Genomic DNA, 51,629 nt, shown 5'->3' with positions numbered 1-51,629 from the left:
GGTCATTCCAGAGGGTTGGGCCCATCACAGAGAAGGCCCTACTCCTTGGCGTCGCCCGCTGGCATTGCCTAGCGGACGGCACCAGGAGAAGCCCCTCTCTGTGAGAGCGAATTGGCCGCTGGGATGTATGTGGGAGGATGCGATCCCGCAGGTAACTGGGCCCTATGCCATGGAGCGCTTTAAATATGGCGGTCGTCATGACTATTTTGAAAGTATTTGTTCTACAACAGTTTTTAAGACTTATTAGTCAAAGTTAAAATGCCTCTAGTAAATTTTGAAGTATCAGTAATATACATATGATCTACGCCTCTTCTTCATAATATATCCTTTTTACTTAGAATAATAAGAGTTCATTATAAAAAGCTCCAATTTGAAATTGTTCAGTTTAATCAATACCTGTACAATAAGAATAACTGTTACCTTTTACTTTCCAGGTAGCAATTAAAGACAATTTGGTGAAAATGTTTCCCCCATGCTATCTCGCTAAAAATATTTAAATATTAAATATGATTTAAAAGATTTCTACTTCTTTGTTTCATCTGATCCCAGCCTAACTTATTCATTGCTTGGCGAATTTAATGTTTGGGTGCTTTTAAGATATATTTGTAGTCATATTACAAATTACCATTCATGGAAAAAAGATTTAAATAATAAAGCTAGAAAATTTGGAAAATAGTAAGGAATGTTTGAAATCTATGCAAGATAATCTATATCTGCATTATATAAAGTTTTTTATTTTTGTTCTTGATGGATTCAGAAACCAGTCATAGCAGGGTATCCAAAATGTCTCTCTGCCTTCGCAGAGTTTATTGCTTTTTATACAGTTATAACAAGCAGCAAAGGGTATATACTAGCAACAGCATCGTTATTGGTGTATTCTCTTTGTCAATCTTTAAGAACATCCCAGCCAGGGTAGAGTGTCGCATATCTTGATGGTTCCTGGTGGTGCTAATTAGGTGAGCTCATAGACATTTGAGGTAAACAGGTACTGAGGAGTGGCAGTTTGCTGCACATGGCCTCTACGTAACCTTTATATGACCTCTATCTCTAAAGTTCTCTATGTCACAATATTGTACTTTACGTGTGTTCTGACCAACATAGAATGGATAAGATTTATCATTTTGTTTTTAATCAGAGCTCAATAGTTTGTCAATAGACAAAATAATGATTTCTGATAAAATAAATCTTTTTTATGTTTGACTTTACAAAACTTAGGAATAGTAATAAAAATATTAATAAAAACATTTTAAATAAGATAGTTTTTTGGAAGATTACACCATGTTTAAGTTGCTTATCTAGATAATATAATCCCTCCAGGAAATAATAGATGCTACTGAATTTGTGAGAACAGGAAAAATTGCTGATCCTATCAACTTGTACAAGATGTATATTTATTTTATTTGATTATACTTTATTTCACTCTTATATTGCTAGAAGTCTTTGAATTTTTTTTCTGACCTTATTCAATGAGACATACACAGTAACTGATTTTGAAGGCAGATACAACACACATAGTATTCATGGTCATTGCAAAGTGAATTGTTTCATTATCCATTTAATTGACTTGTGCAATTTGTCAAGAATAACTCCTATTTCCTCAAATATTTTAACTGATACTAGCAACACTTGCTGCAATTAACACAAATTGTTTATTATATGTTGATGGTGCATTATATATTATTATCAATTTTCTGTGTCCTGTATCAAAGTTTATTGTTGTGGTAAATTTTCAAATTATTTAGTTAATTGAAGTATATCCCATGTACTTCACAATTTGATCCAGATGCATTAGCAGCACTGAAAACTCCTGAATTGACACTTAGGTGTTTTGGATAATTCTAACTCTACAGTATAATGTTTTTATAGATATTTAAACAGTAGGTTAAGGTGGATATTAGTTATTCACAAGAAATCTGGAACATTTATTAAGCTGTTACTAAATCAACAATTAAGGGAATATTACCGTAATACTACTTTAACATATTTTTCAGGTTTGTTAGAAATTCCAGAAAATGTTCAGAAAAATTGTCTAGGGAGATTCTCAGTCATTCAGGTCATGATTGTCCCACAGGTGCTTTTTCAGGAGGCAACTGGACTTTCTGGTTTTTCTTTGAAGATGTTTCTCTTCTTTTGCAAGAAACTTCTTCAGCTCTGAAGGAGGTCTTTGCTGACAAAAATGGAGGCCCGGAGGGATGCAGGTGGCTGTCCTCCGTTCTCATCAGCAACAGGCTTGAGGTGGCCTTTGCCAAAGAGAAGATCTGAGGGATGGACTTAACAGTCCTGCCTTCGTTCTCCTTGGCCAAGGGCCTGAGGAGGCCTTTGCCAGAAAGAATGGCAGCCCGGAGGGACACACACGGTCATCCTGGCCTCCATTCTCATCAGCAAAGGGCTTGAGGAGGACTTTGCCGATGAGAACGGAGGGATGGGCATGCCCCTCTTAGCCTCCATTCTTGGTAGCAAAGGAGTTTTGCAAATACTTCAAAAGGTTTGCAAATGAAGGAAAGGCTTCCGTACTTCAGGCCTTCCCCCCTTTTGCAAAGGCTTTTGCTGCAGATCTTGTCCACACCTCCATTTACAGAGAACAGAGGCCTAAAGTACCCTGAGATCAGGCGAGATCAGTAGTGAAAATCTCATGCTATTGATCTCACGTGACCTTGCATTACTTTAGGACTCCATTCTCTGCAAACGCACTAAAGGGCTGAAGCACCAAAGAGACTGTGAAGGAAGGGAATTTTCCCCCCACCTTCGATTGAGGTGCGGATCGCCAGCCCTTCCAAGAAGGGTATCTCTTGATAAGAAATAAACAACCCGAGAAAATGTTCTAATGAAAACAACTTTAATATGAAATAAAAATAAAACCTTATTATCTAAATTCTTACATTCTGGCAAGAGCAATTGTCGCCCACCTTCTCCAGTAGGCAAACGAAGATCAGAAGGAAGATACAAGAATGTGTGACGTATTAAGAAACGTGTTAAGAAGCATGCGAAGTAAATCATTGTCAGATAAGAAAAATATTTCTACAGTATAGCTCAGAATAGAGGCTCAATTGACAAACCAAAATAACGTAGTGACAGAGACCAAGAAACTGAAGGCTCCCTAGATCTTTGCAAACTGAGTATCCACAGGCCTAGTTCCTGTAGAGACCCAGTGGGGAGGGAGGGAATAGCCAAGGCAAATGTTGCAGAGCCTCTGTGGTCATTTGTAAGTGTGAACGACTGCTGTGGTACAGCAAAATTTGTAACCATGTCAATTTTTTTGGGGGGGGGGATTTAGGGCATAACTTCAAATGGTCGCTAATTGAACTGTCATAACTCAGGGATTACCTGTATACCAAAACTTTGGATGATCAAATATCAGGTAGAGCCAAGAAAATTATTTTGCTACACATAAGAAAAATTTATCACAGACCAGACTGGGATTTCAATCTAGGACTGAAATGTCTCTGTCTATTTATAAAGTGGCTCTTTATATCTAGTCTTTAAATACAGCTCTTAAAGACTAGATACATGGATTATAATATGTTTCTGTCCTCTTTTTTACTATTTATTTTCCTTTTTCCTTCTTTTTTTCATTTTTAAACACTTCTGTATAATGAAGTGTACACAAACATATGTATACAAACATGCATGTTTACAACAATATACATTCATAATAGTACAAATCTATATGATTTGCATAATATTCAATACAGTCCCTTTACTTAAAATATTCTGACATATCAGCTGCAAAATTCCTGATTTTGGATTTTTTCTGATGTTGATTGTAATAGCATAGCCATACAAAAAATTCTTAGTTTTTTATTTTCATCTAGTGATCCTCTGTATTTGAGAAGTTATGATAGTTCTAAACTTTTATAAAATGTTAATCTCATCCTGATGAAAATAAAAATGATGTGGCAATTTGTATATGTCTTTCCTGTATTAAATAATTAGTGCCTTTTTAACCCATTCAGACTATGGATTTGGGCTACATCTCAAGTGTTGGGCTGGGTTCTGAGCTGCTTGGAAAACCCTAATACGATCTATAGATTTCTTGGTCCTTCATCACAACCACAAAGAAGTTACTAGTATGGGCTAGAATGGATTACTTCCTCCTCATTGCTGTGAGCAATATCAATTAAATGAAGAATAAACAAGAAGGAAAGTAATGTAGACATGCTATTCCTCCCTTTCTTTTTTCCCTACTAACATGAGTGGCAGTACTTTGCACTTTATGATGTGACCTGTAGAATTAACTCCTACTAAAAGTAATAAGATTGTTTGCACATTTTCCCAAGTTTATTGAGAATAAAGTGATCAAGCACTAGTCTACTCACTATATTTTCACTCATTTTTACCCTTTTTCATTGATAAGGTTGGACTTGGGAAAAATGGATTTTTTTATTAGAAGATAGGCTGTTAGTTTGAAATTGAAGACATATTTTATTAAGAAGGGATTGGGTAATGTTTATGAAAAAATCCACACACACAAAAAGGGGACTTTTCTCTGAATTATAAGACCAAATCATAGGTGCATAATATGTTTATAATATTGCTTTTACAGAAAGATAGATTGAAATTGGTTTTCTTTTGATATTTTAAGCCTGTTAGAGAGCACAAAAGAATCATGACAACGGTCAGGCTTTGCTTTCACACATAGGGTATATGGAAAGAAACATGGGATACAGTCTCTAACACAAGCTGTATTTTCCTTGAGTCAATTCCTCTTCTCAGTTTTCATCTGGCTGTATCAATGATGTTTCTATTTCAGGAAATATTTTGGGGTGGAGCTGATTGTGGACTAAAGAGACATGTTTTCATTCTGCTATCAGTACCAATCTGCTTTTCTTTCTGAGGAAGTGGCTTCCAGCCTCCCCCCCCCCGCCCCTGCCTCCCTCTCTTATTCATTTCCCATAAGAGATGACAGACGGTCCTGTAATTTGGTTGCATGCGCTCGACTGAAGCAACACCTGCCCTCCATCCCAAGGGAAGCAGAGGGGTTCATCCCAAGCTAAGGAAGAGCCAAAGACAAATCTGAAACTCAGTGAGAGGTTACAGAGAGATTTTTCAAGGGAGGGAGGGAGGGAAGGCAGGAAGGAAGGAAGGCTAAAAAACAAATTATGTAATAAACAATCCATATGATCGTGTACCAGAATTATATGAATAGAGAAACAGTAAGAAAAAGATAAAATATAGGTAAAACAGATTAAAGGAATAGTAAGAAATGTATACAATGTGGAATTTGAAATAATATACTGTAATATCAAATATCTACAAGAAATAAATGTGCAAAGTCTCTTATCATTGCAAACTGGGGAAGTCTGGGAATTGAAGTCCACATATCTTAAAGTTGCCAAAGTTGAGAAACACTGCTCTGCCATCTTGCTGATTTTAATAGCATAACTGATTATGTAGAACCTAAGAAGTGCAATTTGACCCCCAAAATTGATTTCTGGTTTCCCTCACATCACTGCTACACACATTTTTAAAGATGCTTGCAGATATTGGTATAATGGTTTACCTGTAATTTTATAGTGCAAAATTATCTAACTTCTTTTGGTTAAAATCAATGTTATAATTCATTAGGAATTATTCCTAGATAATAGCCTATACTAAGAGCTGCATTGGCTTTTTGGATCTTCCAGGGATTGTGCATCATTGGTGGTCATGACCAAAGCTAAAAGTGGGAAGTAATATTAGAATGATATTTAATGAGTATTGTTCTGCCAAACCACCACTTAGTAATGTAAATAGGGCTTCATTGGTGCCAAATAATTTTGAAAAGAAATTGTTTTTTCAAGAAAAACTGATAACCCCTTCCTTTGTTTTGTCGCCTGAAAAATGTTCAGGATTACATGCCAATTTGCAACTCTGTTTTTTCTTTGTCTCCCTCCCATCACTGCTTTTCCATCTCCCTCCCTATCTCCACTTTCATTTTATGGGACCAGGTACAATATTCCAATTGAAGTCATTTCTCTAGCCTTAAGATATCTCCATCTAAATAATGCTTTGTTTCCTCCTATCTTCAAAGATGGGGGAAAGGAAAATATCTAACATTCTATCTACCATATTTGTAACAGTACAGAAATTAGACTCTTCGCAGCCCACATTCTCAAACAGATTCAAAGTTAGATATGGCAAAGAATTAAAAAATCCCACATACAGGATTTTTTCCCTAATACTGTCCAGTATCAGCTGAAATTTCATACACGTGGTATTGGTAATTAGGTTGTTTGATTTTTAGATTAGGTTTTTTTTAAAGATTTTAAAAAATGCCTCCTTTATTATTTTTATAAGTAACTCAAGCTGGTTAACTCCTCCTTTCTCCCACAATAACAAGTCTCTGAAATGAGGTGAGAGAGAATTACTGGCCTAAAGTCACCCAACAGCTTTCATGCCTAAGGCAGGACCAGAACTCCCAGTCTCCTGGTTTCTAGTCTGCTGCCTTAATCACTAATCCAAACTGGCTCTTGCTAGGTTTTAGTTTTAGGCAAAACCAGTCATATTTACAAATATTTGTCTACTGCACAATACAAAAATCAAGAAATGTCCATATGTGTGTATTTGTAGAATCATAGAGCTGGAAGTCACCTTGGAGGTACCCAGTGCAACCCCTGCTCAAGACAGGAGACCTTATACCTCAGACAAATGGTTTTCCAATCTATTCTTGAAAATCTTCAGCAATTGAGCCCCCACAACTCCATTGTTGTTGTTATTCCGTTGTGCCAGAACAGGGAGGTGGCTGTGCACATGCACCCCATTGCCTGCGGCCATGCACACGCACCCAGGCAGGAGAATGGCAGCAGCCAGAAGGACAGCGTTGCAGCCGAGCTGCTCAGAAGGCAGCTGAAAATGGCGGCTGGAGGCTTCTCAGCATGAAAGGCAGCCGAGCCTCACTGTGTCTCCGCACCCACACACAAAGGCGACAAAGGTAGGTGAGCGAGGCGGGCCGTGAGTGGGCGGCAGCTCCAGGGTAAGGCCGGAGCTGGGGAATGATCTTGGGTCCTTGGGCCCCGGCTTCCGACCCAAGGCAAAGGACAAGCGAGCGGCATGCATTGCTTCCTTTGGTGAGCTGAGTGGGTGAGGCAAGTGGCAAAGCGAGTAACTGAGCTGCATGGCGAAGGGAACTTATATAGGGCAGGGGTGGGTGGGCGGGCCGAGTGGCGGGAAGCAGTGAGCGAGCCTGAAGGGATGAGCGAGCTGGAAGGAGTATGCGATGTCGGGGTGACTGGACGACCAGGTGGTTTGGGCAGGGCCAACCAGAAGTGATTTCTACCAGTTCGGCAAACCGATTCAAATTGTCCTTACCAGTTCGCCCGAATCGGTCGAATTTCATTGGCCTATTCCCTATTAGCAAAATTATAAATCAGGTCATGGTACAACTATAACTGCCAAAGAACCTGAAATGAATCACCCCATTTTTCACTGTAGTAAAAGTACCATTTCTCTAACACCTATGGAGTCAAGGGTCGTTCTTTCCTAGGCAGCAGGCTGTGGCCAGTCTGTCAACATCAACTGCAAATTCCATATTTTGCCCAGTCTAATTTGTGAAATACTTCCTCAAGGCAGGGTGAGAAAAGGATAGGTGATATTGCAGCTGAAACAGGCCATATCCAGGAAAGGCTTTTTCTCAAATATTCCTCAGGGGAAAATCAATTTTTCATAATCTGAGTGTCTTAAGGTCTGTCTCTGGCTGCTCTGGGGTTCCTCCCATTGTTGGCAGGGATCTTGATCGAAGCTGCCCTTCCCTACTCCTGAGCTGCCTGATGTCCACTGACCTCCCACCCATGGAGTGGAGCCCATGGCTCTCAGGGCCACCTTGGGGCTTCTCTCCAAGTGGAACATTCCCCCCCCAAAAGGGGGGGTTTCTGACATTCCTTGCCCTCCCATCAGCTTTGAAAAGGATAAGAGGAAAGAGTTTTCTTTGCCATTTCACCCCCCTCCTCTTAAGGAGAAACAGGGCCATTTGGGAGTTACTTCAGGAATCGGGGCTGTTCCAGTTCATCTGTGGAGGCGGGTACTTTCATTTCCTTTTTTTTCTTATGTCATAGTTTATAGAGTAATCTTTTTTTAGTCCTAATTTATATAATGTATAAATAAAATCATAATTTATATTTATAAAAATTGAATAAAATAAAGGATAAAATGATACATATATAAATCATAGGCTCCATTGGAATAATCTGTTTAGGCCTAGTCTATTTCTTGCGTAGTGCATTCCCTGACAGACAATTGCACAGCCTGCAATTTGACACATTCAGTAAATATCAACCTTGTTTTAATCATTGGTTCTTGAGCTTGTAGAAAGTTAACACCCACCTCTCTCCTAGAAGAATGAAATATTTTGAGAAATATTAAAAAGGAAGAACATTACATTTCCCTGGATGAGAAATGGAGAAACATGCTCTTGGAAAGCATCCCCCACCTTTCTTAATAGCCCTCAGCAGATGTCAGCACTTAAAGAAATAGTTAGCTCTATTCATAAGCAAAAGTTCTCACCCAAGATTCAACAAGGGTAGAATTAGCCCTCGGCCAACATAGGAATTGCCCAATGCCCCTTCATTGTATCACTCTCAGAAACGTCAACCAAACTTAGTTCAGACAAACTCCTAGGATTTGTACATGGTTCCATAGGAGTCTGACAAAAGCTAATAGAATACACGTTCTTGCACTGGAACAGGAAGTTTAAGTGCAAAGCTCAAGAGAAGCTATAAAAATCCCTCACTCTCTCAACTCCATGTGGTCAGCTACCCAGAATCACACGTGCTTGGTGGTTCTGCCCCATCAATAAATGGACCCCTTTTCCAATCAGCCTCCAGCTTCCATTTGGTCTCCAGTGCCTTTCTCCCATTTGGAACTGAACCAGATGGATATTTCTTCCAACAAGCTTCTTCTGTACACTAAGCTTCTGATTGTCAGAAATTACTTCCATATTCCCCATTGTCTTTTCTCAAAACTAAACATATCCAGTTCCCTCAGTCTCTCACAAATCTAAGTTCCCAGTGCCAATCATAAATCATTTTGCTGAAATAGGAAAAACAGAAGGTTTATGTTACCATAGGAGAGATAATAGAGGTCATGTGATAGTGCAGTGACATGCGGTCAGTGGAGGCAGGGGAGGCAGAGCCTCACCGCTCTCATCATAAAAAGAAAAAAAATGGGGAAAAAAGGTCCACTTCATGTTGACTTGGGCTCCGGTCCAGCTACCACCAACCAACACCTGGGAAACACAGCTCCTCGGAGCTCCTCTATGCAGCCACCGCCCGCCCTCGCTGCTCCTTTCGTTGCTTTCCCATTCAGGCGGCTGTGCGTTCACCCTGCTCAAGCCTTGCCGCCTGCATGGGAAGCCGCCTGAATGGGAAATGGGAATGGGAAGCGCAGCCGCCTGAATGGGAAAGCAACAAAAGGGGCAGCGAGGGCGGGCGGGAAAGCAACGAAAGGGGCAGCGAGGGCGGGCGGTGGCTGCAGGCGGCAAGGCTTGAGCGGGGTGAAAGCGCAGCCCCTTTCGTTGCTTTCCCATTCACCCCGCTCAAGCCTTGCCGCTGGGCCCCATGGAGCCGCTTTTCCTGGGCAGCGATTGGTGAAGCCGCTTGACAACCACACAGCCGGCCCGCCGCCTCTCGGGTCTTTAGAAAGCAGAAGCAAAGCAACCCACTGCCACGGGCCCGCGTTTGTGGGCGCCGGCGGCTGCAAGCCTTGGATGGGCTCTTCTTCTTCCTCCTCCTCTCCCACACCCCTGGGAAGCTCCTGCCCCCATTTTGTGTGTCTCCCTCCCTCACCCCAGTTTTTTTCTCGGAGTCGGCGGCTCGGGAAAGGCCCACCCTGTAGGTGAGTCTCTCGTTTGATGTGGGGCCATTCCCAGGAGCCGGCGGGTCTTTTGCTGGCTGCCAAGGCAGGGCTTCGCTGAGGTGACGACACTGAAGAAGCCGTGCAGGAGGAGTTAGGGGGATGCAGAAAGCCCGAGGGAGCTGGGGATCGGGCTTTGGGTTGGTGGGAGACCTTGAAGGAGTGGGGGGGAAAGGGACTGGCGCCAGTGGAGGAAGCAATGCTACGCGGATCAGTGCACTCCGCGGTCCCCTTAATGTTCACTCAGGAAGGTGGCCTCAGCCTCCTGCACACGTGGTCCCATTCCCCACCTTCCTGATGACGTCACCAGCCTCACCAGCCATAACCCTCACCGCACGTCAGTGTAGTGCTGTATATGACTTATAAGAATGGTAAATAAACTAGATTCAGTGCCTGAAATGATAAAGGTATATAGGCAAGCTGCAAAATTTCATTTTAATGTATGTAAATTAGTGTACATTCAAAGTGACAATAAAGTTATTCTAATCTAATCTAATTTTGGACCCCATCCCCATCCTCCAGGTTCACCACACATGCAGGATGAGCCTCCCATGATGGCCAAGCTGACCCCGAGCAAGCCGGATTGCTTCAGCTACGAGGAGCTTGGCCTGATTTCCACCGCCCAGGCTTCTGGAAGATAATGGGAACTACAGCCCTCTGCAGCTGAAGAGTTTAGCTGAGCCGCGAAGTTGAACATGCCAGTAAAGCAGTGGTGCACCCTGAGAGAGGAAGTGTCCCCCACTGAGTGAAACCTGAGTCATCTTTCAGAGTGGGATGTCTCGGGATGCCCAGCTTTCTTTTCCGCTCTTCCGCAGTGGAAGAGAAAGCCAGCAATGCCCACAGGGCAGTGAAGGTCACCTCCAGAAGCTGCTTTGGAGTGAAGGTGAGAGAGAGAAGCTGATGGTTGAGGGTCTGGCCCAGGGATGGGTTCCGGCTTCTGTTACTGCCGGTTCGCTCAGGGATGCGCTCCGGGCGCATGTACGCTTGATGCGCACTATGCACATGCACAGTAGTAAAAATTTGTTTCTATGCATGTGCAGAATAAAAAACCAAAATGGTGGCATCTGTGGCGCCGCCGATAGAACTGGTTCAGGGGTGTGGCCAGCCGAGTTACTACCTACTCAGCTGAACTGGTCTGAACTGGTAGGAACCCACCTCTGGTCTGGCCATCCCGCCAGTTTCCTCAGTCCAAGGCAGGGATAAAACAGAGGCTTGCCTCCACCCACCGCGCCCGCATTCTCTTGCATTCAGGTTCCCTTGCAGCCCTAACATTCAAGCCCTTTTGGTACATCATTTTTTTGTACTTAAAATGGTCATTAGGGCAGAGAATGTGTTGTTAAATTATTTGAATCCTGCCACTGCCTAGAAGACAGAAATAAAACTTAGGCAATCCTGTTAAATTAGTGAAATAAATTGAAAAATGTCAAAATGAGATTTAACTGAGACAAATAGAAAGTTATTTACTTAAGAAATAAAAGTCAAATTCACAAATATAGAATGAGGAATACCGGTTTAGTAACAGTACCTATGGAAACATTATTGGAATAGTAATGAATTAGAAGGAGTATATGAATTAAGAATTGGGATGTGTACAAAAAAGATAAATGCAACTTTAGTCTGTGTTAACAGAAGTATATTTCTAAATTTATTTCTAAATTTACTACTTTATTTTTTGTTAATCCTACTCCTTTTTATATACTGGGTCCAGTTCTAGGTACTACATGTTAGATTGGGTAATGGATAGGCACACACAGGCTTAATGGTAACAACAGCTCTTTATTAAGTACAAGTGAGAACAATCCAGCAAATGTTGAGTCTGACAACAGCCCTTTTATAGGGAGCTGTCAGACCCTTCGACCAATAGGATTAAACCTCTGTTCCCGCCGTAACAGAGGACCTTGGTGGAAACCACTATAGTTAGAGCAAGTATCTAACACCCCTCCCCTCTTGGATGGAACAATCCTACTAGTTACATAGTCACGCAGGTAGGCGGGCTTTTGGGTAGCTCTGCCTGACCTGCGCAGTTCAGTAGGAAGGGTTTCCTTGGACAGGTCGGACGGACCTGTTTGCTCTGCAGCTCCACTTGGTGGAAGCTCCTGGAACCTTTCACAGGCTGCGGCTGGAGCTTCTAAAGCTGCTTCGCTCGGAGCTCGCTGCAGGCTTGCAACAAAACCAGATAAGTTTCCCGGTACCCTCAGGCTTGAGCTGGCTGTGGAAAGAGTGAGTGTTTGCTCCATTTGGGTAGGGCTTTGGCTAACTCGTGCAGGAGTTACCTCTGGCTGTCTAAGCGTGGAATTGGAGAGGCGGTCACGGAGTTGGTCAATATGCCTTCTCCAATTCCTACCGTCCTCGAACTCTAGGAAGTAGAAGCGAGGGCCGGTGATGCCTATCACTGTGGCAGGAATCCACAGAGTTCCCCCAGCGTTGTGGGCGTATACCAAATCCCCTACGCTAAAAGTCAGAATCTTGCTTGTGGAGTCTGAGGGCGATGAGGCAGCATACTTGGGGTGTATCCGTCTAAGTGGGATCTTAGCCGGCGACCCATGAGAAGCTCAGATGAGCTTCTCCCTGTAGAGGCACTGGGTGTGATGTGCTGAATTAGCAAATAGTGGTCAACCCGTGTTTGCCAATCTCCCGGGCCCATCCTAGAGAGGGCCTCTTTTGCAGATCTCACCATTCTCTCCATCTGACCATTGGAGGCCGGATGGAATGGCACGACTAGGGCATGCCTGATTCTCTGAGCTGCTAGGAAGGTCTCAAATTGCATGGCCGTGAATTGTGGCCCGTTGTCCGAGACCAAGACGTCAGGCAGGCCATGCGTAGAGACCTTGATGACTGCTTCTGCCGTAGTGGAGGTCATCAGGACTACCTCTAACCATTTTGAGTAGGCGTCCACAACTATGAGAAATGTCTGGCCATGAACTGGGCCAGCAAAGTCAATGTGCACCCTAGACCATGGTGCTTGAGGTCGTTCCCACTCCTTAGCGGGCATCTCTGGGAGAGCTGGTCTGGACTCCTGGCACGGTGTGCAGGTAGCCACCCATTCTTCGATCTCCCTGTCCATGTTAGGCCACCACATGCAACTCCTAGCCAAAGACTTCATTCTGACAATTCCAGGATGCCCTACGTGTAAAGCCTCTAATACTGCAATGTGCAGTTTGGGTGGAGCAACAACCCGGTCCCCCACAGTAAACAGCCATTTACAACTGATAACTCATCGCGTTTGGCAAAATACATTTTGAAATCAGCCCCAACAGGCCTCTTGGGCCACTCCCTCCATACTCAGTTCAAAATTTGCTTGATGGAGTCCTTTGCTGAGTGATGGGCAACGTCACTGGACGAGACAGACCCAGTCTCTAGGCAGTCAATGAGGAGGACTGGTGTCTCGGGGGTAAGGTCAGCGAGAAGTTTAGGCAGCGGGCAGCGGCTGAGAGTGTCAGCGTGCCCCAAAGTGGAGCCTAGTTGGTGGATGAGACAGTAGGAATAGGCAGCTAGGAAGATGGTCCATCTGGTCATGCGGGGTGATAATGACACTGGGGTAGGTCGGTCCCCAGCCAGTAAGCCCAACAACGGTCCATAACCAGTTCAAAGTCCCGTCCATATAGATACTCATGGAACCTCTTTACTCCAGCCACTGCAACCAAAGCCTCACAGTCCAGTGGCTGTAGTTCCGCTCTGCGGTGGACAAGGTCCTGGAGTAAAATGCAATAGGGGCTTCAATTCCGTTGAGCATTCAGTAGCTAAGGACGGCGCTGACAACGAACGGGGAAGCATCGCTGGTCAGCACCAACAGCAGGGTCTGGTTGTACTGTAGCAGGAAGGAATCTGCTGACAGGAGTCATTTTACTGCGGCAAATGCGGCAGCCTTGGCTTTGCCCCAGTACCACTTTGCATTCTTAGCCATGAGACAGGTAAGGGCTCAGCAACGGTGGCTTTCTGTTTAAGAAAGACGCTGTAGAAATTAAGGAACCCTAGGAACGCCTGCAGCTCGGTTTGATTGCGAGGTGTGGGGGCGTCCTGAATTGCTTTGATTTTTTGTGTGGTTGGATGAATCCCAGAGCCATCGATTAGGTACCCTAAGAATTCAACCCTTGACACGTTAATTTGGCATTTCTCTTTTTTGAGACAGCGGCCCTTGTCTCTAATTCGAGCCAAAACTGTTCGTACACGTTTTAAAAGTTGTGCCTCGTTTGCAGCCGATACCAAGATGTCGTCGAAATAGGGGACGACTCCTGGAATCCCCTGCAAAAGCCATTCCATGACGCTTTGGAACAGTACAGGGGCGATACTAACGCCGAATTGCAGGTGGTGACATTTGAATGCACCCCTGTGCGTCACAATGGTTTGGGCCTCCGCCGTAGTGCCATTTACAGGCAATTGTTGATATGCCTGCGCCATGTCCAATTTAGCGAAATATTTTCCGGGGCCTAATGAATGAAGGAGGTGCTGTACAATGGGTACAGGGTAGGTGCTTTGTTGTAGCGCTTTATTTATTGTGCACTTGTAGTCCGTGCAGATGCGGACAGACCTGTCATATTTGACAGGTGTCACTATAGGGGTCTCCCAGCATGCGTGATTGACCGGCTGTAGGATTCCCTGGCCTACGAGCTTGTCAATTTCTCTATCAATTTTGGGGCAGAGAGCAAAAGGTACTCTCCTGGGTTTTAGCCTTATTGGGGCTATGTTTGGGTCCAAACTAAAGGAAATTGGAGTCCCCACATACTTACCCAGACCAGTGCCGAAGATGTCCTCGAACCCCTTAAAGATGGCTTCAGCGCCGTTGTCTTTTAAGGCGTTGATACCGGTCACCTCTAGGCCCAGGGCTTGGAACCAATCTAGCCCTAGGAGGCTTTGCAGGTTGCCGCTGACCACTGTCACTGGGAGTTTCTTGCTGAACTGCTTGAACTTCACCTGGAAGGTGCCTAGGCCCACAATGGGGACCCGGTTTCCCTGGTAATCACGTAGGCGGATGTCAGTGGTGCAAGATGCTGCTTCTTTAGGCTAGGGATAGTCTGCTTTAGGGTAGACCACAGTATGATGGTCAGTGATGACCCGGTGTCGATCTCCATCTCACATGGAGAGTCCTCGATGAGGACTGTGACCTTCAGCTTTTTTGGCCACCTGGTGCGAATTTGGCCGACTGATGTGTGGTAGGTGACTCTATTGTCCCCCTCTGGCTTCTGCCAGGCCCCTTGGCTGGGCCTCTGTTGGCGGTTTGTAGTGCTTCTAGGCTACCAGGCAGTGGCAGGGAATTCGCTCTGGTGTGCCCCTTTTGCTCGCAGCACTGGCAGGTTGCGTTACAGAAATGGCAAGCTGATCTGACATGGTCTCCTCCACAGCTAGCGCAAGGCGGGAGATGCGGTTTGAATTTGCGCGCCAGCTGGGCGCAGTTACTGCGCATGCGGCAGCTGTCATCTTCTTCACCTTCTGAGCTCTCGGGCTCTGCAGCCTCGCAATGTACGCGTGTACTCTTTCGCACGTCTTGTGGAGCACTTTGGCGCTGCAGAGTCTCAGTAGATTTGACGGCTGATTCGGACGCCCTAGCTTCGTCCAAGGCGATCTGTAGGGTGAGGTTAGATTTAGCGAGTAACCTCCTCTGTAGATTAATGTCCCGTACGCCGCAAATTATGCAGTCCAGAATCAGCTCGTCCAGGTCTCGGAATTCGCAGTACGCTTTCAGCCTTACGGAGCGCCACAACATACTTGTTAATTGACTCATCCTCCTTCTGGTTTCTGATGTTAAATTCATGCCGGCGAATGTGCTTGGATGGCTTGGGCGCATAGTGGGTCCTTAGCGTCTGCTGAAGCACGAACCAGACGACTGATTGTAGTGGTGTCGGCTCAGAGAGGTCTTTCACCGTCTTGAACACTTCCCGGCCACAGTACCCGAAGAACATGTTCTTCTTGCGGCCTTAAAAAAGGCCCATGAGGTTGTTTGCCTCGAGGAAGCAGTCAAATCTTAGCATGTACGAGTCCCAGTGCTCGGTGACTGGGCCATACGGAGTTGGTGGGGTGTTCATGGCCATTTTGTGTTCAGAAGGCGTTTTGATTTTGCCACTCAAAAATGGTTGCTCGAAGCTGTGCTGAGATCTGGACTGGATGTACTTGCTGGATTGCTATGCTCTTTTCGGTTCGCCTAGTTGCCTTCCAATCCCACTTTCGTTGCCAGTGTTAGAGCGGGTAATGGATAGGCACACACAGGCTTAACGGTAACAACAGCTCTTTATTAAGTACAAGAAGTGAGAACAATCCAGCGAAGGTTGAGTCTGACAGCAGCCCTTTTATAGGGAGCTGTCAGACCCTTCGACCAATAGGATTAAACCTCTGTTCCCTCCGGAACAGAGGACCTTGGTGGAAACCACTGTAGTTAGAGCAAGTATCTAAAACTACACTTGATGAAGCATTTAGAAAACTGGTTTAGGGAATACCAAAGAAGCTTAAAGATAAAATTTAAGGTAATGTAAAAAGGTAAAAAGATTGAATGATCCAAGAAGTTTTATATTTAAAAGATTGGGATGGGTAACTATGATAGCACTGTTTAAATATATGGTAATATATCATACTGAAGAAGATCTGTTCTCTATTATTTCAGAGTGCAGGATATAAAGTGATGGGTTAAAGTAGGCAGAAAAACTTGGTAACAGCAACAGCAGTTCAACATTGGAACCAATTATTCCAGAAGATTTGTTCAAGTTAAAGCTAGACACCCATCCGTTTCAGAGGCTATAATTTGGATGTTTACACTGAAAAAAGAGATTGGAGACAAATATCTAAACTTCTCCTTCCAAGTCTTAACATTTCATTATTTGCTTTTATATTACCTTTTTCAAATCTTATTTCAGGCTGACATAATTCTAAGATCATAGCAAACTATTTAAAATTAAAGCTTTTAAAGTGCTTTATGTAATCTGAAGCTCCCAAAGTTTCTCAAAATTTTTCCATGAATTAGGGTGTCAGCATCACCGAGAGCACTTCCTAAACTTCACAACACAGACACAAACAAAATGCTTACTATTTCCAAGTGGTAGCAGTCCTCCCATCAAGAGTTCACAAGCGGCATATCGGCAAACAATGAAAGGTGAGCCCCTCTTAAAGAAAGGGTTTGAGGGTGGCTTTTCTTCAGTTCTTGCACTGGCAACACTTTGCTGGCACACTCTGCCCTGACTGTCAAGACCTATTCTGCCTTATTGACCAAGCTATTGGCTGATGCTATCTTACGGATTTAATTCAGGACAACTGAAGGAAGCAGACTGATGGATTTCCCAGATTCATTTCCTTTCCTACTGTGTATTACCCACTGGTGGGAAAAATAGTCACTAATAGCTTTCTGTAACACATTTGGGCTCAGGTAGAATTTTGACAGGTGGCTAAACCCATGCATTTATATCTGGTCAAAACCTGGTACTGAGATGACTGATCAAGGGGTGGGGGAGAGATCATCTGCTTTGATAGGAGGACCCACCAGTTTGTGGATCAGATATTATAGTTGATCTATGGTGGGAGAATTCCCAGATAGGGATAATCAAGTGGAAAGAGTCCCTAGTTCCCTAGGCAGACCTCTTCACTGATGGTCCACAGAATGAAGAGAGGCTATGCAGCACCTCTGAACCAGCACAAGAAACAAGTGACATAAGGTGGTGAATAATGTCATGAACTAACAACGATTTCTCTTCACCGCATACTCTCCAAAGGCTGTGTGGTATTTTTAAGTACAGGTTGAGTATATCTAAACTCATGTTAAAAAGTAGCCTGGAAAACAGATTGAGAAGAGCTGTGGGAGCTGAAATATAATCTCTCCTGCCTCACTTCACTACCCCCTGGATGATCTTGACTGGGAGTGGATTTTTATTTGGAACTCAGACTGTCCATCTTCAGGTTCTAAGGCAAACTACTTTTCCTTTCCTGAGCTTTTTATAAAAAAGGCATAAATAACTATTTTGCATTTTTGCACAATTCTAAATAAGGCAATTGTTTGTGGCTGTTCTGTTTATCTGAATGAATTCAATTTAAGGGAGGATAAGGTGATAAAAGATCCCTGCCCTCATGTTTCTTGTGACAAGGCCATAGAAACTTGTGAACACCAAAATTAATACTTTGTGCATGGGATCTTCTCTCTCTCTCTCTCTCTCTCTCTCTCTCTCTCTCTCTCTCTCTCTCTCTCTTTCTCTGAGTAATATACAGGTCAGTATGCAAGTAAGCAAGAGACCAATGTAGAATGAAAATAAAAATATAGCCTGTCTTACCCACCAAGTAGGTTTCATGGAACTTCGTGAAATGTCTCCTAGCAAATATTATTCACAGCAGTCAGTCCAGGACAGATAAAAACTGTAGATAGTTCTCAATTTACGAGCATAATTGAGCCTAGCAATTATAAGTTATGACAGTCACGTCATCATGGGTGGGAGGGGGGGATCGACATCACAACTTTGAAACCATGTCATAATGTTGGCGAGCAACCCTCCCAGTTGCGAGGAGGGGTCAAGTAAGGAATTAGTCTGAACTCATTATATAAACAAAAGAGGACAAGGTCTGACTCCCCTTGAATGTCTTTGAGCCTTATGTAGTCTTTCCCAGGTGAAATTTGGCAGTCTCTAGAGATTCCTGTGAAACAGGCATGGAACAATAAGTAGTAGTTGAACTCAACACACATAAGACTGGTTATTTGCGTTCTATGTGTATGTCCATTTTGGGGGTCTGCTGTAACTTCGAACAGTTGATTTAAGCAACCAGGCATAAATCAAGGACTACCTGTAGGTTCTTTTCTCCACTGTGTAATAATCCCTGACCAACTCGGTTCAAAAGGGATGGCATGGAAGTGCTGAATTGAACATCTATGTGCAGAGTCAATGAACCTCTGATTTACAGTTACTAGAAGCCTCTCATAGAAAATGCTAGTAGCTTCAGGCACAATGGACTCTTGATTTGATCAGATAAGTCTTTTTTTACGTAAAGAGAGCTGCACCCATAACTTAAAAGTACAGCTACAGTATCCAGTGCAAAATGAACCTCACACTTTCAAACTAGTTGACATATGAGCTGTCAATTTTGAATTTGTGAAATTTTGAAGGAGTACAGACTCAGAAATATTTGTCTACAGTTTTAATATTTATTGTCTCATGCTGCATGAAGATCTGAGGATTAAAACACAACCTTGCAATTTCTGTTGGCTAATAACACCACTTCCATCAACCATCTTTCTATTTTCAATGTTTTATTTCTCATTTAAACACCATTCAAATACTTCTATTTCAGCATACCAGACATTATATGAAGCATATTTAGTACAAAGGATATATGAAATTGGAAGGACCTCTATAGGTCATCTAATTTAAACCTTGTACACAAATCTATTAAATTAGTGCTTTCCAAACTTTTTCTTTCATTACCCAAAATCGCTTATGAGAAATTCCTTTTACTCCAATGTAGGTAAAACACTTTAAGTCAATTTAAATGTCCCTGTTGTAATTGTGTAATGGATTTGTATACTGTTAGCAAAAAACAACAACCCACCTTTACCCAAAGGAGAGAATCAACAGAACAGCATGCCTCCTGAAGTTGTGGATACTCCAACACTGGAAGTGTTCAAAAATAGGCTGACCAACCATTTGACTGGGGTGGTATAAGCACTCCGGCCTTGAACAAGAGATTGGACTAGAAAATCTCAAGGTCCCTTCCTAGTCCTATGATTCTAAAAAACAAAAGAAAATCCAGAATTTGTTTCCTATAATCTTCTTACCTTTCAAACAAGCCTCAAGCTGGATTTATCTTTTAGATGATTGATAATAATTTTCAAGCTATTTATTATTAGTTTAATTTTAAGATGGTTACCTTATCTCCCTTAAGCTCTCCTTACTTAATCATAAATTCAAGAAATTTATGTATTTCAATATTTTGTTTTATAATATTTATGCTTTACTTTTCAGCTCCTCATTTTTGATATTAATTCAATGCAACAACTCTTTCTGTCCCTCACATTTTAAATTGACTGTGGGTTTAATTTCACTTCCCTCTAATCGTGGTAGGAAAATGATCTTTCAACCACCTTTAAATGACATGTCTATTGCTTCTTTCTCAAATCCAGTCCATAGTGGAGGGAGTTTGAAGTTGAACTTAGCAGTTCCAGGTTTAAAGTAGTGGTTTTATTTCTCTCCTCCCAAACAATTTTCACTCCAGACACAATCTAGCCCAAGTAATTAAATAGGATTCCTGGTGCAGTCACAAACTGGAACTAATCCAGCTTCTATGGAGCGCCTTGAGCTGCTGTGGGCATGCCTTCTCACCTGCATTCTTCAGGTATTGCTTTTGGAGGCCATTTGCTGATCAAGTGTCATACAACCTTCGATTGTATGATTGTATGTAGAGCGATGCTCTTTTGATAGCAGGCTAGATCGGTGTTTGAAAACAATACTAATATTAGTCCTGTATTGCACAGAAGGTCTGGGAAATAGCCAGGCTCTACAAGCTGTGTGCTTCTAATTCTACCATAATGAATACTACATGGGTTTTTTTTTACTGGCTTGCTGACAAGGAATTTTTTCATGACACTTATTTTTTCCTGTTTTTTAAATTTTTCATTACTTGCCTATTCCAATACCATTTTGCTTACACCTTAGGCAGCTCTTGGGCTCTGCCAACCATGGCACAGCACATCCCTTGTAGCACAATGGTGTGGGATACCTGTGTCGCATCAATTTCACCAATTACCTGGGTCCTATCAATCTATTATTCTTTTATACTTAGAATCTCAATACATTCCATCTTGACATATTTCTCTTGAACTTCTTCTGGTTCTTTATAATCCTTTATAAATCATTGCAACAATTCCAGAGTTCACTTCTTCCATTTCACTTCTTTCCATAGAAGAAAAATTACCAAGAGTTGCTCTATGTGCTTCCCCATTTAATTCAGGTAACATCCTGGAACCATGGAGGTGCTCCATTCCAATGATCTATCACTTTGGATTCCATTGCTGCTTCATATGCAACGATAGATCACCTGACAGACACATTGTTTTTACATACACTTTGGAAGATTGCTAAACTGTTTGTCCAGGCATCTGCCTACACTTGCCCAACCCTGCTTCACACCACACTTTTTTCCTGCCTGCAAGTGAGACCTGTTGGAAAGGAAAACAGAGCTGGGGCAATCTGTCAGATGCTTTTCTTATTTGTCCCACATTAAATGTGTAAGGACACCACCGCTCATCAGCCCACAACTAAGGCAAAATAATGCTCTATTATTGAGGCAGAGCTATTTATCCTTGCATATCTTTCTGCCATATCTAAGACTGGAGGGAACCACATTCCCGCAGCCATGAGGATTAGCTCTGCGTCCCATCCCATGCCTTTTCCTTGTCTCTTTTCATTGTATATTATTCCTTCTTTAAAAGCAATGGTTTGTTGTGGAATTCTCTACTGCTCCCTATTTTAATAATTGTCAGGTAAAATGACAGTAGTATTATCCCCATATATAATTCAGGTTATTGAGAGGACAGTCTCTCAACTTATTTCCCCACTATGCCATCTTTTAGTCATCCAACCATGGTGTCAACATAACAGCAATGAGAACAGGTTTCATATCTTTTCAGTGGTGATTACTGGTAGGTGATGCTATATGTGATTAGTGAGAAACAGCCTTGAATACTTAAAAGATGCAATGAACTCATGTTTGATATAAATTTAGAACCAAAAGCATACTAGCACCAAGCATCACTGTTTGGTGGTATTTCATTCATCATGGCCTTAGAGGTTGAATTCAGATGTTATTTGAAGACCATTGACCAAATGTCCCATCTAACCTAACATTGCTTTATGCTGGTCATGTTTTTCCGTAGATTGAAAAGATATTAATAGCCTTCAGCAAATACTTTCCATAAAAGTGAAACCTAATTTTTAAATGAAGGAATATAGAAGAAGAAAAAAGGGGAGTATGTTTGTATATTGTATAACTCTAACATACTCTCTCTCACACACATACACACACACAAACACACACTATCATCTATCTATGTATTCAGTATCAATCAAGTATTTTGTGATATTGGATTGAATTTCAGATGTACGGTAATAGAGTCATTGTCTTCTTTTTGGTTCCTCTTAACAACAGGGAAAAAAAGAAAATAAGCTTTATTGGATACTTTTATTTATATGCAAAACAGTGTACCATTCATGAGAGATATGAAAAAAAGTTCAGATAAAAATCAATTTATCTATTTGCACTACAAAATATTGCCTTATACAAAGCAACATACATACGTGCACACGCACACATACATACAAAAAAAACCCTGAAAAAGACTAAAATCTTTGGATAACAGATATGTTCGCTCCCGTGACCCAGACATACTTTTTAAGAGTTTCACAGCAAAACAGCATATAACATTTTCTGCTTGCAAATTTTTTGGTTGTCATAAAAGAAAGTACTCCTGTTTTTCCTTAATATGGAAAAGAAAATTTGTAATACACACACACACGCGCACACACACACACACACACACACATAAAGACAGACAAACAAAACTATTCCCTTATCAATTATTTCCAAAATACGTCTTTAGACAGAATTACAGATCAGAATAACAACAAACATTTTAATTTCTATTTGAAAATAAAATCTTCAAGTGAACTGCTAGTATTTTGATTCCACACACACAAAATAAAGTTATCAAGGACGAGTCCAAATATATAAAATACGTTTAAAAAGAGGGCATTGGTGCAATAAAACCAGAGCAAAATGAAAACCACAATCTGGTTTCCAATGAACACTTCCAGAATCAGACATTTATTCCACAGAAGAAAATGTAAACACTTGACTATATAAAACCAGTTGGCACAAAGTCTTCAACGCAAAATCTTAACCACCCTCAAAAACTAAAAAATTGTCTTGGGGGAAAAATAGTCCACTTTTGCTACTTAAATTAAAAAATAAATTATTTTTAACTGCACTCCTGTATCATACATTAAGGTCACAAGTAAATGAGATCTTTATTATTTTTGGATACAAAGAAAGGGGCACTTGACAATCTGTATTATCACTGGGTTTGTTTAGACAAGAACCCCACCTTCCACATAAGATGTGCTCCTGTTTTGGGCGGCCCGGGGACAAGTGAGCTCTCCATCCAACCCCCCCCCCCCCCGAGGGAAAATTTCCATTTCAAGTTTCTCTTTTCGGGCGTGAGTCAGGAAAGCACTTTAAGGCACGAGCTTAAAGCCAAGGGACTTCCAGCCAAGCTTCCGCCGGGTTCTCGAAACTTTGCTGAAAGGGGACCCTATCGCGGGGAAATTTTGAGAGGGGAGGGAAGGTGAAGGAAGGGGCAAGCCGAGACCGTCCATCCCTCAGAGACCATGGAGCCTCCGGGGACTTGACCTGGGGAAGGAGCGCCGCCTGCAAGGCCGAGCCCCAACGGAGGCGGCTCCAGGGGGACCCAGCGGCCTGTCCATCTTGCCTGTCGACCTTCCCCGCGGGCCCTGGTCCCCGGGCGCCTTCCCTACACGTCTAGGACATGGTTGAGATAGGATATGTAGCAGATGGCCAAACGTAGGATCTCAATCTTGGAGAGCTTCTTGTCCGGGGGAAGCGTGGGGAGCAGCTTGCGCAGCTCGGCAAAGGCCAAATTGAAAGCCTCCACGCGGATGCGCTCCCGCGTGGCGTGGGCCGACCGATATTTGGCCGTGGCTCGACGGCGCCGCCGCTTCTCCTCACGGCTCAGCGGCTGCGGCGGATGGGCCGCTGAGCGACCTCCTCCTGCGCCCTCGCCGTTTGGCGTCTCCAAGTCGGAGGCGCAGCAGCTCCGCAGCCCCTTGGCCTCCAGAGACTCCGGGTCGGACGGCGCTGACGACGGGTGGTCCGAGTCCACTGCTTGGTCTGGGCTCAGCATCATCTGCCAGGCGAGGAGGCAAGTAATAACAACATCAAAATAAAGACGGGAGTTCAGTCAGTGCTGCTGTTGAATGTTCTCCCCCACCCGGCTCGTGATAGGCGGGAAGGGAGCCAAGCACATCAGCTTGCGCCCTTCGTCCGCCCGCCCGCCCGCCTTCCCCGCCACCCCTGCCTTCCTACTCTAGCCAAGGTAGCGCAGCTGTTGTCAGAAGCTCCCGGCGGAAGCCTGAGCCGGGTTGATCGCGTGTGCCTGCCGCTTACTTCGCGCGCGCGAGCCGGCGGGGCTGAAGATATTAGACGACGAAGGGCTCTCCTGCTGCTGCTGCTAGGAGGCCTGGCGAGGAGACTCGCTTGCGCTGCCCAGGCTGAGGGGGAAAGGGGGCTGCTTGCCTTCCTTGGGTAGGGTGGCGCGATAGGGAGGGAGGCTGCTAACTAAGGGAGGCCTTGCAAAAGCAGAAGCGGCCTCCCGAGGGAACCACGGCCGCCGCCTGTCCGGCTACTCCCTGTTCTCTATCAGCTCTCTCCCGAAACGCCATAGCATCCTAGCTTTCGTTAAAAAAAAACCTTTTTCGTTTTCGTAAAAAACCTTTTTCGTTAAAAAAAAGTTCTCAATAAAGATATTACGATCTAATGATCGTTAAACAGTGATTGGATCAACTGGAGAGCAAATATAGTGGAAAACGTAACTGAAGTGCTTTGTATGAACTTTTATTCTTATCTGAGAAGGCAGTAGGTCGCTGTATTGTTTCTGTTGTAATCTATATGACTATTTTTCATTTACTCATCGGTTCACAATGTTAGGCATTCCTAAAAGGACCCCAGAAGGTGTTTTGAACATTCAGGTCCTGATTTCCTTTAGAAGTCCTGATTGCTTTCCCTGGAAAATAAGCAGCAGTGACTTGTCTCGGAGGGCTTTTTTCAGCGAGACCCTTGTGAAAACTGCCTGTTTTTCTTGACTGCTCGGCGAGAAAATTCAAAAGCACATTCTCCCCTTCGATCTAGTCTTGTCTGGGTTAGGAGATTTTTCCTGCGCCCGGCTGTGTAACAAAAAAAGAGTTATTTCCCCAAAGATCCTCAGCAGAGCTTTGAGCTCTTTCTGATCTGGTTTTGGAGAAACAGGTCAGAACTGCTGTCGATTGGTTCTTGTTTGCGCCACTTCCACAAGTAGCATAAGCCCAAATTTGAGGTGGGACCTAAGGATCCTTCCTGGGACCCCAGAAAGCAAATTCTGAGGTGCAGGTGAAAACAACCGGACAACAAAACAAGGACTCAGTCTCCAGAATGTAGCTGTCTCTTCCTGTCTCTCTGGGCGTCCGGCCAAGGACCGAACTGTACAGGATGTAACAGATTTGAGAGTGCCCGTAGGAGGCTACTCAACAACCCACCCACCCTAATAGTTTTTTCAGTAAAATTTCTGAACCTGGACGCGGAGCCCCTCTAGGTTTTAGCTCTAAAGCTACCCATTGGAGACCTTCTGGAAATGGACAGTTGCTGCCTAAATCCCCGTGCGCCTCCTTTTCGGGCAAATGTCTCTTTAGCTTCAGTTGCGCCTGCTTGGCAGCCGACTCGCCTGGGGATATCCATCGACCCCAGCGACCGCTCCATGGGCAGGCTGTGGGCAGGGACCAAGGTCCTGAATGCCCGTTGCACCATAGTCCCGAGGCTCAAGAGTGTCCCCCCATAGAACAAGGTTGGGGCGGGGCTGGGGGATTTATAGCTCGATGCTGGCTCCATCTGTCAGCACAACCAAGACAGGGAACTTCCTAGACGCTTTGGCGGCTGGCAAAGCCCAAAACAATGCAGCAGCGACAGACAGAGAATAGCCACCTCGGAGACACCCTTATGTGTCTGGGTTGGAGGAGGGGAGGAGTAAGGGCGGCGGGTGGGGGGGAGGGCCTCTGACCAAGAGCGAGAAGGAGAAACAGAAAAGAAAGGAATTAGAAACAGAGAGTCTTACGTGGGAGATATTAGGGTGGGGGGGTAGTAATGTTGTTGATGACGATGACAATACTAATGATAGGGAAATGGATGACAAGAAACCGTTTCAAGATACCTCTATCGAAAATCCAAGTGGAAAATATAGATTTTTGCTTTAAGTCTTTTCATCATCAAAGGGTACATATAAAACCATTCTAAATCTGCTAAACGGCAAGTGGCGAATAGGGGGAAAAATAAGAGCAAACTTAACCTACTGAAAACAAAGCAGGGCGGGAGAAGAAACAAAATCTATCAAACATAGAAAGTATTATTTGGCAAACAATAGACTAGATAGAAGGACTTCCAAGTCCCGAAAGATTTACTGGATTTCCCAGCTCCAGTGAGCTTTTCCTGTAGACGCTGGATGCTCCAACCTCAGGAGCGCTACGAGGAGAAGGAGAACGGAGAGACGTCTCCTTTTTGAAGCTGCTATCTTTTTTTCCTTTGAAGAAGCGTCTGCTTAGGTTCATAGTAATAATCAGGAATTTGAAAATCCAGATCAAAACAACATTCCTCTTCGGTGGGTAACTTTGAAAGGAAAATATTCCAACTTGAACGAAAATGGGAACTTAAATACTTAAATAAGGAAAACCAATTGGAATGATCAGCTTTTAAATATTTACATTTAAAATATTGGTCAGTGGAGATTTGCTTAGTGGAGAATTGTTCTAAGCAAACCCAATTTGCCTAATTTTTAGCTTGGAAGAAATCTTCTGTCTTCTGTTTTCAGAATAAATTTCTAATAACTTTGCTTTAGGTGCGAGACCAAAGAACGGAATATGGATTCCATTAAGGTCTGTATTTATATCTATCTCAAAACAAAACCTTTTTCTTGTTTGTTGAATGGAATGCCGCCAATTTTACCCGTACATATTAATATTTTAAAGGCGTTTACCTTGTAGGAGAATCTTGCCTTTAAACACTTCTAACCCCTTGTGCGCCTGAAATAAAATGCGAGGAGGAGAACATCTTAGACATAAATTAGAGGAGGAGGAGGAGGAGAGGAAGAAAAAGAAGAAGGGATCCGCATATTATAAAATAAGTAAAAAGTAAAATGTCCTATTGGTAGAAATAGTTCGGAGTCCTTTTCAAAACTCGCAGATCGAGAAATGGAGTAATATGTCAAAAGACCAAAGGATTCCTATAAAAATTAAAATGCACTAGAAAAACATGATCCCCAGGAGTGGGGGGAAAAAACAAACCTCTGCAAATCTACAGTATATCACGCAAAATTGTGTTGATAAAATTATGCCTGAAAGCCGCGGCCGCCGCTTCCGCCTCCTCCTGCGGGACCTCAACAAATAACAAAAGAGACGCGGCGCTTCGAGAAGGAAAGCTCCGGACCCTTCCAGCCGGCGGCGCGCGGGCAGGAGTCTTCGGGCCCGGTCTGCGGCTCAATCGCCGTGGCGGAGTCAGATCGCTCCGTTGCTCCGTTGCAGTCAAAGCTTTTGTGCAAACGGCGGACACCTTCTTGGCTCGCAGGTTCAGCGGGCGGCGTCCAGGTCCTGGGAACAGCCCTGCGTTACAGTCCCGACTCTTTTGGGGTAGGGGGGATAAAAACACCCAGACTAGATTGCTTCCCCTGGTCCTTCAAGATGCGATCTGCAACATCCCCCGACGCCCTTGGAGCCCGAGAGCACAAGGAGCCCGAGCAGAGGGCCGGGCCTCACCAGCAGTATAGAAAAACCGGGGGAGCGGCCTGCAGCGAGAGGCGGCTGGATTGCCGTTTGGTTCCGCTGGGCTTATCCTGGAGAAGTGGCCGGATATAAAGGCACAGTAAAGGGCCGGCAAAGGGGAGGCGACATGATTCCCTCCGAAGTTGCTACCCAATGGGCGATCCCATTGGATTGCCAACGAGATGCGAGTGGCTTAATTGGACTTGACATCTGTCACCGTGTGGGAGTTTCACAGCCCAAATATTGTCAGTCGGCAAGCTCAGATTCTCCCTTCATCCACAACAACTATTACTCTGGCTAAAGAGGACAGAGGAAGCCCATCCTCCATTATTTTCTCTCCAGGGCAAACGGAGATGGCACCTGTAGATGCGTTTCCTTAGCGAGCTCTGGAGGCTGTAAGTACTTTCAAAATCCCTAACACCTCCTGGGTACAAACATCCTCAACACCCATGGATGTGATATGGAAACATCTCCAGCCCCTGTCCTCCTAAAGCCCCATTCTCAAAGTGGTGACATAACCCTTCCATGTATGCCTGAGACAACTGTTCCCTGTACATATTCTGATACAGGCACAGAAAGTAGGAGAAAGTGGCAATATAGCCAACAAAGAAGGGCAACACAAAACTGTAATGTGGAAAAGGGAAGTTGTATCATGTACAACCTTCCTTCAGCATCTGTGCCCCAGCTGACTGACTACACTATCAAGTTGCATCCTAGGTTCTGCAATGCAGGGAAAAGAGGGAGCACATAGAAAGGTAAGCTGTACACTGTTAACTTGTTGTGGTTGACTCAAATCCATGCCCCACTCCTTCCCCAAGATCCAGAGGTGGGCAAATCCAAAGGGGACATCCCTAAAACAAGTGTCCATGCAGATTAGTACAAAGGTATTAATGTACTCCTGGGTAGAGTGTCAAACAGATTAGCAGGAGTTGCAACTTGACAAGCAGAAAGCTGCTCTTACACAGAAGGGAGAGTCAGAAGGCAGAAGCAGAAGGAGAGAGGAATCCCTGTGCTACTGATGCCCTGAATTATGTACAACCAAGGGATGTGAGGAAGCTCCAGAGCCCATCCTCAAAGGCTCCCTTATGAAAGATGCAGCAGAGCCCAACAGGATGATGAGGACAATGAACAAGAAGAGAGCAGCACCATGGAGAGTGTCACGATCTATTTGTGTGGGTAGGCTATAACAGTCAAAACTAACCTTCAGTTTTGTGGGTCTTAGGGAAGGAATGGTAGCAGGCTGAGAGACAATGTCCTGGGATTATCAGGAAATGCATGAGTGTTTGCATGCAGGGAGTTATAAAAAGGGGTGATTGTGTATCATTTGTGGGGCAACTCTTCGAGGGACAGAGTGACAGACCAGCCTTTCTGAAGCAGAGAACATAGAATAGAACAGCTTATCTGAAGGATGCCTATCAGCACCCCAGCATCTAAAGTACCATGGAGGATAGGGTGCATGAAAGCCAGCCACCTGTGGAAGATGTACTTGTTATCAGTGCCTAATCATCTACAAAAAGTAGTTTGTTGATATTATTACTATTCTTAGGCTTCTTTGCTTTGCTATCAACGTAGATGATAAGTAAGAATGGTAAGAGTACACAACTCTGTTTTACTCTGGATGTTACCATGAAGAGTTTTGATGTTCTTTGGTTTGTTCTGTTTGCATTTCTGCAATCACTAGATACATTTCTGCATACGCTAATAAGATGTTCACTTATTCCACATTGGGTCAATGTTTGCCATAGCAATTTCCTATCAACTCTATCAAATGCTTTCTTTTGGTTTATTAATGTGACAAAGTCCAACCCTGTAGGTCCACATCATGAGAGGTGGTAACAGGACAAAATAAGGAATTGCTGGGAGTGGGCAAAGAATGACATGGTCTTGTGCCACAGGACTGTTACGGCAGCCATGAAGGTGATCCTGAATCACCCTGAAACGGCCTGGCTAAAGGGCTCTGATGAAGCTGTGCCAGGCCCAACAAGCTGGCAATGGATAATATATTGCTACAGAAATTATAATGAAATGCAAACAAAAAATGACTACAGCAATGTTAAAGGACTAAGAGACAGAACAATAAAATACAAAATAAGAACTTTGAACTCAACTGACTTGGGAAATAAAACAGAAGAAATTGTAGTACTAATGGAAAGGAGAGGGTTCTCAGTAAGAAAGTAGCGACCAAAATTAAAATACATATAAATCTATTAAAATATAAATAAAAAACAGCAATTATGTAAATAAATAGGTGTGAAACTTTTGATATTGGTATTTTCTGTTCAAATCTTCCACATTGGTATCTCCTTAACTCAATTCATTAAGGTAGTCCTTGACTTACAGCTGTAATTGAGCCCGGGGTTATGATAGGTTGTTGCAGTCATAAATTGAGGCACCCATGTGACTGGAAATAATGTATGGCCCTTTTTATGGTGGCTATTACAGTCATTAAGTGAACCCATTCATCTGAATTGGATTTTTTTTTGGTGGAACCTAGCAAAAGTCATCATGAATCATAGTTGTATGACTGCAGAACCATGCAGCTTGTCACTAAGTTGATCTGCCCGACATGTTGTGTGTGAGAGAGAGAGGCAGAGGGAGAAAGAGAGGCAGAGGGAGAGGGAGGGAGGTAGGGAGGGAATCCTTTACTGACAGGCATGGCTATTGTTAACTTCAAATGGTTGTAAAATGACTGATCATTAAGCAAGAACTTCCTGTAAATATTCAATGTTATAATTGGGTTAGAATTTCCCCTTCAAAAAAAGCAATAAAATATCTATGCAATAATAGGATAATAAAGTAAATAATTGAGGTACTTTCTAAAATATTATTAGAATACAGACAAAAGCACATATTATATGGTACTTAGCCGCCCTGAATAGTCAATGGTATTTGTTGAAACCAAAATCTAGTGAGAGCCTCTATAAGGGATGGTTCTCATATCCATTTTAAATCTCACATTCAATTTTGATTTTATTAAGTGCATATCAAGATATAATGTTAGTTTGTGTGGCTTTAGAAAAACGCTTTTGAGGAAAAACATCCAAACCCTGATCTTAAAAAGTGGGTTATCAATTAAATTTTTGCATTTTGTTTAGAAGTACTCTGGTGAAAAGCCAAAGGCATGCCTATGATATGACCAATGAAGTCAATTTCATTTGCTCCAAAAGGCACCAATTGGCCAGGTAGGATTCAGATGGTGAAAACCAGCCTAACAGAGTAATTAAAAGTCCTAACCATTATTTCAGGTTTAATTGAGTATACACCAAATTCTGCACACAAATATATATATATATATACCGTTTAAGAAATTTACCCTGCAGTTAAAAAAAAATTAATATCATGGAGATTTCACTCTCTAATACTTTGCTGCATGCAGAAAATAAGGGGCTGACTTGCTTCCTAGAAGAGTTAAATGGTTCTATTTATATGCAAAAAAATTCATACGGCACTTAGACATAGGTCACGTTTGCTTTTTAGAGGGCCTACTGATAAGAATGCCAACTTCCTGAGATATTATAAAGTTGCCATGATAATGGTAAATAGAAGTTTGCTCTATCATATGTTGCTCACCTCTCCATTTATGCCTCCTTTTTCCTTTTATTGAATATGATCACCGTTCTGTTTTCAGCATTTATTTTAAAGATTTTTAGAACGTATTTGTCCAGTACATATAATAATTTCCTAGCTCTCACTTTAATTGAAAAGAAACCTTCTCTGCTCAATGCTAAAAAATGTCATTGATAAATAAGTTGAACAAGAGTAGCATCAACACATGTCCTTGTGTTACCCCTTTTGGTTTTCAAAAAGTCCATGAATTTTCCTTAAAAAGTCCAGTTTATCACTATTCCACTCTGCCATCTCTAAAAGTTTTAGATTCATGATCCTTTCATCCTTCTCCACCAAACCTGTAATTTTCCAAAAAAAATTCCTTCTCCAATTCTGTCAGCAACAAATTAATTTCCAATCCATCCCATTGCAAATTTGATTCTGCTGTTGTCTGTATCTGAGTATCCTCTTTAGTTGATTGTTGTTGTTGCTTCATTAAACCTATTATCTAAATTTTTAAAGAGAGCTTGTAAGTTAAAAAGCATTCTTCCTTTGAAGGCTTTCAAGAAGGCTTTTGTTATTTTCATTTTTAATGTAATCAAAAAATATAGGCAATTCCTCTCAAGGACAGTTTGTTCCACAGAAAATGTTTCCTACTATAGAAAATGAATAGACAAGACAAGGGGAAAAATTCCTGTCTCTTAAAAAAAAAAGGACCAAAGAAATATTCAGAAATAAAGTTCAATAAAACAGCAAATGTCTTATAAATACTGGTAAAATACAAATTCTTTACTATAAGAATCAGATCACTTTTACTGCAAAAGAAAAAATCTTTGTGCTGTCAACCTCCATGCAGCAAAAGAATAAGAGTTGTTACTAAAAAAAAAGTAGTAAAAAATTCACATGTATAAAATAGCAAGGGAGTGATGGATAGTTCAGCATTCAACCAGATGTTTAACATTTAAAATGTAAGTTAGAAGCAAGAGAAAACCAATTCAAAAAGTGATATTGAAACAAAGGTGCCCTTGGAAATCCAAACAGCAGATAGGAAAAGATGGAGACATGACTCTCCAGCTGCTCTTACTGTGAATTGCAATCATCAGGATTCTTCTTCAAAGATAAGTAAATTGTAGTTGTCTTAGAGTCATCTGAAGTCCTTGTTAGTTGCTCCTGTTTGAATTTGAGAACTGTGCCACCAAAGAACCACTTTGGCAGCAAAATCTATTCATCAGCAGGGGGAAAAAACTTCCAGCAGCTCAGGGTGCCATTTTGGAAGAATTTGCATGTTACTTAATAAAATTATGTATTAAGCCAATGCATTGTGATTTTGTACAGTCCTGTGAAATAATGAAGCATAAAAATGACAAAGAAAAGTTTATTATATGACCTGGTAATGTACGGGGAAATGGAGGTAATCATTCACTGTTTCAAGAAGGCAGAAAACAAGATAAAAATCTATTGAGGAAAAGGCCAACTCCTCACTTCCAGGGTGAGACTTACACTCTTCCTAAACAAGCAAGGGTCAGGCTCCCTAGAAATAAAATGACAGTCCCTGGGATGGTCAACAGTGATAAGCCAATCATATAGATGTTTTGAAATTTCCCAGAGGCTACCATGGAAAAATGCATTTTATCAGAAATAGAAGTTACTATCTAAATATCCCTGAATCACCTTAAGTAAAGTGGAGAGGCAGCTACCACTTTTCAGAATAACTTTAGAATAAGCATACACTACAAAGTAAGATAAGTAAAGTTGTAAAACAAGAATTCTTAAACAGCTCTAAAAAACTGCAGTATTATTGTGTTTGCATTGTATTACTAATAGTGAACCTAAAATGGTTGTTGAAAAGTAAACTTCAGAGATATTTTATTGCTAAAATTACCTACTGCTATATACACATTTTAGCAAATATTCTTCAGAACTACCTTTACACTTACCACCGTGTATCCAGATTGCTTCTGACACCAAAATCTAATGAATCTTATCTAATGTAGATAAGACTGTAAGGGGAAATTTTAATTGAATGAATGAGAAAGCCCTTAAATCAGTTAACAGTGGTGTTCCGCAGGACAGCGTTTTAGGTCCCACACTTTTCTTGCTCTAGTTTACATCAATGATTTATGTGATCAGCTTAAAAGCAGTTGCATCCTTTTTGCAGATGATGTAAAGTTATTCAATAGTACAGATAATTCTGTTGTTTTGCAAAGTGATCTCAACTACCGTATTATTCAGAGTATGACATACTTTCTCCCCTCTAAAAGAAGGTGAAAATTTGGGTCCGTCTTATACATCAAATGTAGTCCCACCAACCCGCCAGACCCCACCCTTTGGCCTCTGCCTCCCAGCAATTTGCCTCCTTGCAGCAAACAGCAAACAGCCTGCTTCAGTTTTAGCTTCAGCACAGCTTGATTAGCACAAGCAGTTGATTGTCGATTGTTTCAGGCTGCTGGGATTGCCATTGCCTATTGCCGCCGCCACACGCTCCATTTTCCACCCATTGCAATCCCCACTGCCCAGAACGGGAGGAAAATAGGGTGCACAGAGGCTGAAAACGGGGTGCGCGGAGGCTGAAAATGGCATGTGCAGAGGCGGCAATAGGCTATGGCAATCCCTGCAGCTTGAAACAGCTGATCACCGGGAGGTCAATCCAACAGACATCAGATGTTTGTGCTAATCAGGCTGTGCTGAAATTGAAAATGAAACACACAGTTTGCTGCAAGGAGGCAAATTGATGGGAGGCAGAGGAAGATTTTTTTTCTTATGCTAATCAGGCTGAACTGAAATTGAAACTGAAACAGGCTGTTTGCTGTTTGCTGCAAGGAAGCAAATTGCTGGAAGGCAGAGGCACAGGAAAAATTTTGTTCTTGTTTTCCTCCCCAAAAGCTAGGTGCATCTACTACTTCAGAGCCTTTTATACTCCCAAAAATACTGTATGTGTCTGAATGGTCATCTATTTGGCAACTTCAAATTTTGATTAATAAATGCTCTGTCGTACATATTGGTAAACATAATCAGAATGTCAAGTATAAGCTGGGTGGCATTGATCAAGCAGATGACCCTCACTTTGTCAAGGACCTAGGTGTACTTATCTCTGATGACCTATGCTCCAAGGTTCACTGTAACAGTGTTGCTAAAGAAGCATTAAGAGTTGTAAATTTAATTTTGCGAAGTTTTTTTTCCCTGGAAACGTTGTATTGCTAATTAGAGCTTATAAAACTTATGCTAGACCAATTTTAGAATATTGGTCAACTGTTTGGAATCCTCACCATATATCTGACATCAGTACAATCAAGTGGGTTCAGAAGTATTTCACGAGAAAAGTCTTGCACTCTTCTTGTACATAATAGAATTCCTTATGATATTAGGTTCGAAATTCTCAGTTTGGATAATTTATCTAGGTATTGCATACAAAATTATATGTAGTAATGCTTTACCTATAAATGACTTTTTCTGTTTTAACCGCAATAATATGCACACAAACAACCGCTTTAAACATGTAAATCATTCTAAATTTGACTGTAAAAAATATGATTTCTGTAATAGAGTTGTAAGTCTGGAATGACCTACCTGATTCAGTCGTCTCAGCTACAAATTTTCGCAGTTTCAGTCACAAATTGACTTCCATGGACCTTCCTTCATACTTAAGTGGTCAGTAGAGGGGGAGTGCATAAGTGCACTAACATGCCTATCGTCTCTGTCATTGTATTTTTATTCCCTTATTCTTGTTCTCATTTTTGTTTGACAAATTCTAATAAATATAAATAAATAAAAAATAAACTAGGGGATCATGTCAGAGTATCCAGACTGAGAAGGAAATCTGTGAAAAGGAAGATTCACCATCAAATTTTTGGGGATAAGGGGCAAAAGAATTGTATATGGATTTTATGTGTATGAGCATCTAAAAGCCTCTAAAATATTCTTTTCATTCAAAGAACAACAAAAAGCCCCCACTAACTGAACTGATTCTCAACTCTGGTAGTAATGCACTGAGGAACCAGTTTAGAGGGAAGGGATTGTATAAAGATGGACTTTACCTGGCTGATTCCAGTAGGCAACCCCACCTTCAGAGCTCGAAAGGGACACATGGCCAATAGCTGTAAATAGGATCTGCTGGGGGCCTTTCATCTGCTTTTCAAAACAAGCTGCTAATTAAAAGGGTTTATGTGAAAATTAAATTCATATGGAGTAGAAATTAAATTGTTTGGATAAAGAGCAGCCATGAGAATTATGAAATACATCTACTTTGGCCTCTTTCTTCATAAACCATATGAAGTAGCACTGGGACAGGCAAAAACCTTGTTGACATCCAATGCCAGATATCTTATTGATCATGTAGAAATGAAGGTTTAGAGCATTCTAACAAACAGCTTTACGTACAGTCATGCAAACCTACTTCTGCCTAAACAATTAATGATTACTTTGTGGATGATGCAGCCTTCAGCGGTGATTATGGGATAAGACCTCTTACTTTCCAACACTGCAATGTCAATTTTTGTGTCCTGTAGTGTGATTGCAAATATTTGCAAAAATTATTGAATCTAATGTTGAGCAGGATTTTGTGTGTGTGTGTAAAAAAGAACATATTAGATGGTATAAGTGTCAGATAAGGAAATGGAGGACAGGCCTCCATATTGGTAAGGGAACGTCTACAGCTAGACTCTGTGCTATTTACAACTCTGATTCGGTGTGCCCCAAGCCCTATTCTCCAATCATAAATGGCAATCTCAGAGCTGAGATTAAGTTTCCATGGCTCATATGGAGGTGCTCCTACAGGGCCATGTGGAAGATTTTGCAGAGCATCTGTTGGATAAAGTTGCTTGGATTTATTCCCTGTTAGATACCAGCCTTGATACAAGTTCTGTGAAGGTGTCTCAAATGCAGTTCAGCTATGTTATTTGGGAGGAGCTTGAATCTGTTGGACCTGAGGAAGTGGACAGAGTCTTGTGAGTAAGACCATGCCTACCTGCTTATGAGACCCAGGCCCCACCTGGCTGGCAAAGGCTTCCAAGGAAGTGAAGTTCAGTTTGGAGTTAGGAGGAGGATGCAATTGCTTTTGATGGAATAATTATTTCTTTGAATTATTTATATTTATATAAATTTATATAACTGCTCACCTCACATACATGACTCTGAGCAGCATATAGAGTTAAAAACACAAAAACAATAGAATACAATAGCTTTACCATCACTAGAATGGAACAACATATCACCTCCTGGAAAGCCTTTGTCAGCCAGGAGAAACATCAATCAATCAATCAATCAATCAATCAGAATAGAGCTGAAAGGGACCTTGGAGGTCTTCTAGTCCAACCCCCTGCTCAAGCAGAAAGCCCTATACCATTTCAGTCTTCCTAAAAACCTCCAGTGATGAAGCACCCACATCTTCTGAAGGCAAGCTATTCCATTGGTTAATTGTTCTCACTATTAGAAAGTTTCTCCTTAATTCCAGATTGCATCTCTCCTTGATTTGTTTGCATCTATTATTTCTGGTCCTGCCCTCTGGTGTTTTGGAAAATAAATTGACCCCTTCTTCTTTGTGGCAGCCTCTCAAATATTGGAATACTGCTATCATGTCATCTCTAGTCCTTCTTTTCTCTAGGCTAGCCAAACCAAAATCCTGCAACCATTTTTCATATGTTTTAATCTCTGGGCCTTTAATAATCTTAGTTGCTCTTTGCACTTTTCCAAAGTCTCAACCTCTTTTTTGTATTGTGGTGACCAAAACTGGATGCATTATTCCAGGTGTACTAAGACTTTATAAAGTGGTATTAATACTTCACATGATTTTGATTCTATGGCTCTATTTATACAATGAAGGATTGTATTAGCTTTTTTGGTTGCTGCTGCACATTGCTAATTCATATTTAAATGATCATCCAGTAGGACTCCAAGATCCCTCCCTCAGTTACTGTTTTTGAGCCAGGTTTTGCCTAATCTGTACTTGTATATTCGTTTTTTCCTGCCCAGGTATAAAACCTTGCTTTTCTCTACATTAAACTTCATTTGATTGGATAGAGCCCATTGTTCAAGTCTGTCAAGACCTTTTTGGATCCTGAGCTTGTCTTCTGGGGTGTTGTCTATTCCTGCCATCTTAGTGTCATCTGCAGATTTGATGAGTTCCCCTTCTATTCCCTCATCTAAATCATTTGTGAAGATATTGAAGAGCACTGGGCCTAAGATGGAATCTTGTGGTACCCCATTGCTTACTGTGTTTTACCAAAAATAAGACCCAGTCTTGTTTTCTTTTCTATACATTCAGACATTTCTGCTTTCTCCAATGAAGAGAAGAAAAATATTTTACAAAGATTTATAACTGTTGATGCAACCAGACTGGATGAAAAATCAGCTGTGGGAGAAAGATCTCAACAAGATGAGACTGCTCCAGGAGATGACAATCCATGACCGAGGTCAATACATTATCTTCCTAATTATGCATGCTCCCAAACGATTAGAGATTTTGAAATGCTCGATGCCAAGCCAAAGCTCTTGCAGCCGCAGGAATTTCACTCCCACACACAAGGAGAAATGTATGATTCTCTCCACACCTCTGAACAAGCTATGGAAAGCTATCGTAACCACATAGAATTTTTTGAACACAAGCTTCTTCAGGCCAAAATAGATTATGCTGCGCTAGAGGCAAATAAGAGGGGTTTTCCTCTCATTCAAATTTCTGAAAACGCCATCTTGCCTTCTTCTCCAAAGCCTAAGACACACCCCCTGGTGGATATTGTGTCAGGCAAATCAGAACAGAGAGATGTGCACACGTCACAATTGCCACATGACTTCTTTTGTTCTCCAATATCAAATGCCATGCAGGCAAAAATATTACAGCCAAAAGATGTAATCACAGCACCATCTCCTGGCAGAAATAATGTACTAAAAAGGGCTGACATGCAAGTCAGAATTCAAGAGCAATTCAAATCAATGCACACATGTCATTAGATTACTCAGATATTCAGGCTGAAATGCAACAAATGTCTCCAAAGGCCCAATCTTCAGCATCCCCTGGTGGTGCACATGCCTTCTCAGATGGAGCACAACAATACTTAATGCAGCAAAGGCAGATACCTGCTCCCCAAGCAATCCATGTTAATTTTGCTGCCCAAGCACCAGCTCCAGCTGTAACACAACAACCACAGGTTAGATTACAGCGACCACTGGTGCAACATCCAGCCCCAGCTGTAGGGCAACAGCAAGTTTTTCAAATGCACATTCCTCAACAGGCATTTTTTGCTCCTCCATTGACTAGTGAGTCAAAATTGAAAATGTCAGGACAGAATTATAAAGCCTGGGTCAGTGAGATTTCCATTTTGCTTCGCAGAGAAGGTACCCATTGTATGGTATTTAATCCTCCTGCCCAGCCATGGACTCCTGCAATAAGAGACTTAGAGACTAAGGCTTGCACAACATTATTAATGTCCATGGAAACTGAACTGCAGGTTATTTTTTTGCCTAATGCAATAGCCCAACAAATTTGGGCCCAATTGTAAGATTGCTACAGGCCCATTTCAATTGAATCTTCATGTTTGCTCATGTCTGAGTTCCATGGTTCGAAATTGAAACCAGGTGAACAAATTGGTGGACATTTGACCAAACTGAAAGGAATGAGAAAAGAATTGAGAGAAAGAGGCCATTTTATTGATGATGTTCAAATGATCAGCATTATCATTAATTCACTGAATTATGAATGGAAAGATGCCATTGCAAAGATTAACCATGTGCCTATTGCTCAACGAACAGTGAATAATGTTTGCAGACTGCGCCTGCGTCGAGAGCTCCAGCTAGATGTCCCTTCCAAGGAAGAGCCTACGCTCCAAGGATGCCAAGATGCTACATCTGTAATCGTGTGGGACATGACACCCGGGATTATCCCCAACGAGTTCCAGCTCCCGTCACATACCAGCCCAGAGGAACAGACTCCAGAGGCAAAGGTAGAGGCAGAAGACAAGGTCGTCGGGGTCCAAGACGTGATCCGCAAGCTCCACTTGCCACATTGGCCTTAACCAACGATCCACAACCTGATCCAGAGTATGACAGATGGCTTTTGTGGACTTTAGATAGTGGCGCAGCTTTACACGTTACCTACAGAAAGGAACTTTTCACAGAGATGCACGAGCCAGAATCTGATCTTCGTGAACTGTATTCTTTCTCCAATCATCCTTGTAAGGTCATGGGAAAAGGAACTGTTTACGTTGAAGAGCTCGATACATTCATCCCTGATGTTTATTAATACCTTCAGCAACCAGTAATTTGCTTAGTCAGTGTCACTTGTCTAGTGTTAAAGTTCCAGGTTCACCACCTCGAGAAAGCAAGTTACATAGTTAAAGACGGAGATATTGTTGCTGAAACCATGCTAATTGGTGATGTTTATTACATAAAGCCAAAGCCTAAACCGCAAGCACAGGCAAGTATACAAACTCCAAAAAGGGAGAGCACAGGCCCAGAGAGAGATGGTCCAGTGAGAGATCCTGTTGCTACTCCAAAGGCTCCTAAAGCCAACAAACAGAAAATAAGGAAGCAGGTTTCTCAGAGCAAGCCTGAGGTTCCTCATGAAACTGTTAATGTTGAAAATTCACTAACTGGTAAACCTTTGCATTCCAGGTGTATCCAGAAGTGGCATAGAAGATTGGGGCATGCCAGTTTCGGTGTTCTTAGGAAAATGCCAGAGTTCGCAAAAGGTTTGGATCTAAAGGGGTGTAAGGTGTTTTTGGATTGTGCAGTTTGCAGGAAAGCCAACTCCAAAGCAGCAGCCATTCCCAAACACGCTACACACCTGTCAACATGCATTTTTGATTTGGTACACACTGACATAGTGGGTCCTTTTCCACCAACAATTGGTGGTAAAAAGTATTTTCTAACAATTGTTGATAATCATTCTAGATATGGATTTGTATATCCTATGAGAGAGAAATCTGAGACCTTTCAGATCTTTAAAGACTTTGCAGCATTTGTTTCTACACAATACCAAGTTCGCATCGCCAGAATCCAAAGTGACCGTGGTGCAGAATTCATGTCTCAGCGTTTCCAGGACTGGATGCCTAAGAATGGAATTCTTCATCAGACATCTGCTCCATACACACTGGCTCATAACGGAGTCGCAGAACAGAGACAAGGGGTTCTACAAACCATGATGTGTTGTCTCCTAGAAGATGCCAATCTCAGTAACATATACTGGGGTGAAGCTATCAAATATGCAATTTACATTGTCAACCATACTTGGAGCAGTGTAATAAATCAAACTCCTTTCTTCATGATGTATGGCTACAAGCCTGATCTCAAGAACCTCCATATTTTTGGTTCATATGCTATGGTGAGCATTCCCTTAGCTCAAAGAAGAAAAGGAGGTCCAGTAGCAAAGAGACTGAGATTTATGGGTATTGATGATAATTCAAAATGGAGATATTGACTGGTCCAGGATTCATTCCAATGATCCTGGAGTTTATTTTCCTAGAGATCATGTTGCAGATGCCATACAGCCTGCTGACCAAGATTCACAGGCAGATATTCCTTCTACCAGTTCTTCACAACCTGATGTTCCGTCTTCGTGATCCGTGGATGCTGATGCTAGCAACGAATGTGAGGACGAGGACGAAGCAGAAGAAGTATGGACTGTTGTTCCGAGACATTCCAAGAGGGTCACAAAAGGAATCCCTCCACAACGATATTCATGGCAACTGACAAAAACACCCTTGCCTTTGATTTGCAATGTTACACTTCCTCCTGGTACATTCACACAAATCAAGCAGCTTCCTGATTCAGAGCAAACAGAAATGGTATCAAGCAATGCCGGATGAAATGGACAGTTTAAAGAAACTTAATGTATTTACACCTGCAAAACCTCCAGCAAACAAAATAGTCATTGGCACCCGATGGGTCTACAGAATCAAGAAGAAACCAAATGGTGAGTCATTGTACAAAGCTAGACTTGTAACTCAGGGTTTCGCTCAACGTTATCCTAAGGACTACACAAACACCTATTCACCGACAGTCAGAACTGAGAGTGTAAAAATTGCTTTAACCACTGCAACTATTCTTGGTTTAGAAGTTTTCCAGTTTGATGTGGACACGGCTTATCTACATGCTGACCTAGATGAAAAGATCTACGTAAGAGGACCTCCAGGATTCCGACAGCAAGAAGGGGATACCTGGTTCCTGAACAAAAGTCTTTATGGTCTGAAACAGTCAGGTTTAATGTGGTACTTATGTCTTACTGACAAACTAAATTCAATGGGCTTTATTAAGTCCGAAACTGATGAATGTGTGTTCACAAAAAGATCTAACAATGCGTATGAGGTAATTCTTGTTTATGTTGATGATATTGTTTATATTGGTCCAAATAAGAAAATGAGTGAGATTTTTGCTAAACGTTTGCAGAGATACTTCACATTGAAATCTTTAGGTCATATTAGCACTTATTTAGGTGTTCAGATTGTCAAAACATAGAAGGGGTTTAGTCTTTCACAAGAGGAGAAAATTGACCACATTTTGCATCATTGCAACATGATGGATGCTAACACAACAAAGACACCCATGCAAACAGATTTTCACAACTTAACACACGAATCAAGTCCTGAGTTCGAAGACCAAACACTATATCGTTCAGTTATTGGGTCACTGTTGTACATTAATAGTTGGACCAGACCCGATATTGCACTTAGTGTTAATCTCTTATCACGACACATAGGTAAGGCAAAACAATTTCACTGGACATGTGTTAAGAAGTTATTGAAATACCTGAAACACAGTAAACACATGAAGTTATTGCTAGAACCAACACATACTGATCATGCAGAATTATGTTGTTATGCAGATTCTGATTGGGCAAGTGATAAGAAATCACGCAAAAGTACTTCAAGTTACATGATGTTCCTGAATGGATGTCCTGTTTACTGGCAAGTGAGAAAACAGAATTTTGTTTCTTGTTCATCTACTGAAGCTGAATATGCTTGTGTTTCAGTTGCATGTAATTCTCTAACATGGTTTGATGCTTTGATCGCAGATATCTGGACACGTCCTATTCGACCAATCACCGTGATGAAAGATAATGAATCGGTGGTTTATATTTCTGAGTCACATTTCACAGGTTCTAGGTCCAGACTCATTGACATTCGTTATCAAAACACAAAGCAAGGTTTGTTAAATTGCAATATGTATCTACACATGATCAAATTGCTGACATGCTCAACAAACCACTTCCAGCACTTCCAGCAGCTCAACACAAGTATCTACGAAAGAAGATGTGCCTTATTTGAAGTCATTCACCCAACTAGCAAAAGAAGGGGTGTAAGTGCTGCTGCCTGATTTATTCTGCAGCTGCTTGCGGCCACTTGCGGCTGGACGCCACATGGCATATCGCGCCAATGCTGCCACTTGCAGAACACTGCGCAGCTCACCATGCTGGTGCCACTGCTCACGGCAGAATGATGCAAGGCTCATCACACTGGGGCCGCCGCTCATGGCAGAATGTTGCAAGGCTCATTGTGTCATCATGATGAGTCGCACAGTGCTCAGCTGCAAGCCATGGCACGGGTGCAGCAACCCACACAGCATCCTGTCACAAGCAGTGGCACCAGTGCAATGCACCACATTTCATTTGGCCACGAACGGCCACAAGCAGCTGCAAAAATGTTGGGCAGGGGCGCAACAGATGTTGGAGTGTGGAAGGCCTGGCTGCGGTGGTTCTAAGGAAAGCAGGTATGGAACTCGTGGGGCAGCTCCATCCACTCACCCCTGCCTTGTAGAGGTTATACAAAGGTTATGTACACACATGCACAACAAACTGCCATGACCTCAGTAACTGGTTACCTCAACATCTATGACCTCACCTAATTAATAGAGCCAGGCACTACCAGGAACTATTGTGTTATGTGAGATTCAACCCTGGCTGGGATGGTCTTAGAGATTGACAAGGAGAATGTACCAATAAGATGCTGTTGCTATCTATGCACTTGCTTTGCTTGCTGAAACTGAATAAAAGCCAAATAAACTCTCCGTAAGGCAGACAGACATTTTGGACACCTGCTGTGATGGATTTCTGAGTCCAACACTGCCCTAGCTTGACACCTGCACCTTGCCCCACCTCCTACAACTAGATGATTGGCAGGCCTTAAATAGGGCTTATTTGGGGCTTATATTAGGTACAGACATGAAATTGGGCTAGTGCTTGTTTTTGGGGTAGATTGTATTTTCAGGGAAACATGGTACTTCCATGTAGATGTAGTACTGTTAAGGACTACTCACTGAATATGGTTTGTCAGCCAGTTAAAAATCCATCTCTGGTGATGCTGTCTATCCCACATCTTTTTAGCTTACCAAGAAGTAGGTTGTGGTCTACTTTGTCAAATGCCTTGTTAAAGTCTAAATATACTATGTCCACAGCATTTTACTAGTCTACTAATTTAGTAACTGTCAAAGATTGAAATAAGATTAATTTGGCATGATCTGTTTTTTCCATGCCATTCCCCTAAACAAAGTCAATGGGGAAGCTGTTAGGGAAGGTGACAAATTGCTCCTGTAAAATGCTAGGATCCCTAGATCCCATAAATGCTTAGGACTTGCACCATCCACCTGTGTTCTTCACTAGACCTTCTGTACTCCCCAACACCCACTCACGGCCCATGCCAGCCCACCCGTGCTCCCTAGCTCCTGCCTTCCTCCCATGCCCACCTACCAAACAGCCCCAGACAAACAACTGAGGAATAAACAATATCCTACTTATGGAATCATCAAGGGAAAAGCCACACCCCCATCACGATCAGAAGGGAAAATTAGTGCATATAAAGAGCCAGCCAGAAATTTCTCTCCTTTTTGCACTGATGATGTTATCTATTCCAGTAATAAACATCTACAAATAAAAAATCATCAAAATCAAAGAGCACCAAGAAGCCAAATAAAGATCATTTACCACTGCTAATTTTACTTCGTTTGGCAGAAACAACTCATTGTCTTAAAAAAAGATGGAAGGTTTTCCATAAATGTAATATGTTAAAATTAATTATAAAGACTGCCAGCAACTGTAAACCATGCAATATTTTGAGGCATTTGAGAGAACACATTATTACCATGTTCCAATATTCCCTCTGTCAGAGTTTGCCAAGAGTTACGCATCTTGCGGAGGCTCTTTTCCTTGAGATATAAATTTGGAGCCAGCCACTGCCCTCTGGGTAGCTGCCAAATCCTTCAAGGCCAGCAAGACTTCCACATTAGAACGCCGCAGTTCTTTGAGTTCCAAGGGCAGGGGGCTTTGGAAGGTGCAGAGGCATGTTTGTAGCATCTGTTGATCATCCTTAAGCCAAATATGTCCTTTACTTGGGTTCTTATAGCAAGCAACTATAAGCACAAAAAATACAGGTAGTTCTTAACATACAACCACAATTGAGCCCAAAATTTCTGTTATTAAGTGAGAAATTTGTTAAGTGAGTTTTGCCCAATTTTACAACTTTTCTTGCCACATTTGTTAAGTGAAACACTGCAGTTATTAAATTAGTAACATAGTTATTAAGCAAATTTGGCTTCCCCATTGACTTTGCTTGTCAGAAGGTCAGATAAGGCGATCACATGATCCCAAGACACTGCAACCATAATAAATATAAACCAGTTGTCAAGCATCCGAATGTGTGAAAAATGGTCATAAATAACTTTTTAAAATGCCACTGTAACTCTTCTGATCTAGGCTTCCTGATACAGTAAAAATCACACGCTTAATCCCAAAAATCCATTTTTTATTTAAACAGCTGTGAATTATGTTCATTCACAGCCCATAATGATTCACAACCAGTCTGTGAAGAGTCCGACAGAAGTCTGCCACAGTCTTTCAGGATAAGGCTGATAAGCACCCACCTTTATCTCCCTTGAAATGCTGCCAGTGACCTAACTGCCAATTAGTTTTGCAAGGCCAAATGGAGCACAGATTCAAATGGAGCTTCAGAGTTTAAACCAACCAGAATGAACAAAATTGCTTCCTCAAAGGCTCACGTCCATTTGCTCCTCCTTTATATCTTATGGAAGGGGTCAATCATCTCCAAGCCTTACTCCCAAATCACCCCTTTTGTCTTAACTGTTCTTGTCTTCGCTTACGCACACTGGGAACAGGCTCCCCCTGTTCCTCTGCCTCACTGATGTCAGGCTCCAGAGGCTCCGGAGGCAGTGCATAACTTAACTTTGAATGGTCACTAAATGAACTGTTGTAAGTCGAGGATGACCTGTATCTCTTGGGGAAAAAGCATTTTACTTCATATGTAAAGCATGGCAAAGTCTTGCATTAGGATGTGCATGTCAGCGTTCCAAATATCATGCAGAATTAAATCAGAGTCCACACCAGAGCTATCTCTAAAGTTCCAATTTAATAATACAGACATGTTGGCACATCTGTGGGAATCCCAATTCTGGAAGTTACCTGGGATTCCCACCCAGTTGAAAGTTCATGATCTTGTCCCCCACCCACCAATCCATCACATGGTCCAATCTTCTTCTTCCACGCTGGCATCTCCACCCCGCTGGTTCTGGTCAGGTGTCAAGGTGCGGAGACAAAGAATAACCTTGAGCTTCTAGAAAGGAATTTTTTGTTTTGAAAACAACACATTCTACCCCTTGCTATTCCCCCCCTTAATGAAAAGGCATACTAAAGATGAAGCTAGACAGAGAGAGTGTGGCAGGCCAAAGGTTCTTAAAGGAACCGCTGCAGGCCTGACAGGCGGCCTCTCTTCAAAAGGGAAACATTTTCTGGAAAAGAAAAATAACATAAAAGTTACCATAACACCATTAACCACCTCTGCCTCCCCCAGGGGGACCCTTTGGCTTATCAGGGAACTTCTCATGGAATTGTTTCACTAATTTATCCGCTTTTAGATCTCAACTTTTCACCCACGTAGCTTCAGACAAAGGGTACCCCTTCCAATGCACTAAATACTGTAAGCAACCTCTATACAGCCTGGAATCTAAGATTTTTTTCACCTCATAATGTGTTTCCACTTCTACCACTACAGGAGGAGGGGAAGCTTGGGTGGATGGTCTTATGCTAGACCCCATTACTGGTTTCAACAAGCTACAATGGAATACCGGGTAAATTTTCCCTAGAATTCTGGGTAGGCTGAGTCGAACTGTAACTGGGTTAATTATCTTTTCTATTTCTAACTAGAAATTTTGGACCTAATTTCTTACTAGGCATTCTTAATCTTATGTATTTGGTAGATACCAAAACTTTGTCCCCCACATGGAAGGGGGGTTGGAGTGAGCGATGTTTATCAGCTTGCTTCTTGTAGGCTTCTGCCACATCTGCTAGAGCCTTCTTCATATTTTCCCATCCCTTCTTTAGTGTGTCCATCCATTCATTCAGAGACATGGAGAAGGGAGGTTCTTTAGGCAGCTCGGGCATGGGAATGAATTCCATGCCACTGGTAATCTGGAAATGAGTTAATCTGGTACTGCTGTGGACCGCATTGTTGTACGCCACTTCGGCGAAGGGTATCAAGTCCGACCAGTTGTCTTGCTGATAGCCCACATAACATCGGATGTATTGTTCCACCATTGCATTGGCCCTCTCCGCTGCCCCATTCGTGCTGGGATGAAATGCTGAGCTGAGTCCCTGTGTGGACCCAATTGATCTCAGGAACTCTCTCCAGAACTTGGAGGTGAACTGAACTCTGCAATCTGAAATGATCCTTTTTGGCACTTCGTGCAGGTGATAAATGTGTTTCACAAACATTTTCACTAATTTCTTTGCAGATGGCCGGCCTGAGCAAGCGATGAAATGCGCTTGCTTGGAAAACAAATCAATAACTGTCCAGATTACTCTATTACCGCTGCTGTCTGGGAGTTCGACAATGAAGTCCATTGCGATCTGTTCCCATGGACGGCTAGGGCTGGCCACTCGTAGTAATCCAGGGGGCTTCCCCAGCCTGGTCTTCATCGTGGCGCAAGTAGCATAGCTTTTTACATAATCTTCCACCTCCAATTTCATCTTTGGCCACTAAAATTGACGCCTGATGAGGTGGAGCATTTTTAAGAATCCAAAGTGGCCTCCTAGTTTTGCGTCAAGACTCCGCTGTAGAACTTGTAGCCTCATCCCCGCAGGGACGTACAGTTTGGACCCCTTCCAGGTTAAGCCATCGTTCATTGTTAGGATGTCCTTGTTGTTGTTGAACCACGGGTCTGTCGGGAGTGCTGCTTTCAGCTCGCTTTCATACATCAGCTTATCTTGGCTTTGAGTGTTGACTTGAGCTGCCTTTTGGTGAGAGGAAGATATGATGGGGTGGATAACATCTTCCTTCTTACTGTCATACTGTGGTTTTCTTGACAGAGCAACTTTCAGCCTATTTATTTATTTCTATTTTTAGCCTCTTCTTGAGGGAATAAACAGAAGGGAAGGAAGAAAAGAAAGAAGCACTGTAAATGATTAGGAAAAGGATGCTTAGAAAATGATAAGAAAAAGAGATGCTTCCCTGTGTGATAAAACAAGAAGCATGTACCCGGCTATGTAAAGATATTGTGTTGGAGAAGACTCATGAGACTACCATGGACAGCCAACAGAACAAACAAATGGATCATCAAACAAATCAACCATGGTTCTCATTCAAGGCTCAAACAATGAGGCAGAAATTATCCTATCTTGGGGGGGGGGGCACATTATGCAAAGACCTAGCTATGTGAAGAAAGCTCTAATCCTGGGAAAGGTGAAAGGAAAGAGAAGAGGATGACCAGCAGCAAGGTGGATGGACTCAGTTACAGTGGCAATGGGATAAGAGCTGAAGAACCAGATTAGGGACATTTAATCTATCTATGTGGGCACTAAGAGTCAACAATGACTTGATGACACATAGAAGAAGGGACCTTGGAGGTCTTCTAATCCAAATTCCCCCTATGAGCAGAAGACCCTACATCACTTTGGACAAATATGGATCTTTCAATGCTTTTAGTAGTGAGTAGGCAATGTGACAATCTCCTGTGAAGTGGTTTGATTCTCATTTGCTGTCTAACGTGGCATCTAGCAACTCTAAACATTCTACTTGAAACTGAATAAAATAATGAAATGAATGTATTATTTTTAATAACAGTTTATCTGGTTTAAATACTAATGTATTACAAACCAGAAAATAATGCAATAAAATCAGTAAAAAATTAAACAACTGAGAACATAAGCAAAATAATGTTATAAAAGCCCAAATCTGAGAATAGGCAGGCACTTAAAATTGAAAACCAAACTGTCTGTGATCAAACAAGAATCTGTCTGCAATTCCTAAAATCTGTTGGAAGAAAATACAACAGCTGCTTTTTACATGATACATGCCCATGGTGACATCTACAGTCCAGATGTTCTTTTCCAGAACTAGTGTTCACAAATATCTTTGGTAATTACAGAATGCTCTGCCCACTTGTCAGCTCTCCTGGGTTAACTAAACAGGAAACACAACTAGATGAGCTAAATCTAATTTACGGGAGGTTACATTAACAGAACCTTGCAATTTATTGGGACACTGCCGCTTTTAAGGGTCTGATCAATTAGGACAGGTCCTTCCTAAGTTTCTCTCTCTGATTGTTAAGTCACTTGGGACTCCTGTCTCTCTTGTCTGATTGTTTCCTAGACAGCATCCCTTCCCCTTGTCCCCCAAGGTCATCTACACATTCCATTACTTCTTTCTATGCTCCACTTGCTAGGGCTGCCCCTTTATGCTGGCTTCTCCCACTGAAGTTTATTTCAAATGCCTAAGGGCCTGCTTTCTCCTGGTGGTGCTCTTTCAAGCAGAATTGCATAATTCTCTTCCTTTTGATGGAAAATCTGGATCATGTCTTCTTAACTGGGGATATGTACAGATTGGGTAATTTGAACAATGGGACAACTGGAAATGCACTCACCTCATTTGATTTAGCTGTTAACCTTCTCTTCAGGATTGGATATGAGGGAAGTCCATTTTATTTTTATTTGGTTTTTAATCATATGTCCATTCCCTTCTCCTTTGCAGGAGGAACAGACCCCAAGTCCAAAATCCTATATTTGATGGAGTTTTAAGGGAGATGTAACAATCACTGTTTTTCTTCTGCACATCTTTTTTTAAAAAAATATGTCTTATAAAGCTTAAGGACAATGTTAACAGCATCTATCCCAAATAGAAGTTTGACTAAATTTAAGCTAGATGAATTTTCCTATATATTACATGTCACACAACAATGCAAAATCAGATACTCAGATACAAACTCAGAGTATAATTATTAAGGGGAAAATAGTTGATGTAAAAAAAGTAAAATGATAACTAGAAGCAATTTTAATGTTTTCTAAATAATTTGATGTAATCACTATTTGTGAACAATGGAAACAAATCTATAACTTAATACTAGTTTTGCTGATTATTTTAGAAATTAAAATTTGTATTACTATTATTTTATTTTTCATAAGATCATGAGTATTTACTTTAGATAATAAATATTGATATTAATATAAATATAAACATTTGGTGTTTCACAGTGATTTACTATTAATTCTCAAATTGATATGTTTAGATTTACATATTAAATTAATTATTCAAGCAAATAATGATTTTTAAATTTTATGACAATTGTAATGTCTATTTATTACTAATATTTTGCTTCCATCTCTATGACTTTTCTTATTTTCCTCTCTTTTCTTTTGTCTGGTTATATATTATATTTTCTAAATATTTTAAAAATAAATTTATAAACAGAAAGGAAACAACAGGCGCACACATAAAAAAGAACTTAAGGGAGGAAGTCCTCAACTGTACATTTGAAAATGATGGAAGTGATAGTATTAGACACATGATTGGCAAATAATTATAGCAGCCAATCAGAGTCAAGACAGATTGAGGTAGCCTTTGCATTTTATAAATACATATTTTGCAGTAATTGTAAATGATTGGCTTCAACTGCTATCTTGAGCCATGGGGGCACAGTGGTTAGAATGCAGTACTGCAGGCTGCTTCTGCTAGCTTCCAACTGCCAGCAATTCAGCAGTTTGATTCCCACTGGCCAGTGTTGGGTTTCTGCCGGATCGCACCGGATCGCGCGATCCTGTTGGTCAATGAACCCGGAAGTAAGTTCCTGCCCCACCCCTGTCACGGGACGGCGCTTGCCTGTGCTCCACCAGCTTGGGCGCGACCGGAGAAGTTTCTCTTCTCAGAAATGTCTTCAGTGGAGTGGTGGCAGCCTACGTCCCTTTCAGGAGCTCCACTGAGGAAACTTCTCCGGTCGCGCCCGAGCTGGTGGAGCGCAGGCAAGCGCCGTCCCGTCGCCAGGGAGACAGTGAGTGAGGCGATGGGATGGCGCTTGCCTGCACTCCACCAGCTCGGGCGCGACCAGAGAAGTTTCTCTTCTCAGAAATGTCTTCAGTGGAGCAGTGGCAGCCGGTCGCGCCCAAGCTGGTGGAGCGCAGGCAAGCGGCTCACTCACTGTCTCCCTGGCGACGGGACGGCGCTTGCCTGCACTCCACCAGCTTGGGCGCAACCGGAGAAGTTTCCTCAGTGGAGCTCCTGAAAGGGACGCAGGCTGCCACCGCTCCACTGAAGACGTTTCTGAGAAGAGAAACTTCTCAGGTCGCGCCCGAGCTGGTGGAGCGCAGGCAAGCGCCATCCCATCTCCAGGGAGACAGTGAGTGAGGCAAAAGAAAGAGGAGGTGGGGGATAGTGGGATCCCTGCTGCTTTCTGAGCTTGGTGGTTTTCTTACAGACATTTCATTACCAAACTAGGTAACATCATCAGTGCTAGAAGGGGGGGGGGAAGGAGCAGAAAGGACAAAAAGGAGAATGAAAGGGAGAAAGAGGAGGTGGGGATAGTGGGATCCTTGCTGCTTTCTGAGCTTGGTGGTTTTCTTACAGACATTTCATTACCAAACTAGGTAACATCATCAGTGCTAGAAGGGAGTGGGGTTGTGGGGAAAGGAGGAGGAGGAGAAGTCGAAGGACAAAAAGGAAAAAGATAAGGAGGGAGAGAACTGTGGGGTCCTTTGGTGTTCTCTGAACTTGGCCGGCAAGCCACTCCCACCCAGTCACATGGCCAGCAAGCCACTCCCACAAAGGAGGCCACACCTACAGAGTAGGTTCCAAAATTTTTTGAAACCCACCACTGCCACTGGCTCAAGGTTGACTCAGCCTTCCTTCCTTTCAAGATCGGTAAAATGAGAACCAGGATTGTTGGGGGCAATATGCTGATTCTGTAATCTGCTTAGTTTACAGGCTGTAAACACAGGCTGTAAAGCACTGTGAAGAGGTATATTAGTCTAAGTGCTATTGCTATACCCTGCTCCCATTTGAAAAAGAAAGTTGTCAGGAGTCAGAGGAGCTTATTTTGGAAGAATATGGGGCATATAATATTGAGCCAATTTAATTCCTCATCAGTATTATCTGACTTTCAGAATCAATGTTTCATCTGAATTCTATATGGATAACAATTTTTGGTAAGTTGTAGGCTTTCTAAATAACACATGCTTCTGATATGTAGAGGGATTTGTTTTCATCCTGAATTAACAATAGCAACATAATCACGACACCATTCATACTATTAGGCATGTATATAGAATTGAGGAAGAAATTATATTTTGTGAATATGAACTTTTTCGTATAAATTGACATTTTTGAACCACATAGGCCACTTTTAAAAATTTCTTATTTATTAAAATTATGTACAAAACTGAATTAGAGAAAATGTTTTCAAAAATTATACATTAAGAAAAACTTAAATAAAGATGCACATGTATACTTATATCATGCTATACTTTTGTGG

The 51,629-nt window shown here is 42.1% G+C and overlaps 1 protein-coding gene across 1 annotated transcript; it reads right to left on the bottom strand.

The window, feature by feature from the left end:
• Nucleotides 1-21,955: 21,955 nt before the first annotated feature.
• On the bottom strand, nt 21,956-27,010 carry NHLH2 (nescient helix-loop-helix 2). Its single transcript, XM_081944973.1, has 2 exons — nt 26,576-27,010; nt 21,956-23,704 (listed from the first exon to the last, which is right to left on the bottom strand). Exon 2 carries the CDS (start codon nt 23,702-23,704, stop codon nt 23,312-23,314), a length of 393 nt encoding a protein of 130 aa, XP_081801099.1. The 5' UTR covers nt 26,576-27,010; the 3' UTR covers nt 21,956-23,311.
• Between the last annotated feature and the right edge of the window lie 24,619 nt (nt 27,011-51,629).

The sequence above is a fragment of the Natrix helvetica genome (genome assembly GCF_964273705.1).
Source record: "Natrix helvetica genome assembly, chromosome: 2".
Taxonomy (NCBI): domain Eukaryota; kingdom Metazoa; phylum Chordata; class Lepidosauria; order Squamata; family Natricidae; genus Natrix; species Natrix helvetica.
Note: the sequence above shows the minus strand (reverse complement) of the source record. Positions and strands in the feature narration are given on the sequence as shown.

What these genes read in the sequence shown, in the direction of transcription:
- NHLH2 (XM_081944973.1), bottom strand. Translation starts at nt 23,704, where the DNA reads ATGATGCTGAGCCCAGACCAAGCAGTGGACTCGGACCACCCGTCGTCA.